Consider the following 72089-nt stretch of genomic DNA (forward strand, 5'->3'; position numbering starts at 1 on the left):
TAAAATGATCATGCGAAACACAAAATATGGTAACTAAACATGCAAACTAATGCAACATGCAGATGCATATTGTACAAATGTTACAAAATGGATAGTTACTTCAATAACTCCTTATCGGACACGACCTCTGCCTTATCTTTCACACCTAGCACATTTAACAGAATTAGGAAACGTGAGCGGTCGAAAGCCTTAGTGAACAAATTAGCACGTTCGGTTGTAGTACTTATTTGTAGGACATTTATTAATTTCTTTTCATTGCAATTCCTAATAGAATGATACTTTATCCCTATGTGTTTGGTTTAGAATGGTTAACAGGGTTCTTAGTTACAGCAATAGCAGCAGTGTTATCAACATAAATAGGAGTGTTAGAAATATACAAACCGTAATCACGCAGTTGTTGCTAAATCCAGACAAACTGAGAAGTACAGCTTGCAACAGCAAGTTATTTAGCTTCACACGTTGATTGTGCAACAACAATATGTTTCTTACACTGCCAACTCACTGACCTGCTACCTAGAAACTGACACCCTCCATAGGTAGATTTGAAGTCTCTTTTACATCCTTCATAGTTAGAATTACTATAAGCTGTTAACTCAAACCCATCCTTCCTTAAATACCATAAGCCCAAACTAGGAGTCCCCTTGAGATATCGCATGATCTTCTTTGCTGCTAACATATGATTCACATTCGGATTCACCTGATAACTAGCACACAAGCAAGTCGTGAACATGATATCAGGGGGTGATGTGGTAAGATACATTAAGGAACTAATAATAGCTCAATATAAGGTCTGGTTGACTTTCTCCCCTTGATTTTCCGGTGTAATTCAGTGATTCACCGATAGAGGATTCTTAGAAACTCGTTCATAATCCATCTTGAACTGTTTCAAGATGTCAGCTACATACTTTGTTTGATGTAGAAAGTTACCCTTTTCCGTTTGATCAACCTACAACCCTAGAAAGAAACTAATCGTACTCGATGAACTCATCTTGAATCTATTCTTCATAATATATTTAAATTCATCTACCATTTTTTAATCTATAGATCCAAAGATGATATCGTCCACATAAACATGTACCAACATAATATCATCACCCGTTTCCTTGATAAACAGAGTTTGATCGAAGACTCCCTTCCTGAAACCTTTCTCTATCATGTAGTTTGACAGAGTAGCATACCAAGCCCTCGGGGCTTGGTGAAGACCATATAACGCTTTCTCCAAGAGATACACCTTCTTTGGATTATGTGGATCAACAAACCCCAGTGGTTGAGTCACGTACACCGTCTCTTGAAGAGTACCATACAAGAATGCAATCTTAACATCCATCTAATATACTTTAAACCCTTTGTATGAAGCAAACGCCAAAAACATACGAAATGCCTCCAGTCTAGCAACTGTACCATACACCTCATCATAATCAATTTATGGATTCTGCTAATAACCTCTAACAACCAATCTCACTTTATTCCAAATCACAATACCTTGGTCATCTTCCTTATTTTTCAAAACCTACTTCAGGCCATACGGTTTACAGCCTTTCGATGGAATCACTAAGTGATTGAACTGAAGTAGTTCCTCCCTGCATAGCTGTAACTCACTCATGATATTGAAATGCCTCTTTGACGTCTTCAGGTTCAACTTGTGACAATGAAAGAGTGTGCATTCCTGAAGATTTTTCCGGTCTGATTCAAATGGGTATAAAAAGCAGTCACAACATTTGCAGAGGCTGTAACTCTTTTGTCTGAGGCAGAAGATCCATCTCCTGCAGAATGTGAAAAACCTGCAGGATCAAGAACATAATCAGAAAAATGCCCAGGTAGAGATACCGTTCTACTCGACCACCTTAATTCCTCAGTCTCAGTAGATTCTTCAGTAGTGGTCTGAAGAGGTTCCTCAATCATTACTTCTTCAAATACTTCCTCCGCCTCTGATTATAACATAGTCTCCTCCAATTGTGTTATAGAATCACCAGAATCTGATTCACCAGTATTCGACCCAAGCTTAGGAGTACTTGTCTCAGCTTCAATCAGAATATCAGATTGCACTCGCACATTAGATACGTTCTCAGTAAAGATACACATGATATACATCATTTGTGCATCAATCTCCTCATCCTCAGAGTTCTCCTTAGGAAGATGGAATGAATCAAACAATTCATCATAATCAAACTGCCATGAAAAACCTTTATCAGCTGGAATAGGAGCATGTCTTTGAATTTCAATTTCAGTATGTTCTTCAATACACCGAGAATCCAGATTAAATACCCTTTTACACGCATTATCATAACCTAAAAATCTCCCTGTAACCGCCTTAGGATTGAATTTACCACCTGTATCCCGAATCATAATGGTACAAAGAGCAACAAACGGTTCAAGATGCTTTGAAACGACTTCAAACCGACTTAACAGTTAACTTGTAAAAATATGACACACCTTTTTTTTTAAAACATTAGTATTAACCACAACAACACAAGTTTGAGTACATTACTTGCTCAAATGTTAACATAGGTTTCAAAATACAACAAGTTATGAGTTTACATCATCGGGTACTCAAGTCCCATAAGTTTAACCAATTGTTTAACCAAAACAACCCATTAGTAAGCATGACCGTCGGGACCATTACCAAAAGCTCCTTCTAAAAATCCACCGCATGCAAGCTACGCCAATCCCTTACCCTTATCCTTCGATGTGACACTATCAAAAAAAAAGTAAACAAGGAAGGAGTAAACTAGAATGCTTAGTGAGTGCAATACTTATATGCATACATACATAAATCCTTTACTTGTACCACTTACACAAATATCCGCATACAAGCTAGCATCACAAGCAATATAAATCCAAAACAACGCATTACGCAACAACATGTCAATATGATTAACCATGCAAAATAGTACTAGTCATCAAATGAATTAACACTACCAAACAAGTGCACATGGCCGCGAAGGCACCTTCAGGATGGCGGTGCCAAGTACACACGAACGTGGTTGCCCAAGAGTGTATTCGTTGAGTGACACTCACTACATCCCTAAACAATGTGTGGCCGCCGAAGAGTGAATAACACTCGCCACAACTACATTCATAAACGTGGTCGCGAAGAGTGAGACCTTATGGTCAACACTCACCACCTTGCACCAAATGGCCACGAAGAGTGAACCTTATAAACGGTGTCACTCGCCATAATGCAATACAAGCAAACAATCTATATATACACACATATAAATACTCCACTCACCTTGAGAAATTAGATAAGTCACAACCTCTCTAGGACTTCAAGCTTGATTCAAGAGCAATTCACCTATCATAAATACAACATCAAGCTATAAACACTCGTAGCTTGACCCAAAACCCTCAAGTGCTAATTTGACTCAAATTGCACCCAAAACATCAACTAGGTTAAACAAGACCCAAACTCCCCAAATCACTAAAAGCTAGTGATTTGGTCCCAAACTCAACAAAATACAACTCATGGTCAAGTTCTAGGAGCATTTCATGACCCATTTCAACTAAATGACTCATTTTGACCTAAATTGGGTTTACACCCAAAACCAACTTCCAAAGACACCCATTTGGGTTCCGTTCACCAACAAAATCACTAATACTAGTGATTATACCCAAATTGCAAGTCAATACAAGACCAAGCCATTTTCCAACCTAAAACCTACCAACAAGGGTCAACAACACTCACAACTAGCTTTAAACACCCATTTGTGAGCTGGATGGGTTTTATCAAGAACATGCAATTCCAAACCCTAACCTCAAATTGAATGAAAATCGGAGTTAGGACATACCACTAGTATCACAAGGTAGCTAGAAACAAGATGAACAAGGTTAACTCTTGCACTTTGGTGAGATTCAAGCTTCTTCTTCCCCAAATCAAGCTTTCTCTCTCAAGAAATGAGTTTCTCACTCTAGAATGTTTGAGGGGGTTTGTGTGAGTTGAAAAGGCAATTGAAGTGGTACTAAAATTAATCCACCAGCTATATGGTCATTCATACGTGAAAAGACCAATTTGACCCCACTTAAAACCCTTTTAAAACACAAAAGGGCATCCAGTTCTGCGTATAGCCGCGTCACAGCTCCCAAAGCCCGCGACGCGGTTCACAGTGTAATTTGGTGACAGAATAAGCCACAAAAAAACCTTCAACTCTCGTTAATACCTGCGGCATGGATCTAAGCATATTTCGACATCAGAATCTCCCAAACAAAAATACCATCAGGTATAGTGCATAGCCGCGGAGCGGCCAGTATCCCCGCGGTGCGACTCCCTCTGACATTGAATTTCGGGGTGTTACAACTCTAACCCACTTAGACCCGATCGCGTCCCCGCAATCCATGCAGTATGCAACGAGGGTAAATGTTCCAACATAATTTCCTTGGATTACCAAGTACACTCGAACCCCTTTCGGTGACGCCATAAGTCTGAAATCTCTTATTCCAAATCTCTTTAACCTTTTCATCAAGAATACCAACTGGCTCCTCCACATACCCTAATTAGTTATTTAGAGTAATCTCATTCAACGGTACCCACATCGAGTCATCCGCAAGGCACTTGCGAAGATAGGAAACATGGAATGTGTTATGGATTCCCGCAAGCTCTTCTAGTAACTCTAAACGATAAGTAACTTCACCGATAAGTGCCAACACCTTAAAAGGTCCAATAAATGGAGGAACAAGTTTTCCCCACTTTCGGAACCTAATTACACCCTTCCATGGCGACACCTTAAGCATCACCATATCACCTTCGTTAAACTCAATATTTCGCCTACGCATATCCGCGAATGACTTTTGTCGATATTGTGCCGCCTTGAGGCGAGCACGAATCACATCAATATTTTGGTTCTTCTCAAGAACCACTTCGGTACCACCAACTTCCTTTTAACCCACCTCTCCCCAACAATTCAGGGTTCGACATCGTCGCCCATAAATCATTTCATATGGTGGCATTCCAATACTAGTGTGGTAGCTATTATTGTACGAGAACTCCACCAATGACAAATCTCATCCTAACTTTCACCAAAATCAATCCCACATGCCCGAAGCATATCCTCCAAGGTTTAGATGGTCCTGTCGCTTTGACCATCCGTTTGAGGATGAACGTGGTGCTAAATTTCACCTGAGTACCCAATTCACTATGAAACTTACCCCAAAATCGAGAAGTAAAACGCGTATCTCGATCCGAAACAATAGACACTGGTACCCTGTGTCTCGAAATCACCTCTTTAATAAACAACCTTGCCAACATTTCTGACGAAATCATCTCGCGTATAGGAAGGAACAAGGCACTTTTCGTCAACCGATCAACGATTACCCAAATTGTATTATATTGGGTTCTCGCCATTTTTGGCACCTTAGTAATAAAATCCATGGTAAGATGCTCCCACTTCCACTTCGGGATATCTAATTATTGCATCATACCATAAGGCTTTCGATGATCAGCCTTAAATTGCAAGCAAGTAACACATTGCTTAACATACTTAACCACATCACGCTTCATACCGGGCCACCAATACTCTTTCTTCAAGTCAAGATATATCTTTGTAGCTCCCGGATGAATAGAACATTTCTATTTGTGCACCTCATCGAGTAGCACCGCACGGTGACCAACCAATTTTGGCACCCATACACGACCTTGAAAATATAACAACCCATGCGTGTTGAATTCGCTCTTCATGCTTATGATTAAATAAGCCTCAATTTGAACCTCATCGAGATTCTCGAGAAAATCATTTGAAAGAATCATTCACAACGATTTTACTTGCAAACTCGGACCTTAGTTCCTCCGAATTAACGCATCCTCAACTACATTAGCTTTACCTGGGTGGTAAAGTATCTCAAGATCATAATCCTTCAACAGATTCAACCATCATCGCTGACGTTTGTTTAAATCACGTTGATTAAAGAAGTACTTTAAATTCTTATTTTCGAATAAATCGTACATTTAACACCATAAAGATAATGGTGCCAAATTTTCAATGCATGCACCACTGCCGCCAACTCAAGATCATGAGTCAGGTAGTTCTTCTCGTGTTCTTTTAGTTGTCTAGAGGCATAAGCGATCACCTTACCCCTTTGCATAAGAACACAACTGATCCCACTAATCGAGTCATCACAATACACCACCATATCTTCCACCCCTTCCGGTAATACTAACACCGGAGCTTGGCATAATTTTTTCTTCAATAGATGAAAAGCATTTTCGTGCACATCACTCCATTCGAACTTCACATTCTTCCGAGTTAGCTTCGTTAAGGTTGAAGCAATCTTGGAAAAATCTTGAATAAACCGACGATAATAACCGGCCAATCCGAGGAAACTCCGGACTTCCATAGGTGTTGTCGGTCGTTCCCAACTTTTAACCACATCAATCTTTCCCGGATCCACTTTAATCCTCTCGTGATTCACAATATGGCTAAGGAATTGCACTTCCCTTAACCAAAATTCACACTTGGATAATTTCGCACATAACTTCTCCTTACGCAACATCTTCAATAACTCACGCAAATGATGATCATGTTCCTTCATACTCTTTGAATAATCGAGTATGTCGTCAATGAACACGATTACTGACTTGTCCAACATAGGTTGGCAGACCCGATTCATAAGGTCCATGAATGCCGCAGGCGCATTCGTAAGACCAAATGGCATCACAACAAACTCAAAATGCCCATAACGTGTTTAAAACGTCGTCTTCTCAATATCTTCCTCACGGATCCGCATTTGATGATAACCGGATCGCAAGTCAATCTTAGAGAAATAACACGCACCTTGAAGTTGATCAAATAAATCATCAATCCTAGGCAACGGATACCGATTCTTGATCATCACCTTGTTAAGCTCACGATAATCAATACACATACTCATACTACCGTCCTTCTTCTTCACGAACAAGACCGGAGCACCCCATGGCGAGCTACTCGGTCGAATAAAACCCTTCTCAAACAACTCTTGGGTTTGGTTCAACAACTCGTGCATCTCGGTTGGTGCCAAATGATTTGGGAATTTTGGCAATGGGATTCGCCCCCGGAACCAACTCGATGCGAAACTCCACTTGTCTTACCGGCGGAACACCCAATAATTCATTGGGAAAGACATCCTTGGATTCATTAACAATAGGAATAGATTTAATGGAAGGTGGCACGAGACGTTTTTGAGCTTCACCATACATGATTAGCTCTCCCTCACTTGGGGTTCTTACCCTTATAAATTTCTCATGACAATCCAGATTAGCTTTATTATGATCGAGCCAACCCATTCTCACAACGACATCAAATTCACCCAAATTAATAGGAACCAAGTCAACATCAAACTTCTCGGTTCCGAAATCAATAACACAATTTTTATACACCCCATTAGCCACTGAAAACATACCATCGGCGATCTTGACTTGTAAAGGAGAGTCTAGATCACATAAAGGACAATCTAAAGTAGCTGCATATTTTAAGGAAACGTATGACATATCGGCACCACTATCAAATAACACCTTAGCGGTTTTAGAATTAACCAAGAAAGTACCTAAAACCACATCGTTGGACTTCTTAGTATCATCGGTAGTCATCAAGAAATTTCAACCCCTCGCGGGCCCCGCCGCCTTTTCTAACCGCTTGCTGTTTTCATAGCATTTATCACTCGTCATTAACTCGAGACACTCGGATTTTCTGATGACCCTCTTTTTGGCAATTAAAGCAAGTGATCTTACTAGAAAGAGGGTCGGTACAATCACGAGAATAGTGCCCCTTTTGGCCACAATTGAAACAAGTAGGAGTGTAACCTCCCAGTCCCCCTTTCTTCATGCTTCCGACACTTTCTGAAATGTCCCGTTCATATTGATTATAAACGTTCCATATTAATTTATTTCATTGCGAGGTTTTGACCTCTATATGAGACGTTTTTCAAAGACTGCATTAGTTTTTAAAACAAACCATAACCTTTATTTTATCGACAAGGTTAAAAGGACACTACCTAGATTATCCAGAAATGATAATCTAAAAATATCACACTTACACACTACCAATACATATTGGTTTACAATATTAATATGTTACAATAAAGTAAATCTCGAATGCAGTTTTAAACAATATTATACAAGCATGCAGACACCAAATCTTGTCCATATTTTAGCATGCAACAGCAGAAGCTCTTAATAATCACCTGAGAATAAACATGCTTTAAATGTCAACAAAAATGTTAGTGAGTTATAGGTTTAACCTATATATATTAAATCGTAATAATAATAGACCACAAGATTTCATCTTTCAATAATATACAATCTGTATAAAAAATATTTATATGGTGAACACCTGGTAACCGACATTAACAAGATGCATATAGAATATCCCCATCATTTCGGGACACCCATCGGACAGGATAAACTCGAAGTACTAAAGCATTCCAAATTCCAGAATATGGGTTGTTAGTTCCCGTAGATCTACCTTTAGGATTCCACTTTTAAATCAAAGTTTATCATAGTTTTTAATTAACTAACCCAAAACAGCCCGCGGTGTTACTACGACGGCGTATATCCGGTTTTACGGTGTTTTTCGTGTTTTCAGGTTTTAAATCATTAAGCTAGCATATCATATAGATATAGAACATGTGTCTAGTTGATTTTAAAAGTCAAGTTAGAAGGATTAACTTTTGTTTGCGAACAAGTTTAGAATTAACTAAACTATGTTCTAGTGATTACAAGTTTAAACATTCGAATAAGATAGTTTTATATATATGATTTGAATGATGTTATGAACATCATTACTACCTCAAGTTTTCTGGATAAACCTACTGGAAATGAGAAAAATAGATCTAGCTTTAAAGGATCCTTGAATGGCTTGAAAGTTCTTGAAGCAAAATCATGACACGAAAACAAGTTCAAGTAAGATTTCCACTCGAAATAAGATTGTTACAGTCATAGAAATTGAATTAAAGTTTGAGTATGAGTATTACCTTGAATTAGAAAGATATCTTACTCTAAATAAGAAAGATTTCTTGAGGTTGGATGATTACTTGAAATGGATTTGCAAGATTGGAAGTAAGCTAGTAAACTTGAAAGTGTTCTTGAAGTTTTCTTGAGTAGTTGTTTTGTATGTTGATCTAGCTTAGCTAGATTGAACTAGGTTGAGCTAGATTATGAAAAAAAAATGAAGAACACTTAGAACAATGGAAGAACACTTGAGAGAGTTTAGTTTGATGCATAAAAATTGAAAAATGAAAGTGTTTATGGTGATGATTGAAAATGTGATGTAGGTACTCCATATAAAGTCACATTAGTTTGTAATTTTGTGTAATCATTCATGCTAGTTGCCAAATGATTGTTCCAAATGGTTAGGTAACTCACATAGGCTGCTAAGAGCTGATAATTGGAGTGTATATACCAATAGTACAAACATTTAGGAGCTGTGTATTGTACGAGTACGAATACGGGTGCATACAAGTAGAAATGTTGATGGAAACGAATGAGAATGTAATTGTGACCATTTTTGCTAAGTAGAAGTAATTTGATATGTGTCTTTAAGTCTTTAAAAAGTGTACTAATACATATTAATACACTACATGTATTTACATTATAACTGAGTCGTTAAGTCACCGTTAGTCGTTATATGTAAGTGTTGTTATGAAACCTTTAAGTTAACGATCTTGTTAAATGTAACTAATCTATTGTTATTATACTTAAATGGGATGTTAAATTGTTATGTTAACATAATAACATGATGTAAAAATATATCTTAACATCATATATATATGTTAAAATACTATTACAATGATAATCGTTACATATATATATTGTTTAGAAACTCTTAAGTTAGCAATCTTGTTTTTACATATGTAATTCATTATTAACACACTTAATGATCTTCTTAATTAACATTTTATCATGTTAAACATAGTGTATCAATATCTTAATATGATTCATATGTATTTAGTAAGACGTTGTTATAACGATAATCGTCGTATATATCGTGTCGCGTTTCTTAACTTAGTAATCTCATTTTTATGTATATAACTGGTTAATATACCTAGTGATATACTTACATATCATATATCATGTTAACTATATATATATATATATATCCATATATATATCATCATGTCGGTTTTACAAGTTTTAACGTTCGTGAATCGCCGGTCAACTTGGGTGGTCAAATGTCTACATGAAACCTATTTAAATTAATCAAGTCTTAACAAGTTTGATTGCTTAATATGTTGGAAAAACTTAATCATGTAAATAAGAATTTCATTTAATATATATAAACATGGAAAAGTTCAGGTCACTACAGTACCTACCCGTTAAATAAATTTCGTCCCGAAATTTTAAGTAGTTGAAGGTGTTCACGTATCTTTTAGAAATAAGTGCGGGTACTTCTTCTTCATCTGATCTTCTCGTTACCAGGTGAACTTGGGTCCTATACGAGCATTCCATCGAACCTTAACAATTGGTATCTTGTTTTGCTTAAGTCTTTTAACCTTACGATCCATTATTTCGACGGGTTCTTCGATGAATTGAACTTTTTCGTTGATTTGAATTTCGTCTAACGGAATAGTGAGATCTTATTTAGCAAAACATTTCTTCAAATTCGAGACGTGGAAAGTGTTATGTACAGCCGCGAGTTGTTGAGGTAATTCAAGTCGGTAAGCAACTGGTCCGACACAATCAATAATCTTGAATGGTCCAATATACCTTGGATTTAATTTCAACCGTTTACCAAATTGAACAATGCCTTTCCAATGTGCAACTTTAAGCATGACCATCTCTCCAATTTCAAATTATATATCTTTTCTTTTAATGTCAGCATAGCTCTTTTTTCGACTTTGGGCGGTTTTCAACCGTTGTTGAATTTGGATGATCTTCTCGGTAGTTTCTTGTATTATCTCCGAACCCGTAATCTGTCTATCCCCCACTTCACTCCAACAAATCAGAGACCTACACTTTCTACCATAAAGTGCTTCAAACGGCGCCATCTCAATGCTTGAATAGTAGCTGTTGTTGTAGGAAAATTCTGCTAACGGTAGGTGTCGATCCCAACTGTTTCTGAAATCAATAACACATGCTCGTAGCGTGTCTTCAAGCGTTTGTATCGTCCTTTCACTCTGCCCATCAGTTTGTGGATGATAGGCAGTACTCATGTCTAGACGAGTTCCTAATGCTTGCTGTAATGTCTGCCAGAATCTTGAAATAAATCTGCCATCCCTATCAGAGATAATAGAGATTGGTATTCCATGTCTGGAGATGACTTCCTTCAAATACAGTCGTGCTAACTTCTCCATCTTGTCATCTTCTCTTATTGCAGAAAATGTACTGATTTGGTGAGACGGTTAACTATTACCCAAATAGTATCAAAACCACTTGCAGTCCTTGGAAATTTAGTGATGAAATACATGGTAATGTTTTCCCATTTCCATTCCGGGATTTCGGGTTGTTGAAGTAGACATGATGGTTTCTGATGCTCCGCTTTGACCTTAGAACACGTCAAACATTGCCCTACGTATTTAGCAACATCGGCTTTCATACCTGGCCACCAAAAATGTTTCTTGAGATCCTTGTACATCTTCCCCGTTCCAGGATGTATTGAGTATCTGGTTTTATGAGCTTCTCTAAGTACCATTTCTCTCATATCTCTAAATTTTGGTACCCAAATTCTTTCACCCCTATACCGGGTTCCGTCTTCTCGAATATTAAGATGCTTCTCCGATCCTTTGGGTATTTCATCCTTTAAATTTCTCTCTTTTAAAACTCCATGTTGCACCTCCTTTATTTAAGTAGCAAGGTTAATGTGAATCATTATATTCATAGCTTTTACTCGAATGGGTTCTTTGTCTTTTCTGCTCAAGGCGTCGGCTACCACATTTGCTTTCCCCGGGTGGTAACGAATCTCAAAGTCGTAATCATTTAACAATTCAATCCACCTGCGCTGCCTCATGTTCAGTTGTTTCTGATTAAATATGTGTTGAAGACTTTTGTGGTCGGTATATATAATACTTTTGACCCCATATAAGTAGTACCTCTAAGTTTTTAATGCAAAAACAACCGCGCCTAATTCAAAATCATGTGTCGTATAATTCTGCTCATGAATCTTCAATTGTCTAGACGCATAAGCAATTACCTTCATTCGTTGCATTAATACACATTTGAGACCTTGCTTTGAGGCGTAACAATATATCACAAAATCATCATTCCCTTTAGGTAATGACAATATAGGTGCCGTAGTTAACTTTTTCTTCAACAATTGAAACGCTTTCTCTTGTTCATCTTTCCATTCAAATTTCTTCCCTTTATGCGTTAATGCAGTTAAGGGTTTTGCTATTTTGAAAAAATCTTGGATGAATCTCCTGTAATAACCAGCCAGCCCTAAAAATTGACGTATGTGTTTCGGAGTTTTCGGGGTTTCCCACTTTTCAACGGTTTCAATCTTTGCTGGATCCACCTGAATACCTTCTTTGTTCACTATATGACCGAGGAATTGAACTTCTTCTAACCAAAATGCACACTCTGAAAACTTAGCGTACAGTTTTTCTTTCCTTAACAACTCTAGCACTTTTCTCAAATGTTCTTTATGCTCTTGGTCATTCTTTGAGTAAATAAGTATGTTATCGATGAAAATAATTACAAACTTGTCAAGGTATGGTCCACACACTCGGTTCATGAGGTCCATGAACACAGCTGGTGTGTTAGTCAACCCAAACAGCATAACCATAAACTCGTAATGATCGTAACACGTTCTAAAAGCAGTCTTTGGAATATCATCCTCCTTCACCCGCATTTGATGATACCCAGAACGTAAATCAATCTTCGAATAAACCGACGAGCCTTGTAGTTGATCAAATAAGTCGTCAATTCTCGGTAGTTGGTAGCGGTTCTTGATGGTAAGTTTGTTCAACTCTCGGTAGTTGATACACAACCTAAATGTACCGTCCTTCTTTTTGACAAACAAAACAGGAGCTCTCCACGGTGATGTGCTTGGTCGAATGAAACCACGCTCTAAAAGTTCCTGTAACTGACTTTCTAATTCTTTCATTTCGCTGGGTGCGAGTCTGTATGGAGCAGGTGCTATTGGTGTAGCTCCTGGTACAAGGTCTATTTGAAATTCAACGGATCAATGTGGGGGTAATCCCAGTAATTCTTTCGAAAATACATCGTAAAATTCTTTTGCGACGGGAACATCACTGATGTTCTTTTCTTCAGGTTTAACTTCCTTGATGTGTCCTAGAATGACGTAATAACCTTTTCTTATTAGTTTTTGCTCCTTCAAACTACTAATAAGATTTAATTTCGCGTTGTTCTTTTCTCCGTACACCATTAAAGGTTTTCCTTTTTCACGAATAATGCGAATCGCATTTTTGTAACAAACGACCTCTGCTCTTACCTTTTTCAACCAGTCCATGCCAATTATTACATTAAAACTCCCTAACTCGACTGGTATTAAATTAATTTTAAACGTTTCATCCCCCAGTTTAATTTCTCTATCCCGACATATATTATCTGCTGAAATTAATTTACCGTTCGCTAATTCGAGTAAAAATTTACTATCCAAAGGCGTTAATGGGCAACTTAATTTAGCACAAAAATATCTACTCATATAGCTTCTATCCGCACCCGAATCAAATAAAACATAAGAAGATTTATCGTCAATAAGAAACGTACCCGTAACAAGCTCTGGGTCTTCCTGTGCTTCTGCCGCATTAATATTGAAAACTCTTCCACGACTTTGCCCATTATTTTTCCCTGGGTTCGGGCAATTACTCCTAATGTGGCCCGATTTTCCACATCCATAACAAAAAAAGGCGGCATTACTTGTTCCAACATTATCTGTTTTTTTATTTCTGTTATCCATTGGGCCGTAGACCTCACACTTTCTCGCACCATGGACAGTTCTTTTACACTTGGTGCAAAATGTCGTGCAAAACTCATTCTTTTGGTACTCTTCATACCTTTGGCATTTTTGGTTTTTGTTGCCATTGTTGTTATTGAGATTGTTGTTGGGATTTTTATTATTGTTGAAATGATTGTTGTTATTGGGACATTTGTTGTAGTTATTGTTAGGATTACGGTTATTGTTGCGATTGTTGTTGCGGTTGTTATGATTGTTATTGTGATTATGGTTGTGATTGTTGTTGTTGTTGTTGTATTGGTGACTCTTGTCACTGGTTTCTTCCCACTTTCTCTTGAGTTGTTTCGTGTTGGCTTCTTCGGCCGCCTGCTCTTTAATTCTTCCCTCAATCTGATTTATGAGTTTATGAGCCCTTCGACTTGCCTTTTGTATGGAAGCGGGCTCGTGTAAACTCACATCTTCTTGAATCCTTACTGGTAATCCTTTTACAAACGCGTCGATCTTCTCTTTTTCATCTTCGAACGCTCCCGGACATAATAGGAACAACTCTGTGAATCGCCGTTCATATGTGGTAATGTTGAACCCTTGTGTTCGTAACTCTCTTAGTTCTACCTTGAGCTTATTGACTTCGTTTCTAGGACGGTACTGCTCGTTCATCAATTGCTTGAATGCCGACCACGGTAGTGGGTAAGTAGCATTTTGTCCTACCTGTTTAAGATAGGTGTTCCACCACGTTAACGCAGTACATGTGAAGGTATACGTAGCGTACTTAACTTTGTCCTCTTCAGTACACTTACTAATGGCAAACACCGATTCGACTTTCTCGGTCCACCGTTTCAATCCAATTGGTCCTTCGGTTCCATCAAATTCCAAAGGTTTGCAGGCAGTGAATTCTTTTTAGGAGCATCTTAGTCGATTTCTTGTGGAATTAGTTCTCCTGCTAGATCCAGAGTTATTGTTATTTTGTATCGCAGCCTGTACTGCGGCTATGTTTACTGCAAGGAAAACACGGAAGTCTTCCTCGCTCATGTTCAAATTCTGACGAGTCGTCGGTGCCATTTCCTTCAAAAATAGCCCAAAAGAATTAAGTTAATCATATAGAATTTTAAGAGTAGTCAATAGTATTTCGTAGCATTGTATGAACTCATTTACAAAAGCTTTTTCTTCATATTAGCGTTTTATAGTTTTAATTCGGGTAGTACCTACCTGTTAAGTTCATACTTACCCCATGCGATCGCATGGATTTTGTGCTTCCAGGCCATGCGATCGCATGGCTCCCAATACATTTTATAACTACTTGGTCATGAAAGTTGGTATCAGAGCGGTGGTCTTAGCGAATTAGGTCTTGCATTAGTGTGTCTAACTGATAGTTGTTTAGATGCATTAGTGGGTCTGGACTTCGACCATGTCTGCATGTCAAAAGTGTTGCTTATCATTCGGCCATGCGATCGCATGGCCTGGAAGCACAAAAGCCATGCGATCGCATGGGGCCATGCGATCGCATGGCCTAGAAGCACAAAAGCCATGCGATGGTAATTTGGGTAGTACCTACCCGTTAAGTTCATACTTAGTAGCTAATATACAATTCAACTACTACAATTCTATATGAAAAAACTGATTATAATAATATTTCGCGTTCAAATTTTATACAATATTTTACAAACTTACAATACCGCTATTATACATATAGGATGAAATATAGCACATAATAACTTTGCTACTCGGCAGCTATAAAGGCAATTCTAGTTAATACGCAAGTCGTTCAGCAAAAGAAATAAAGACATGTAATTCATAAGTCCAGGAAAAAGTCATGCATTCTGGTTTTACTAAGACGACTTCCCATCCTTGGTCTTGTGGAAAGTAGCCGTTATGACCATTGGCTAGCTAGCATGTTGTAATGTCGTCAAAAGGACGAGGGTTTCGTAATGTCCAACAGCCCCGTAATAATCTAAAAACCTTGTTTCTCACCCCAACTACTGAATCTGTCACTTGTGGGAAGGTTCTATTTAAAAGTTGTAATCCGTTGTTCTTTTTCTCACTTTGGTAAGAAGCAAACATACTAACCCGTAAGCATAACATGCTTCTTTATGTTGCATGTTAGAAGCTCTTTCTAACTCACAAAATCGTATGTTGGGATATGTTGAGTCAAAATAGGTTCTTAACTTGTAGCGTAAAATTACATTTGGGTTCCCCGCATTTAACGCTTTAAAGAAAACACGGTGTAACTTACGGTCTCCCCAATGTGATATACCCCACCTATCAAAGGAAAGCCTTTTATAAACTAAGGCATTTCTGGAAAATCTTTCAAATGTTTGACAAGTTAATTTCGCCATAACTAATTGTGCTGATGAATTCTGACCGACTCTAGACAAGATTTCATCAATCATATCCTCTGGTAGGTCTTCTAAAATATTCGGTTGTCTACCCTTAACGTCCATTTTGTGTTTTTATACTGTAAAATAGACAAGGATTAGATTCGTAAAAGATAATTAACAAAAAATACAAGCAATGTTTACATAGAACATAAAAGTACAAGCACACTACAATACATATAATACACAACATGATTACAACCTTCTAATCTGAATCACTAGTTTCTTCTTCTTCGGACTTGGTTCTTTTTCCTAATTTTCTAGGGATATATGGTGTTCCTCTAATACGAGCCGTCGTTTTCCACAATGGTTTAGAAAAACCTGGTGGTTTAGAGGTTCCCGGGTTATTGTTACAATTTAGGAAATACGGATGTTGCCGATACATATAAAGTTCATCGGGGTTCGAATCAGGTTTCTCTATTTTTATACCTTTTCCTTTATTATTTTCTTTTGCTTTATTAAATTGGGTCGAGGTAATTTCTATAACATCATCGGAATCCTCATCGGGATCCAATTCATCAGAAAATTAGTAATCTTCCCAATATTTTGCTTCCTCGGCCGAAACAGCATTGACCATTATTAACTTTGGTCCGTTGGTTGAGGATTTTCTTTTATTTAATCGATTTACTGTAGGTATCAATATTTCTTCCTCCGGAACCTCTTCTTCTTCTTCCGGTTCCTCCTCTTCTAGTTCCTCCTCTTCCGGTTCCTCCTCTTCCGATTCCTCTTCGGGAATTTGTGAATCTTCCCAAAATATATTCGACTCTTCATTATTATTAGGTGAGTCGATGAGATTTGTACTAGAGGTAGACATCTATCACACAATATCAAACACATTAAGAGATTAATATATCACCTAATATTTACATGTTAATAATATATAGCTTCAAACAAAAAATGTTAAGCAATCGTTTTTGAAGAAAAACACAGTCGAAGTCCAGACTTACTAATGCATCCTAACAAACTCGGTAAGACACACTAATGCAAAATTCTGGTTCTCTAAGACCAATGCTCGGATACCAACTAAAATGTCCCGTTCATATTGATTATAAACGTTCCATATTAATTGATTTCGTTGCGAGATTTTGACCTCTATATGAGATGTTTTTCAAAGACTGCATTCGTTTTTAAAACAAACCATGACCTTTATTTTATCGACAAGGTTAAAAGGACACCACCTAGATTATCCAGAAATGATAATCTAAAAATATCACACTTACACACTACCAATACATATTGGTTTACAATATTAATATGTTACAACAAAGTAAATCTCGAATGCAGTTTTAAACAATATTATACAAGCATGCTGACACCAAATCTTTTCCATATTTTAGTATGCAACAACGGAAGCTCTTAATAATTACCTGAGAATAAACATGCTTTAAACGTCAACAAAAATGTTGGTGAGTTATAGGTTTAACGTATATATATCATATCGTAATAATAATAGACCACAAGATTTCATCTTTCAATGAAATACAATCTGTATAAAAATCATTTATATGGTGAACACCTGGTAACTGACATTAACAACATGCATATAGAATATCCACATCATTCCAGGACACTCATCGAACATGACAAACTCGAAGTACTAAAGAATTCCAAATTCCAGAATGGGGGTTGTTAGTTCCCGTAGATCTAACTTTAGGATTCGCGTTAATTAGGGGCCAGTTCCCTAATTCTTAGGCTACCAAGCTAAAAGGGACATATTCGATTTCGATCATTCAACCATAAAATGTAGTTTCACGTACTTGTGTCTATTTTGTAAAAACATTTATAAAACTGCATGTATTCTCATCCCAAAAATATTAGATTTTAAAAGTGGGACTATAACTTACTTTCACAGATTTTTTACTTCGTTGAGAAGTAACACTTGGCCACTGGTCGATTCACGAACATATAACAAATATGTACATATATATCAAAGTATGTTCAAAATAATTTACAACATTTTTAATACGTTTTAATGTTTTAAGTTTATTAAGTCAGCTGTCCTCGTTAGTAACCTACAACCAGTTGTCCACAGTTAGATGTACAGAAATAAATCGATATATATTATCTTGAATCAATCCACGACCCAGTGTATACAAGTCTCAGGCTAGATCACAACCCAAAGTATATACATTTTTGGAATCAATCTCAACCCTGTATAGCTAACTCAAACATTACTGCATATAGAGTGTCTATGATTGTTCCAAATAATATATATATACATGGATCGATATGATATGTCAAAACATTTGCATACGTGTCTATGGTATCCCAAGATTACATTATATATTAGAATACATGAATAATACAATATAACTTAGCTAGGATATGATTAATATAGATTTGTTACCAATTTTCACGTAGCTACAACAAGCAAAATTATCCAATCTTGTTTTACCCATAACTTCTTCGTTTTAAATCCGTTTTGAGTGATTCAAGTTGCTATGGTTTCATATTGAACTTAAGTTTATGAATCTAAACAAAAAAAGTATAATTTTATGGTCAAAAATACATATTACAATTCAATATTATAAGAGGTAGTCATTTAAGTCGAAAGAACGACGTCTTGATGACTATTTTGAAAAACATACTTCCACTTTGAGTTTAACCATGATTTTTGGATATAGTTTCATGTTCATAAGAAAAATCATTTTCCCAGAAGAACAACTTTTAAATTAAAGTTTATCATAGTTTTTAATTAACTAACCCAAAACAGCCCGTGGTGTTACTACGACGGCGTATATCCGGTTTTACGGTGAATTTCGTGTCTTCAGGTTTTAAATCATTAAGTTAGTATATCATATAGATATAGAACATGTGTCTAGTTGATTTTAAAAGTCATGTTAGAAGGATTATGTGACGACCCGGAAATTTCCGACCAAATTTAAACTTTAATCTTTATATTATTCCGACACGATAAGCAAAGTTTGTTAAGTTAAATCTCAAGAATTTTAAACTGTGTTCATACATTCATTATAACCTCGACCAAATTCCGACGATTCACGAACCGTTATATATAAATAGATATGTATATGTATATATATATATTATAACTTGAGAATATTAATAAAGTATTAAACGTATAATACTTTACACGAACGTATTTGTTTCAATATGATTTTCGACGAAATTAAAAAATATATATATTAAATGATTGAATTATCAGAAACATTGAATTATGATTACAAGTCTCTGTTGAGAGGTCCACTATGATTTGAGAAAATCTATTCCTCTTCACGATATTCAGAATAATTTGTAAAGCTATTTATAAATAAAAACAAAAAGTGTTATTTACGAAAGTTAGACAAAAGTTAGTGGAGAATTGGTTTCCATAATATTCTATTAATCTATTTTCAAACGTACAAAGACGTTTTCAGTTTAAAAAGAACTTTATTATTAAAACATATATGACTTTTATAAATATGTAGAATCACTTTTGATAACTCATTACTTAACCAGTATATTAAATATAATGATATTTATATTTTATTTCATTAAATATATATAACGATTTAAATTAATATTATATATATTTAAACGCGTATTATACATACATAGTTTTTATACTTTTACTATACTTTAACTTTACCTTTACTTTACTTTTACTTTACTTTAAATTTAATAATTCACTTTAATAATTCATACTTTAATAATTCACTTTAATAATTCATACTTTAATAATTCACTTTAATAATTCATACTTTAATAATTCACTTTAATAATTCATACTTTAATAATTCACTTTAATAATTCATACTTTAATAATTTATACTTTAATAATTCACTTTAATAATTCAAAAATCTATTATAAATAGAATTCAATAGGTTTCATTATTTCATAGAAACTTGAAAATATATTTCTCTAAACTCTCTCAATCGATTTATATATATATATATATATATATATATATATATATATATATTTTTGCTCTGTATTATTTCAAGATATTACTAGTATACATAAAATATTACGACGGAGTGCTGTTCGAGTGATTTCAAAATAGTTTTTTTGAATGAGTCGAAGCTAAGGAAATTATGGGTTATAGCTATGGAGGTGATGGGTATGGTTCATGGGTATGATCGTGAGGTCAATCTAGTGTTTATCATCTCCATTGCGTCTACGTACTTTTCTGCAATATTGAATCTCAATATTGATACGTTCGTGAATCCGAGGCCAACCTTGCACTTGTTAAATGACGTTATATATATTTTTACTACGAAATACAGTATTGTGAGTTTCATTTGCTCCCTTTTATATATATTTTTGGGACTGAGAATACATGCGCTGTTTTTATAAATGTTTTACGAAATAGGCACAAGTACTAAAACTAATTCTACATGGGTTTAAACCAGAAATATACCCTTAGCTTGGTAACATTAAACTACTTGTCTATGTACGGTAGGCGCGAATCCTAAAGATAGATCTATTGGGCCTGACAAACCCCATCCTGACTATGGGATGCTTTAGTACTTCGAGGTTATTTTAAACACACCTGATCTGGTGTACTTCAGAGGGTAAAACATGAACGTTAAGGCTTGTTACCGGGTGCCTACAACTTATAGAATACTTTTATACACTTGCGAGTGTACATATATTTATAAACGGAAATCTTGTGGTCTATTAATATATTAAAATGATTGTTATGATAAACCTATGAACTCACCAACCTTTTGGTTGACACTTTAAAGCATGTTTATTCTCAGGTATTAAAGAAATCTTCCGCTGTGCATTAGCTCATTTTAAGGATAATACTTGGAGTCATTCATGGCATATTTTGAAAGACGTTGCATTCGAGTCATTGAGTTCATCAAGATTATTATTAAGCCAATTATAGTTGGATGTATTATGAAATGGTGTGCATGCCGTCAACTTTCGTTGTAAAGAAAGTTTGTCTTTTAAAAACGAATGCAATGTTTGTAAAATGTATCATATAGAGGTCAAATACCTCGCGATGTAATCAACTATTGTGAATCGTTTATAATGTATATGAACCGGTCCTTTCAGTTGGTATCAGAGCGGTGGTCTTAGCGAACCAGGTCTGCATTAGTGTGTCTAACTGATAGTCGTTAGGATGCATTAGTGAGTCTGGACTTCGACCGTGTCTGCATGTCAAAAGTTTTGCTCATAATTTTTATCGGAAATTACGTGCTTATCATTCTTAGTCTAGACACATCTTATTGCATTGATTGCATGAATAGTGTATAGACAAAATTCATATCTTAGCGTATCTGCTAATTCATATCTTAGCGTATCTGTTACTGTAAACTTTGCCTGACATATTCCGTAAATTCCTCCATATTCTACGAAACCTTTTGCTCTATATAATTAGAATACCACCCAATAGCCGAAAAATCATTTCATATCGAAAAATTCTTTATTCAATCGTACGAAATGGAATTCGTCATTAGTTCAAGTCCCTCGGATTCCGAAATGGAATCCCACTCAAGTTCCGAAAGCAGTGTGACCGAAATGGATTAACCAATTAGTCATCATCTATTCTAGATGAATTGGGGATGGGTTCGTAGCCTTCTTAATCATTGGAGACAAGAAGAAGGTGATCCCTTCCATCCACCACATTTCCCTCTTGGCGAAGAACCTGAAGCACTTACCTGCGAACCTATCCGAAACACCATTTTCTCTCTTATTTCTAGAGTATCTCGTCACGATTACATACTACACCAAATTCTAGATTTTATTTATCCACTCGTTCGAACCGACAATCACCCCGGTGTAATAGAAGAAGTCAACGAGCTTCGCGCTCGGGTAGTGGCTTTGGAGAATATGGTGCAAAGGTTACAAACACCACTAGCAGCACCAGCAGCATAAATAGTACCACCATCAGTAACACCAACAGTACCATCACCACCACCAACAATAACATCCACATCCCACACCGCAACATCACAATCTGTATCTCAAACATCAACGTCATACGCCCTGTAAATATCCAGGAATATCAACAACAACAAACGACGAAGTATTAATTCATAAACTTCATTGAAGAGATATCTCTGCGGCAGTTATGTAATCTCCAAAATCTTAGAGATTATTTAATTCTGACCGTAAATCGGATAAGTGAACGGAGATGGTAGAGTAGAAACTTTGATCGAAAATGGTGTACGATTTACACGCTAGAATTGTTTTACCAACAGCATCAACAGGACCGTAGCATCATCAACACAGTCAGTGCCATCAGTATCGTCAGAATCAACAGCACCTGTAACATTACAAACTCTGCCAGTTCAAGAATCATTGTGGACATCATTGCGAATCAACAACAAATATATTGTATCAACGAGTTATGAAGTATTAACTCATTTCCAATCGAAAGATTTATATGTATATTTTATATGTATAAATTTTTAAACCATAATTAATCTTCCCGTACTAAGTTATTATGTGTGAATCTTAACTACTCAGTTAATTCATATTACAAATATGCAATGATGTACGTCCTTTGTCCGCAACTTAACCATCGTTAATTACAATCTCTGTCTCAATTCAATAAAAATCCAATTCATAATAAATCAAGTGTATTATTCGAATATATGTTTGATTTTACACTTTCATCATCGATGTACTCGAAACTTTTCAAATAACATCATTCGTACCTTGCGAAGTTTACAAGAATTTCATGAAAACCAACAAATAACAAAGTAATGATTCATAATTTCAATATTATTGAAGAAATACTTATGCAATTTATAAAGTTTTAGGGATTACTCAATTCTAGTTCCAACCATAAAACAAATGAGTTTAATTTAATATTAACTCATTAAATCTATATTACATCTAAAGAAAATATACACATATATTTTCATAAAGACTGTAATAAACTTCTTTTGTACAAAATATTAATTGTGAAATTTTTTTAAACGGGTAGGTAATACCCGAGAGATATATAAATTCACAATTAATATATTACATTTTTCGAAACTGATTCAGCAATCATCAACTATACTCCTTACTTTCACAACAATATCCATTCTTTCATATAAATCAAAACAATCATACTCATTCAAATTCAATTACATATTCTGATTTTGAAATCGCATAATTCAATTCGAAATATAACCAGTATCATCACTCTTAAATTCCTATATCTTTCAAAGCTATACTTTGACTTCAAAACTGTGTTAAACCATCATGTGTATTAACGATTACAATATGTGCTCAAACCCTTCAAAATTTCCGAAGACACTTCAACTAAGGAACAATCGAGATGATGATCCAACCACATATTACCCACAGTTTTACACCAGAAAAACTCTCAAAACCCAAGTCATAGTTCGACACGTATCCGTGTTAGACCCTTTGGCATTTACTAGCTAAAATAACTTTTCAATTCCGTTTCAAAATAGACAGTTTTGTCACAGCTCCAGCAAGTCAACTTCGACTTCTCAATTAAAATAGTCTTATTATAACCTCGATAGATACGTTGCCCTTTCGCCAAACTTACCGGGAATCGTTTATATTCACCACATTAGCAATAAACTTACCAACAACTTCACTGATCTTTGACTTTCCAAAAAAAAAAATCATTATAATTATCGAAACCCTATCATATACTCATTCGTACCTTATAACAAGAATTGCCATACCAATTATTGAGAATCAGCAATCAGCATTTTGAAACCTCGCAGCATGTCTACATCAACAATTACATATGCACACAACGTCTACCTCCAAGACTTACATTCTTTGAATGAGAAATTTCTTAAAAACACCCTAAACTGCGAACCAGTTCTCGAAATTTTGAAAAATGTTGATGAAACAGCAAAAACTGTAAACGACCTTAACAGTAAAAAGTTGGATGATAAAGGATAGTATATTGGCAAAGCTCAGAAAAAGAGAAGCTTTAAAACTGGAAAACGGATTGAGTGAAGTATGAAGGAGGCTGTGGACAAATCACAAAGGCTGAACCTGCCTTCAAAGAATCCAAATGATTCAGTACTTGCTGAAGTCATTAACGAATACCTTGCTCCTGACTCTAAACCCCTGCGGACAATATCCTTCATCATCCTCTGATATTAGACATTCTAAGATATCATCGTATCTTTCATTATAAATATCATCCATACTTCTGAAGATATTTTTATAATTATTCTTATCTGAAATTATTTACCTCTTCGCGCTATCTGTATTATATCATAAAAGAAACTATTTTAGTTTCTAAATTCTAAAACATTCGAGTTTAAAATAGGAATATTCTTGAAGAAGTGTTAGGAGCTGAAGCATGAGTTAGTATAATATAATGACACTTGATCAACGTGATTATATTACAGTAATTAATGCTGAGTTTCTAAATGGAACATGATGATTCACAGATCATAACGTCATCATGTGCTATGTTACACGACTCTTGTATTCTCTTTGATCTCTAAATATCAAGAAAATATTTCTTGATGATTCGGCCTTTCTCGAGGTATTCTGGTAATTTGACAAGTCAAGATCGTGCCATTACAATTTCCTTCCTAGAACATTAACAATGTTCATTCCGAAATTTATATCTGCGAATTCTGGACCATTACAAGTGGTGCTTAATCGCAAGAAGAAGAAACGAAAGGACAAAGCTCCGAACTAGAAATGGGAGTATAAATCATAGCAAATAGAAGAGAGCATTAACTGTGGATGACAATGATTATAGAAGAAGCAAGGACTTTGAAATATAAGGGAAGATATAAAACCCAACAACAACCCAGAAATCACAAACCGTATATATCAATGCATATAGCAATATAAAGATACGGGAGAACTAAAAACACTATAAAACCAAGAGTATAGTAGAAGTAAATAGATTCTTCCGGAGGCAGATGAAAAAGAATAGCGACATATATGAAAGTGAGGAGTATATCAAGAATCAGCACTGGATGAAGCATATTGACAAATACTTTAAAATATGAGTTGAGAAAGTGTGAGTTGTAAGAAAACAAATGAGGTGGATTTATAGTGAAATATCCGACAGAGAAATCAAAAGGAATTATCGCATTAATTCGAAGAGGATCATAATTTCCTTAATCGCCGAATAATCAAATCCAATATAGATTACAAAGATTTTCTTTTTGGAGATCAATCGTGATGACGTCAAAAGATACGACGAATCACTATTATCTTATTTCATTCATTTACGATAACTTCACTCAAATGCTTCGAGTAATCGAATTATTTTATCCATTCTTCTTGAACATGATAAAACTCTATAATCGTTATAATAACATTCTCATTGTTAGTCATGACGACCTCTATCAAATTTCGGGGACGAAATTTCTTTAACGGGTAGGTACTGTGACGACCCAGAAATTTTTGACCAAATTTAAACTTTAATCTTTATATTATTCCGACACGATAAGCAAAGTTTGTTAAGTTAAATCTCAAGAATTTTAAACTGTGTTCATACATTCATTATAACCTCGACCAAATTCCGACAATTCACGAACCGTTATATATAATTAGATATGTATATGTATATATATATATTATAACTTGAGAATATTAATAAAGTATTAAACGTATAATACTTTACACGAACGTATTTGTTTCAATATGATTTTCGACAAAATTAAAAAAATATATATTAAATGATTGAATTATCAAAAACATTGAATTATGATTACAAGTCTCTGTTGAGAGGTCTACTATGATTTGAGAAAATCTATTCCTCTTAACGATATTCAGAATAATTTGTAAAGCTATTTATAAATAAAAACAAAAAGTGTCACTTACGAAAGTTAGATAAAAGTTAGTGGAGAATTGGTTTCCATAATATTCTATTAATCTATTTTCAAACGTACAAAGACGTTTTTAGTTTAAAAAGAACTTTATTATTAAAACGTATATGACTTTTATAAATATCTAGAATCACTTTTGACAACTCATTACTTAACAAGTATAATAAATATAATGATATTTATATTTTATTTCATTAAATATATATAACGATTTAATTAATATTATATATATTTATACGCGTATTATACATACATAGTTTTTATACTTTTACTATACTTTAACTTTACCTTTACTTTACTTTTACTTTACTTTTACTTTAATAATTCACTTTAATAATTCATACTTTAATAATTCACTTTAATAATTCATAATTTAATAATTCACTTTAATAATTCATACTTTAATAATTCACTTTAATAATTCATACTTTAATAATTCACTTTAATAATTCATACTTTAATAATTCACTTTAATAATTCAAAAATCTATTATAAATAGAATTCAATAGGTTTCATTATTTCATAGAAACTTGAAAATATATTTCTCTAAACTCTCTCAATCGATTTATATCTATATATATATATATATATATATATATATATATATATATATATATATATATATATATATATATATATATATATATATATATATATAAATATATATATATATATATACATATATAAATATATATATATATATATATATATATATATATATATATATATATATATATATATATATATATATATATATATATATATATATTTGCTCTGTATTATTTCAAGATATTACTAGTATACATAAAATATTACGACGGAGTGTTGTTCGAGTGATTTCAAAATAGTTTTTTTGAATGAGTCGAAGCTAAGGAAATTATGGGTTATAGCTATGGAGGTGATGGGTATGGTTCATGGGTATGCTCGTGAGGTCAATCTAGTGTTTATCATCTCCGTTGCGTCTACGTACTTTCCTGCAATATTGAATCTCAATATTGATACGTTCGTGAATCCGAGGCCAACCTTGCACTTGATAAATGATGTTATATGTATTTTTACTACGAAATACAGTATTGTGAGTTTCATTTGCTCCCTTTTATATATATTTTTGAGACTGAGAATACATGCGCTGTTTTTATAAATGTTTTACGAAATAGGCACAAGTACTAAAACTAATTCTACGTGGGTTTAAACGAGAAATATACCCTTAGCTTGGTAACATTAAACTACTTGTCTATTTACGGTAGGCGCGAATCCTAAAGATAGATCTATTGGGCCTGACAAACCCCATCCTGACTATGGGATGCTTTAGTACTTCGAGCTTATTTTAAACACACCTGATCTGGTGTACTTCAGAGGGTAAAACATTAATGTTAAGGCTTGTTACCGGGTGCCTACAACTGATAGAATACTTTTATACACTTGCGAGTGTACATATATTTATAAATGGAAATCTTGTGGTCTATTAATATATTGAAATGATTGTTATGATAAACCTATGAACTCACCAACCTTTTGGTTGACACTTTAAAGCATGTTTATTCTCAGGTATTAAAGAAATCTTTCGTTGTGCATTAGCTCATTTTAAGGATATTACTTGGAGTCATTCATGGCATATTTTGAAAGACGTTGCATTCGAGTCACTGAGTTCATCAAGATTATTATTAAGCCAATTATAGTTGGATGTATTATGAAATGGTGTGCATGCCGTCAACTTTCGTTGTAAAGAAAGTTTGTCTTTTAAAAACGAATGCAATGTTTGTAAAATGTATCATATAGAGGTCAAATACCTCGCGATGTAATCAACTATTGTGAATCGTTTATAATGTATATGAACGGGTCCTTTCAGATTAACTTTTGTTTGTGAACAAGTTTAGAATTAACTAAACTATGTTCTAGTGATTACAAGTTTAAACCTTCGAATAAGATAGTTTTATATATATATATATATATATATATATATATATATATATATATATATATATATATATATATATATATATATATATATATATATATATATATATGATTCGAATGATGTTATGAACATCATTACTACCTCAAGTTTTCTGGATAAACCTACTGGAAATGAGAAAAATAGATCTAGCTTCAATGGATTCTTGGATGGCTTGAAAGTTCTTGAAGCAAAATCATGACACGAAAACAAGTTCAAGTAAGATTTCTACTCGAAATAAGATTGTTATAGTTATAGAAATTGAATCAAAGTTTGAGTATGAGTATTACCTTGAATTAGAAAGATATCTTACTGTAAATAAGAAAGATTTCTTGAGGTTGGATGATTACTTGAAATGGATTTGCAAGATTGGAAGTAAGCTAGTAAACTTGAAAGTGTTCTTGAAGTTTTCTTGAGTAGTTGTTTTGTATGTTGATCTAGCTTAACTAGATTGAACTAGGTTGAGCTAGATTATGAAAAATAAAAAAATGAAGAACACTTAGAACATTGGAGCTAGATTGTTATAGTTATAGAAATGGAAGAACACTTGAGAGAGTTTAGTTTGATGCATAAAAATTGAAAAATGAAAGTGTTTATGGTGATGATTGAAAATGTGATGTAGGTACTCCATATAAAGTCACATTAGTTTGTAATTTTGTGTAATCATTCATGCTAGTTGCCAAATGATAGTTCCCACATGGTTAGATAACTCACATAGGCTGCTAAGAGCTGATCATTGGAGTGTATATACCAATAGTACATACATCTAGGAGCTGTGTATTGTACGAGTACGAATACGGGTGCATACGAGTATAAATGTTGATGGAAACCAATGAGAATGTAATTGTGAGCATTTTTGCTAAGTAGAAGTACTTTGATATATGTCTTTAAGTCTTTCAAAAGTGTGCTAATACATATTAATACACTACATGTATTTACATTATAACTGACTCATTAAGTCACCGTTAGTCGTTATATGTAAGTGTTGTTTTGAAACCTTTAAGTTAACGATCTTGTTAAATGTAACTAATCTATTGTTATTATACTTAAATGGGATGTTAAATTGTTATGTTAACATAATAACATGATGTAAAAATATATCTTATCATCATATATATATATATATATATATATATATATATATATATATATATATATATATATATATATATATATATATATATATATATATATATATATATGTTAAAATACTATTACAACGATAATCGTTACATATATATATTGTTTCAAAACTCTTAAGTTAGCAGTCTTGTTTTTACATATGTAATTCATTGTTAACACACTTAATGATATTCTTAATTAACATTTTATCATGTTAAACATAGTGTATCAATATCTTAATATGATTAATATGTATTTAGTAAGACGTTGTTATAACGATAATCGTCGTATATATCGTTTCGTGTTTCTTAACATAGTAATCTCATTTTTATGTATATAACTAGTTAATATACCTAGTGATATACTTACATATATATATATATATATATATATATATATATATATATATATATATATATATATATATATATATATATATATATATATATATATATATATATATATATATATATATATATATATCATGTCAGTTTTACAAGTTTTAACGTTCGTGAATTTCCGGTCAACTTGGGTGGTCAAATGTCTACATGAAACCTATTTCAATTAATCAAGTTTTAACAAGTTTGATTGCTTAATATGTTGGAAACACTTAATCATGTAAATAACAATTTCATTTAATGTATATAAACATGGAAAAGTTCGGGTCACTATACTTTCGGCCCCACTTTTTTCCTTCTTGCCCAGAGCACTACTAGCCTCAAACTTCCTCTTATTAAAAGAAACATCACTCACTTTCGAGACATCGGACTCAAAGCCCTTGGCCACATTAACTAACTCGGAAAAAGACTTAACGTAGCCAAGACTAATCTTCCAACGCATATCATCATTCAAGGTCTTATGGAAGAATTCCATCAACATACGGTCATTCCCGTTATACTCGGGGCAAAACAGTACCTTAGCAAGAAAAGTAGCCTTTAGAGTGATTAGCTCCATCGACCCTTGTCTCAAATTTCGCAACTCATTCTGAATACATGTAAGATCGGCTTGAGTGCGATACTCTAAAAAGAACTCGGTCTTGAAATAATCCCAAGACATACTCATAAAAGGCCCTTCACCCATCATGAAAAGTTTATCATCCAACCAAGTCTTGGCCGCACCCCTTAGTAGGCTCGTAGCAAGCCTTGTCTTCTTGTCGGGTGGGCACTTGTTCACCCGAAAACACCCTTCAACGTCGGATATCCACCTAGCGCTTAGGAGAGGATTGGGATTTCCTTCAAAGATTGGATGCTTAGTTAGCTTGAAGTCTTTGTAATAAAACCCCTCCCGTTAGTGTTGTCGGAATACCATGATTAAAAAACCCCTCATCGGCACTACCCTCAAATTGAGGCGTCGAAAACCTCTTTCCAAACTCCTCTTTCACCACCTCACTCACACGTTCACTTATGAGGTTGGTGATTTGTTCATCCACCGTTTGTTGCAATATCTCCCTTACCTTCCCGGTAACACCGCCGAATAACTCTCAAGAGCGGCCTCAATCTTGGCCTTAAGATCGTCATTATTAGTATCACCTCCATGACTGGGACCCTCACGATCCACTCCACTTCAAGTCCTCATTCTATAATTTAAAATAGATTAGATCAAGATAAAGATACACCACACACGCTTAACGACTCCATCTTGCTCGACGCTCGTTTTACTTCATTCGTTTGACACGACGTGCAACCGTACTAATGGTGGCCAATCATTAATACACTTTCGTATCCTATCAAACTCCTTGATAAAATGACCATCTCACTTGATGTTAATCAAATACACACAATTAAAGAAACATACGCACTAAAGTGCCTATAATCATCCCGCAGTCCCGTAACCCGACAAGTCATGCATAAAACACCAAATCAACCTAAGTGTAGGCTCCTATCCCAAGGCAACCTAGATCCCTAAGGTCATGCTCTGATACCACTTGAAACGACTCCAAACTGACTTAACAATTAACTTGTAAAAATATGACACACTTTTTTTAAAACATTAGTATTAACCACAACAACACAAGTTTGAGTACATTACTTGCTCAAATGTTAACATAGGTTTCAAAATACAACAAGTTATGAGTTTACATCATCGGTAACTCAAGTCCCATAAGTTTAACCAATTGTTTAACCAAAACAACCCATTAGTGAGCATGACCGTCGGGACCTTTACCAAAAGCGCCTTCTAAAATCCACTGCATGCAAGCTACGCCAATCCCTTACCCTTATCCTTTGATGTGCCAAAATCAAAAAAAATTAAACAACGAAGGAGTAAGCTAGAATTCTTAGTGAGTGCAATACTTATATGCATACATACATAAATCCTTTACTTGTACCACTTACACAAATATCCACATACAAGCTAGCATCACAAGCAACATAAATCCAAAATAACTCATTACGATACAACATGTCAATATGATTAACCATGCAAAATAGTGCTAGTCATTAAATAAATTAACACTACCAAACAAGTGCACATGGCCGCAAAGGCACCTTCCGGATGGCAACGCTAAGTACACACGAACGTGGTCGCCGAAGAGTGCATTCGCTGAGTGACACTCACCACATCCCTAAACAATGCATGGCCGCCGAAGAGTTAATAACACTCGCCACAACTACATTCATAAACGTGGTCACGAAGTGTGACACCTTATGGTTAACAATCACCACCTTGCACCAAATGGCTACGAAGAGTGAACCTTACAATCGGTGTCACTCACCATAACGCAATACAATCAAAAAATCTATATATACACTCATATAAATACTCCACTCACCTTGAGCAATTAGATAAGTTACAACCTCTCTAGGACTTCAAGCGTGATCCAAGAGCAAGTCACCTATCATAAATACAACTCAGCTATAAATACTAGTAGCTTGACCCAAAACCCTTAAGTGCTAATGTGACCCAAATTGCACCCAAAACACCAACTAGGTCAAACAAGACCCAAACTCCTCAAATCACTAAAAGTTAGTGATTTGGTCCCAAACTCAACAAAATACAACTCATGGTCAAGTGTTAGGAGCACTTCATGACCCATTTCAACCAAATGACTCATTTTGACCCAAATTAGGTTTACACCCAAAATCAGCTTCCAAAGACACCCACTTGGGTTCTATTCACCAACAAAATCACTAATACTAGTGATTATACCCAAACTGCAAGTATATACATGACCAAAACATTTTTCAAGCCAAAACCCACCAACAAGGGTCAACAACACTCACAACTAGCTTCAAACACCTATTTGTGAGCTAGATGGGTTTTATTAAGAACATGCAATTCCAAACCCTAACCTCAAATTGAATGAAAATCGGAGTTAGGACTCACCACTAGTATCACAACGTAGCTAGAAACAAGATGAACAATGTTAAATCTTGCACTTTAGTGAGATTTAACCTTCTTCTTCCCCAAATCAAGCTTTCCCTCTCAAGAAATGGGTTTCTCACTCTAGAATGTCTGAGGGGGTTTGTGTGAGTTAAAAATGCAATTGAAGTGGAACTAAAATTGATCCACCGGCTATATAGTCGTTCATACGTGAAAACACCAATTAACCCCCACTTAAAACCTTTTAAAACAGAAAAGGGCATCCAATTCCGCGTATAGTCGCGTTGTGGCTCCCAAAGCCCATAGCGTGGTTCACCATGTAATCTGGTGACAGAATAAGCCACAAACAAAACCTTCAGCTCTCGTTAATACCCGCGGTGCGGCACCATATACCCGCGGCGCGGCTCTAAGCATATTTCGACATCAGAATCTTCAAAACAAAAATACCATCAGGTATAGTGCATAGCCGCGGCATGGCCAGAATCCCTGCGGCAAGGCCTCATATACCCGTGGCGCGGCTCTAAGCTTATTTCAACATCAGAATCTTCCAAACAAAAGTACCATCAGGTATAGTGCATAGCCGCGGTGCGACCAGAATCCCTGCGGTGCGGCTCCCTCTCACATTGAATTTTGGGGTGTTACATGCTTGATGTTTGGTTTTCTTTTAAGTAGTAGCTCATAACATCTCTTGCCGTGTCGTTTGATAACAAGAACTTTATTCATTGTATAGAACGCATTAGAAACCACTTCACTCCAAAAGGTAACAGGTAATTCTAAGTCAGTCAGCATAGTCCTGACGGTCTCAATTAGGGTTCTATTATTTCTTTCAGCTACACCATTCATTTGCGGAGTGTTAGGTGAGCTGAACTATTTCTGAATGCCTCTTTCATTACAAAACTCTTCCATATTCTGATTTTTAAATTCGGTCCCATTATCTGTGCATATTCTTTTTACCTTTAACTTGTATAGTGTTTCAAGTCTCATGATCAACAGCCTGATTTGGTCTCTCAGCCTTACTTTTCAGCATAACGACCCACGTGAAACATTAGTATTCATGAGTAACCACCAAACAATAAGAATGACCAGTGATACTCTTCTTGTTGATTGGACCAAAAAGATCCATATGAAGAAGCTCAAGTGGAGTATCAATGGAATGATGCTTCTTTACTTGATGAGGTTTCTTGGTTTTTCTTCCCTTTCTTACACGACAAGCCGCCTTCAGATACATGGAACCCTTTAACATTAACTCCTTCAATTAAGTTATTGTGAACTTAATAGTTCATCTTCCTAAAGCATAAATGACCCATTCGTTTATGCCATAATACTAATTCTTGTTCAGTAGCTTTGGACATAAAAGCTGGTTGCACTGTAACTGCTTTGACAAAGGCCTTTGACATATCCAGAATATATAGGTCTTGACTTCTTTGTGCCATCATAAGAATCATATCTTCTGAAAATTAATACTCTTTTCGCATTATATAATACTATTGTTCATCGAATAACACTTTATGCCTTTTATCACAAACTTGAGAAACCGACAGTAGGTTATTCGTCATCTCCTTAACATAGCTCACTTTATCAAAACTGACTGAGGAATTTAAAATCATTCCTTGAGCAGAAAATAAAACCTCCATGATCACCTACAAAAGAAACTGGTCCTCCCTTGATAGATTTAACATCATGAAGCAGGGACATGTTGCCTGTCATGTGTCGGGATGCCCCACTATTAACAATCCATGTATTTGTACGTAGATTATAGGCGACCTGCACAATAAAAGAAAATGATTAGTTTAATGAGGATACCCATGCTTTGTTAGCAATGGGTTTCCCGTTGACACTAACAACCTTTTCATGCTCCTTGTGATCATTCAAAACTTCAGTTGTTCCTGAGCTGCTTGCCCCATTAAGTCCCTCTTTTGATTTCCACATTTGATTGTTATGTAAAGTTTTCTTAAAATAAACATTGTTTTGATCAACCTTTAAATCATTTACTGGTTTATCCAAATTTGGAAGAATCATCTGTTTTTCAAACTTACTGGAAGTAGGTCTGGAAGACATGTGATTCTTCTGAGGAGAGACTGATCTGAAATTATAGAATCGTTTAGGTAGAGTTAGTTCAATTCTCCTCCTGGGAATTATAAATTTCTTGGGACAGCTGAAAGCCCTATGTCCCCCATCCCACGATGAAAACACGAACGTGTTTCCAAGTCATTTCCCCTGTAGTAAGAATTAACCCTAGGGTTATGTCCATTCAGGGATCTACTAGGCATTGGAGATCTTTTAGGAGTCATAACCGGAGACCTTTTAGCGGGAGGAACATACTTAGGTGGTGAATTACATGCGGGTTTCAGAAGTCCTCATCTTTAAAACTAGGACCTTTAACGAACTTAATCGGGGATCTATTCCTAACTCTGATTGGTGTCTGGTTAGCAGAGTTCTTCAGAATAGTAACTGGCTTGGGATTTGATTTGCCATTACTATTTTCCTTCAGGTTATCCCCTTTTTCACCCTCTCCAACAACTATTTTAGGAATTTCAGAACTATCTACCCCTTTTCCCTTGTCTTGTTCGATCACAGTCGGTGGGGGTTTAAGGTAGTCCTCTCCAAATTATTTCTCAGGTGATGTGAAACTATAGTCATGTTCAAACGGGGGAGGACACTGCTTATAGTCAAACGCATTTCCCATTCCTACAGTACTCTAACACAAAAGCAGATCGCTTAAAAATAAACACCTTGTCTCTTTCCGTTTCATAGATAATCCTTAACGATTATTTTTCTCTCTTAAGGGCATATATTTCAGCGATATTCTTCATGATTTTTTGAGTATTTAGCATCACATTGGATTTCAGATCGGTCACCTAATCCTCTAGAGTTTTAATGATCTCCCTAAACTCCTTATCTCTACTTCTATGAAACACGTTATCATCATATTGCCTCCTAAGTGTCTCAATACTTTTCTTAAGAATGGAATTTTCTTGTTCTAAGGTAGCACACTTATTACATTTAAGGCAAATATCAGTCAACTGCTTAACCTGTTCTTCTAGTTTAACACACTTATTACAGGCAGATATAGATTCACTAAGGTCTTTAAGTTTTTGTTCTAAACTAACACTATTTTCACAAACAGTATTAGTTTTAGATTGTACCTTTGATTCATTAGAGGAATCTTCCATGAAAGCATAGAGATGCTAAACTTTTTCACCATCTAGCCCAGATTTGGATTTCAGACTCTGATTTAGATTATGAACTACAGTTGTCCGACCCAATTTCCAAGCTTTCAAACTTATTACCATCAACCTCATCAGCAACCTTATCAACCTTACCCTCGTCTTCACCAGCATTACTTCCTGACAACAGATCTTCATTCTCACAAGATTTCCAGGATTCCTCGTATGAGGATGATGACTCACTATCAGTCCACACGTCACCATCGTTGTGCTTAGCCCACTTAAACTTCTCAGTTACTCTTTTGTTGACAATCCCTCAGCGCATAAAGTTTTCCCAGTACCATGCTTGCTCAATTCGATGCTCCATTTTGTACATATACTACTTGCAGAACTTATCTCTACCAACACATCCCATATTCTTTCTCTCATCCTTCTCTTTCTCAACTTCCTCTTTAGTCATTTGAACCCTCACAACATTAGCATGATGATCGTAAGCATCGGTCACATCAATTGACCAGTCATACACCTCGTCCTCATATGTTGCAGCTAAGGCTTTTGATGACTCGTCAACAACTAGAATGTTGACCTTGTTCTTGGGTTTCCTATTCTAATTATGAAATGGGTTGTGAAAACATGGTTACTTCGGCTTACTGCAGTTGCTTTAGAAATGTCTTAACTCGTTGCAGTTGTGTCATCTCACCTTGTTCATATCAAAGCTAAATTTGGTATTCTTGTTGACAACCAACGTCTTCTCAATAGTTTTCTGTAAATACCTCTTAGCTCTACGAATGACACTACCTATAGCCCAGAGGATGTCCATTTTCTCCATTTCATTTTCATCAATCTGTTCATAGTCTTCAGCTTCCAAGTGACTATTCTTAATATGATCATTCAGTAGGAACGTTTAAAGAACTTGAGTTAGCACAAAACCCAAGTGTTTATAAATCCCCTACCATAGGATCCAACAAGAAACATGCACCGCTTCAAACTGCATTCACTTCTAACAGTCATAAACTAACTTCCAACTATGTTACTCTTGCTCCACAGAGTGTTCTCCATCATACCACCTCATGCAAAGACGAGAATTCTGAGATTCTCAATCTGTTCATAGTCTTTAGCTTCCAAGTGACTATTCCCAATATGATCGTTCAGTAGATCATTATATGAGTTCTCGACAATTGCCACTAATTTCATGTCCTCCTCTACCCCCTTAATTGTCCGAAAATGAACATTATCTATTTTGAGAATCTCAGAATTCTCGTCTTTGCATGAGGTGGTATGATGGAGAACACTCTGTGGAGCAAGAGTAACATAGTTGGAAGTTAGTTTCTGACTGTTACAAGTGAATGCAGTTTGAAGCGGTGCATGTTTCAAGTTCTTTTAGGAGTCTTAATCGGAGACCTTTTAGAGGGAGGAGCATACTTAGGTGGTGAATTACATGCGGGTTTCGGAAGTCCTCATCTTTAAAACTAGGACCTTTAACAAACTTAATCGGGGATCTATTCCTAACTCTGATTGGTGTCTGTTTAGCAGAGTTCTTTAGAATAGTAAGTGGCTTGGGATTTGATTTGCCATTACTATTTTCCTTCGGTTTTTCCCCTTTTTCACCCTCTCCAACAACTATCTTAGGAATTTCAGAACTATCTACCCCTTTTCCCTTGTCTTGTTCGGTCACAGTCGGTGGGGGTTTAAGGTAGTCCTCTCCAAATTGTTTCTCAGGTGATGTGAAACTATAGTCATGTTCAAACGGGGGAGGACACTGCTTATAGTCAAACGCATTTCCCATTCCTACAGTACTATAACACAAAAGCAGATCGCTTAAAAATAAACACCTTGTCTCTTTATGTTTCATAGATAATCCTTAACGATTCTTTTTCTCTCTTAAGGGCATCTATCTCAGCAATATTCTTCATGATTTTCTGAGTATTTAGCATCACATTGGATTTCAGATCGGTCACCTAATCCTCTAGAGTTTTAATGATCTCCCTAAACTCCTTATCTCTACTTCTATGAAACACGTTATCATCATATTGCCTCCTAATTGTCTCACTACTTTTCTTAAGAATGGCATTTTTTGTTCTAAGGTAGCACACTTATTACATTTAAGGCAAATATCAGTCAACTGCTTAACCTGTTCTTCTAGTTTAACACACTTATTATAGGCAGATATAGATTCACTAAGGTCTTTAAGTTTCTATTCTAAACTAACACAATTTTCACAAACAGTATTAGTTTTAGATTGTACCTTTGATTTATTAGAGGAATATTCCATGAAAGCATAGAGACGCTAAACTTTTTCACCATCTAGCCCAGATTTTAATTCGGACTCCGATTCAGATTATGAACTAGAGTTGTCCGACCCAATTTCCAAGCTTTCAAACTTATTACCATCAAACTCATCAGCAACCTTATCAACCTTACCCTCGTCTTCACCAGCATTACTTCCTAACGACAGATCTTCATTCTCACAAGATTTCCAGGATTCCTCGTATGAGGATGACGACTCACTATCACTCCACACATCACCATCGTTGTGCTTAGCCCACTTAAACTTCTCAGTTACTCTTTTGTTAACAATCCCTCGGCGCATAAAGTTTTCCCAGTACCATGCTTGCTCAATTCGATGCTCCATTTTGTACATATACCACTTGCAGAACTTATCTCTACCAACACATCCCATATTCTCTCTCTCATCCTTCTCTTTATCAACTTCCTCTTTAGTCATTTGAACCCTCACAACGTTAGCATGATGATCGTAAGCATCGGTCACATCAATTGACCAGTCATACACCACGTCCTCATATGTTGCAGCTAAGGCTTTTGATGACTCGTCAACAACTGGAATGTTGACCTTGTTCTTGGGTTCCCTATTCTAATTATGAAATGGGTTATGAAAACCAGGTTACTTCGGCTTACCACAGTTTGTGACAACCCGGGAATTTCCGACCAAATTTAAACTTAATCTTTATATGATTTCGACATGATAAGCAAAGTCTGTAGTGTTGAGTCTCAAAAATTTTGAAACTATATTCATGTAATCAATTGACCTTTGACTATTACCCGACGATTCACGGACAATGATTTGTAATTAAATATATAGATATAACTATAAATATAAGTACATATATATATTATTTTGAATTAATAAAATGCACTCCCATAAATTGGAATTAATAATGTAACAATAAAAATAGAAAATAAATAAGTTTCTATATATATATATATATATATATATATATATATATATATATATATATATATATATATATATATATATATATATATATATATATATATATATATATATTCTGAACATAAGTAATATTATATATGTTGTAAATTATAAATAATTAAAATAAATAGGAATATATATTATATTATTGGTAACTAGGGAAAAATTTATAAATTTAAATATAATTACAAGTTGAATATAATTGTTATGTTAATATTATTTACAATAGTTTTATTATAAACATCAACATGAATATTTGAATAATTAATAATATTATATATAATTAATATATATATATATATATATATATATATATATATATATATGAATATGCAAAATTTGATATGTACAAGTAAAATTAATATTATTAATATTACTATTACTATCATTTCTATTATTATTATTATCAATTTTATTATTATTATTTAAATTAATTAATATTGATGTTATATAATTAATATTAATATATTTCCTTATATAAATTAATATATATATATATATATATATATATATATATATATATATATATTTATATATCTATATATGTCGACTATATATATATATATATATTTGTATATCTATATATGTCGACTATATATATATATATATATATATATATATATATATACAAATATATGTATAAAATTCAGGTATATATATATATATAGGAATATGTATAAACAGATATACATAAATGATTATATAAAATTTAAATATACATAATTACATAATTATATATAAATATACAGCTAGTTATAAAAATATACGATTATACACATATATATACAGCTTGTACGTATTCTGTTAGACATCCTTATCACATGTAATTTAATTATCTAATGATATAGAGCTTGAATCGTACGAAGGGATTTACAGAATCATATTTGTTATTATTTTTCTTCATCTCCTATTTCAACTTGTACAATATGTCGACATTACCAGCTACCCAACAAATTCAATCGGATATTATGGCTATTTTAATCTCATTTATACTCTGTAAGAACCTAGACTACAATTCAAGAGAGACAAGAAAAGAAATCAAACAAAAAAATACAAAAAAAAAGCTGTCGGTCCCTGTTCTTGCTCTCATTCTCCAAAAACACGATTTCTAAAAAAATTTTAAAATCCTTAAATGCAGTTATGTTTGTAATTTCTATTTCAAACTATCTGCAAATTCCTAAATTCCAATTTTCCATATTGAATTCAAATTTTAGGTCAAAGTTTCGTTTCAAAAAGTCAACTGAATCGTTCTTCGCGAAATTCGAATTTGTATTGACATCTTCAGTTAAATTGAGTATTCAAAAAGTTTTTTTGATTCATTTAAAACATCTTTCATGTTATAACCATTAACTAAAACTGTCAAGATTTCCAATACGTGATTTGAGTTATTTGGGTTTGAATAACGAGCTGTTTGAGTTCTTCCATTTTATTTTATTTTTTGTTTTAATTAAATTCAATCGCCACTTAACATTTCTGTATATAAGTCTAAATCCTAAAAATAATTAGTAGATTTGGTGTTACTTGATTTGATCTCTGATCGAGTTTTGGGGAAGAAGATGATAACAGTAAGCGTCGGGTTATATACAAATGGGGTGTCTATTAAAACAGAAAAACAGATATATATGGTTGGTTAGGGACATGGGTGATAACCGAGAGGTCTCGGGTTCGAGACTGGGCAATGGCATTTTTTTTATGGAACTTGTTATCTTCAAAGGTTGTAATCTAATTATTTTATTATTATTATTATTATTATTATTATTATTATTATTATTATTATTATTATTATTATTATTATTATTATTATTATTATTATTATTATTATTATTATTATTATTATTATTATTGTTTTTTTAATTATAAATTATGATTATGTTAAAATTGATGATATGATCACTAGTATTATAAATTTAGTTATTGTTAGGTAATATTGTTAGGAATTAAAAGTATTATTATTATTATTATTATTATTATTATTATTATTATTATTATTATTATTATTATTATTATTATTATTATTATTATAAAGTATGATTTTTATTATTATTACGAATATTATTATTATTATTATTGTTACTACGAAAATAACACAACTTATTATTATTTTCACTAATACTGGTATTAGTATCATTTTTTTTAGTAATATTATCATTAACATTAATATCATTATCAACAATATCATTATTATTATTATTATTATTATTATTATTATTAGTATTATCATTATTACTAAAGCTGAAGTTATTATTATTATTATTATTATTATTATTATTATTATTATTATTATTATTATTATTATTATTATTATTATTATTAGTAACTTATCATTATAAAAACTATCATTTTAACAAATAAATATTAGTTTCATAAAAGATATTTATTACATTCACTATAATTAAGATAATATTCCATATAACTATATATCAATTAGGCTAACATTTAAAATACATATACAATATCGATTTTTAAATATAATACTAAACACATGTGTGTATATATATATATATATATATATATATATATATATATATATATATATATATATATATATATCAAGATAACTAAAAGTATAGTTATTAATTATTGTAATGATATAAATATAAAATAAATATATATAACATATAAGCTAAGATATGATTTACATAATTAAAGAATATGTTTTTAATGAAGTTTAGAAGAATAAATCCTAAATAACTACAAGATATATAAAAGGATATAACAAATAAAATTAGATATATATAAACTTATTTGATTACAATTATGTATATTAATAAGTACACAAATGATATAGGTTCGTGAATCCGAGGCCAACCTTATACTTGTTCAATGATGTTATATGTATTTTTACTACAAAATAAAGTATGGTGAGTTTCATTTTCTCCCTTTTTAAATGCTTTGCAATATATATTTTTGGGACTGAGAATACATGCGCTGCTTTTATAACTGTTTTACGAAATAGACACAAGTAATTGAAACTACATTATATGGTTGAATGATCGAAATTGAATATGCCCCTTTTTAGTCTGGTAATCTAAGAATTAGGGAACAGACACCCTAATTGACGCGAACTCTAAAGATAGATCTATCGGGCTCAACAAGCCCCATCCAAAGTACCAAATGCTTTAGTACTTCAAAATTTATATCATGTCCGAAGGAGGATCCCGGAATAATGGGGATATTCTTATATGCATATTGTGAATGTCGGTTACCAGGTGTTCAATCCATATGAATGATATTTTGGTCTCTATGCATGAGACGTACATTTATGAGATCTGAAAATGAATATCTTGTGGTCTATTAAAATGATAGAAATGATTATTTATGTTAAACTAATGAACTCACCAACCTTTTGGTTGACACTTGAAAGCATGTTTATTCTCAGGTATGAAAGAAGTCTTCCGCTGTGCATTTGCTCATTTTAGGGATATTACTTGGAGTCATTAATGGCATATTTCAAAAGACGTTGCATTCAAGTCGTTGAGTTCATCAAGAGTATTATTAAGTTAATTATAGTTAGATATATTATGAAATGGTATGCATGACATCAACTTTCGATGTATTGAAAGATTGTCTTATCAAAAATGAATGCAATGTTTGTAAAATGTATCATATAGAGGTCAAGTACCTCGCAATGTAATCAACTGTTGTGAATAATTTATAATCGATATGGACTTCGTCTAGATGGATTAGGATGGGTCTCTACAGTTCGTATCACAGCGGTGGTCTTAGCGAACCAGGTCATGCATTAGTGTGTCAAACTGATAGTTGTTTAGATGCATTCGTGAGTCTGGACTTCGACCGTGTCTGCATGTCAAAAGTTTTGCTTATCATTTCTAGTCGGAAATCATCTGCTTATCATCCTTAGAAAATTACCTGCTTATCATTCTTAGGGAATCCCTTGCTTATCATCTTAAGTCTAGACACGTCTTAATGCATTTAATGCATCGATAGTGTATAGACAAAATTCATATCTTAGTGTATCTGTTACTATAGACTTTTCCTGACAGCTATCGTAGATTCCTCCATAACTTATGGGATTTTAGTATTATATATGCATATGTAAATTATGTATTGCAGGGTACTAATCTACATCCTATAATCTATTTCTTATCGAAAATCCTTTATCTGATCGTACGAGATGAATCCCTCCACTAGTTCGAGTCCCTCAGATTTCGATAGCTATTCCGATAGTAATTCCGACAGCTATTCCGACATGGATATTCACCTAAGCTCCGAAAGCAGTGTCACCAGAATGAATCAATCAATCAGTCATCCCCAATTCATCTGATGGGTTCGTAGTCGATTTAATCAATGGAGACGCAAAGAAGGCGATCCTTTTCACCAACCGAATTCACCTCTTGACGAAGAACCCGAAGCATTTACCAGTGAACTAGTCCGAAACACCATTTTCACCCTCATTTCCCAAATAACTCGCCATGATTATATTCTATCTAAAATTCTAAACCTCATTCATTCGCTCGTCCGAACCGACAATCATCCCGGCGTAATAGAAGAAGTCAACGAGCTTCGCGCCCGAGTTGTAGCCTTGGAAAATATGGTGCAAAACATACCAGCTTTAGCAACATCACCGACACCAACATTACCATCAATAACAGCACCAGTACCATCAACAATCTACGGCTCAACATCTCATTATGTACCTCGAGCATAATCATCGTTCTACGAATCGTTCTACATCATTGATGTGTGCAGCGGGGTGTACGAAATAGTATTAATTTTACTACGAAATACTACAAAATATTACACAAGTTTTAATTATTTTACGGATGGGATATACCTAAACCTTGCTACAACACTATAGGCAGTGTACCTAATCGTAGAGTAGTGTAGTTTTTAGTAAGTCCGGTTCGTTCCACAGGGAGCTGGTGATACTTACTATATTTTTAACTATATTTATACAAAATATATATAATTATATAAGTAGTAATATTATTATAAAAAGGGGGGTTTTACCGTTTAATGACCGGTTTATCGATTCTATATTTTAAGCGTAAAGATAAATGACGATAATTAAAGTGCGTAAAATAATGACAATAAATAAAATGACAGTAAATAAAATTGCGAGTAATAAAATGACAGTAAATAAAGATACGATGAGAAATATAATAAAAGAATTATGCTTATTTAAACTTCCGTAATCATGATGTTTGACGTGTTGATTTTAATTTATTACCATGGGTTAATTGTCCTTTGTCCTGGTTTATTTGATACCTATCTGGTTTTTGTCCATAATAGTCCATCGGTCATAAATATAAAGTGCGAGTATCCTCGTCAAATTACCCTTATACCCGAAGTCAAATATTCCAACTGATTAAGGATTTAAACTGTGACGCAGTTATCACTTCTGTCAACAATTACACCAGTTATCACTGTATGTAATCTACCCCTGTTTTGATTAGATATGAATATTAATTTACCCACTTGATCAGTTTGAATAATCAATTACCCAACTCGATTGATTAATTAAATGATTATAACAGATTCCATATGAACGTCACTAAATAGGACAACCATAATCATTATTAATTATTAGGTTAATTAATTTGAAGATAGGTTTGACAGACTCCAATGAGTTGTCACTCAATTAGACAATACCCCCCATCTATTAATAGTCAATAGTCCAATTTCCACAAGTGTCGGTCTTTTGCCCAAACCTTAATTATGGTACAAAGCCCAATTACCCAATTTTAGTAATTAGCCCAACATCATGATTACTTCGTTTTAAATAAGCATAATAATAACTTAGCTACGAGACATTAATATAAAAAGGTTGAACATAACTTACAATGATTAAAAATAGCGTAGCGTTACACGGACAGAATTTCGACTTACACACTCAAACGATCTCTATCATAAATCTTATTATTATCATAATTTAAAATTAAAATTAAGATTATTGTTATATCTGATTACATTAACATTATGATAGAGAATTATAGATATAAATTATAGATATTGATATTGATAGATAGAAAAATAAGAAAAAGATAGAAAAAATATCGAAAAAAAAAGGTTTTTCAATTTGATCGTAAATCATCGCTTTTATAGCGAAATTAGAATTGAAATTTTCATTTACGACCCCTGAACTATGCTCAATTAACAACTTTTTATTATTTAATATTATTCTTATTATGAATTATTTAAATATTATATTTTATTCTTGTGCATAGTTGACTCGTAATTTTTACACCGTTGCGTCGAGCGCTGAAAGTTGGTTCATGCCTCGGTTCCGGATTTTCGAACGCCCTTTCGTACAATTTTATATCGTGTACTTTGCGTTTTGTAACTTGTACTCTTGTCATTTTTAGACGTTCTTCATCAATAATTTGAACCTTTTTGATTGTATCTTGTACTTTTGAGCTTTTTGGACCTTTGTGTCTTCAAATCGTCGTTTTTGCCTTTTGTCTTCGCACTTATTTAAAATAAACGAATATTACTTGAAAATGGAACAATTGCAACTAAAATCTTGTCTTTCTTGGGGGATTTTGCTATGAAATATATGTTCCTTTTTAGCCTTATCAATATCCCCACACTTGAGCGTTGCTTGTCCTCAAGCAATACAGTCTTGAAATAATATAATACATCACACGAATCACTTCTTTATTCTTCACACTTTGTACATCAGTGATTTTGATAGAGCGGTATAAACAATGATATTAACAATAGAACCATGGTTAAAGGTGGGTGTGTCATCCACAGTTGCCTTGGGTTTAGGTCAACGACACTTGCAATCAAATAGCCGATTTACTTTCGGTTTCCAAAGCAAAGTGCACATTTGAAAGGCGGTTTACAGTCCCACATGACTATAAAAATGTAGATCCTTTAGGAAATTGGATCTTTATGAAAACATTTGATCTTTTAAAAATTCAAGCTAGATTTTACCCTAGACAAGTTTTCTGATTTGACCCACCATCGGTGTTGCAAAATATATTTGTGGATCAATATTTTGGCTAAAAACATTTAGGTTCGTGTAATCCACTGCTATCCCGGTATCAGAAAGCACACATCCAATTTACTTGTTCCGTATATTACCTTTCGGTAAACTACCGTCCGGTTGTAAAGGAAAGCGATGAACAAGAAACTGTTAAGGCAATGTCCCGTGACATGCATTTGATTATGGTCTAAAAACGTGTCGGATGCTAGTACTATCCTTGGTAGGAGCAATAGTAAAGATCATCCTTTAATTTTTCGGTCTGGCACAAGGTCCTGTCTCCGACCATGCTATGCAACCACCGTTCTTACGGTTGACACCCGATTTGGTTCAGGTGACCTAATGAATTCCAGGTGAATTTCTTAGGATTTTACGTTCAACGGTAATGAACGCATTGAAAATGGTTTTTCAGAAAACAAATCGGTTTGTATTTTTGATCAAAATATTTTCTCGTTCAAGCTCGAGTTTAGATATCATCGAATTCCATGAGTTTGAATTCTCAATCTTTAAGGTCAATCTCAAGGATTGAGTAATATCAGACTTAAAAGCTGATTTTTAATATTTAAGGAGATTATCCTTTCTGGGGATCTGATTCATTAGTCTTATCAAGCTAATTTGCACGGTGCCCTCCCCATTTTATAAGACAGACCCTCTCATGGTTAGGATAAGTCTGACCACTTGGCGACCCTGTTTGATGCTGAGGTCCGTGGATTTCCTGCTGATTTTAGTGATGACTTTTCTAGGTTTTTCGTCAACCTACAGCTGGTCTGGACGACAACTTCATGACCTAAATCAAGAAGCGCGTGTCTTTTTCGGAAGACTTTACTTCCTTTTAATGATGGAATTGATTCATCGTGTAGATCCATCTTTCTTTCAAATGTATTACAGTAAACCGGGTAAAACTGATTAGTATCGTCCAAAGCAAAAGTACCTGCAATATCTTTACAGAACATGTGATAGATAGTTTTCAATTGAATAACTTGGTACATTCTCCCCACACTTAATTTCTTTCTTTGCCTTTTTATTTTCTTCTATTCCATTTTAAATGAATTCTAGCGTTTTGGCTCGTTTCTTAATTTATGTCCTTTTCGAGGTAACGATAATTTCGGTATTAACACCTAGTTTTCATCGTTCATAAATATGTATAAACATGATTTTAAATTCATTTAGTTGAAAATTTTTCAAATTTTCACAAAATTTGACAATTAAACCAAGTGTAAACCTGAGAGAATTTATAACCCTTCCCCACACTTGAGATCATGCAATGCCCTCATTTGCATGAAATCAGACTATAATTATAAATTCATGAGGGTGATTAGCGTAGAAAAGTGATTAAAAATACCCAATTTGTAATTACCAAGCTCGTTGAATGATTGATGGCGCCTCATCGTTCATTCCTTCATTTGTTATATCACATTTGTTATTTTGTGTCTTGTTGTCAAAATTAGTAGTTTTTGCTGAACTTAATGACAGTCTTTGAAAGTACATTGTTTTACCCTGTTTTGTACATAATAAAATACAAACATACATATACATATTTTTGAAGTTTGGTATATAACCCCACGTTCAAAAATTTATAAAACATAGTATTTTTTTGGCATACTTTAAATCAATAATGATAACAAAATTTTTCGTCCCGCCCTCGGGTAAAGCAATTTCGGCTCAACTACCTAATCTTCAACTCACGACGAATTTTAGAAATCATTTTTTTACTTAATGAAATAAAGTAAATTTTGTTTTTAAATTCACACAAAACTTAAATTTAAAAAGCATATTAATTTCATATAAAACCTACAAAATAAAAAAAAAAATCAGAATGGGGGGAGAAAACTAGTTCTTTAGTGTCTGCTAGCGGAAAAGACCAATCGGATTCCATTCTCGGAACTACACGAGAACAGAACAACTAACTCCAAACAGCATTATCTTTTTAGAACATTCGAATCTCCCCACACTTAGGTAGCTGTGGTGTTGAAATTGTGATTAACTTTATCGTCAATTTCTCTTGGTCCATAATCAACTTGCGTATCTGTGACTTTTTCTTTAAGCCAGTGCCCGGCTTCTTCCGTAATATCCCATAATTCAACTAGCTTCGCCCTTTCTTTAGGCGACAGATTGGATACTAACCAGTTACATAACTTAAAGTTCCCCTTACTTCTAGCATCAATAGCCCGTTTAAAAAGTTTCTTCATTGAACTGTTAATAACGGGGTCATTTAATTTCGTATCAATAACGGGGTTCTTTGTTATCATGTCATCATTAGGTGTTACTTCATTTTCCCCACACTTAGGCGTTTCATTATTGTTAAGCACTACCGTTGGAGTTGGTAAAACAACATGGTTCTTACCAATCGTTTTTGCTGGTTCAACGGTTTTGGTTGGTGGAGATTTAGTCTTTCGAATCATAAAGGTGATCGATTTGTCACCACTACTAAGTGTCATTCTACCATTTCCTACATCAAATAACGCCTTGGTGGACGCTAAGAATGGTCGACCTAAAATTAGAGGAATGTTTGGGTCCTCTTCTATGTTAATGACAATGAATTCGACTAGAAAGGTTAAATTACCTACTTGAATGGGTAGGTTGTCAGCAATTCCAACTGGGTGCTTAATGGTTTGATCAAAGAGTCGAACACTCATATCCGTTGGAGTTAACTCACCTACACCTAATCTCTTATATAAGGAAAGAGGCATAACACTTACACTCGCACCTAAATCTGCTAGTGCATCATACATGACACAATCACTAAGTAGACAAGGAACAATAAATTCACCCGGATCACCTACCCTAGGTGGAGGTTTTGGTGGAACTGTATTCACCGGGTTTATCTTTACGGTTTTTGTTTCTTGTACTTTCTTATTCTTTTTCTTCTTCTTCTTTCCAGAGGTATCACAATCTTTATTACTTGTTACTTGCTCATACTCAACTCCTTTTCTTGGAAACGGGATGGGTGGTTTGTATGGTGTCACCACTGGCTTTACATACTCGGGTGGTGGTGGTGATGTAACTTCTTCATTGTTACTCACATCTAAAACCTTCCCATTTTCTGGAGCTGGTTTTTCAGAATTTGTTGAAACCATGTTAACATTCTCATTCCGAGGATTTGCTTCAGTATTACTCGGTAGCTTTCCTTGTTCCCTCTCACTCATTAAGCTAGCAAGAGTACCTACGTGTTTTTCTAGATTCAAAATGGAAGCTTGTTGAGTTCTTAATGACTGATCAAACCTCTCATTCGTTTGGGTTTGAGATGTAATAAATTGTGTTTGAGATTCAACTAGCTTTGCTATCATTTCTTCTAGATTTGGCTTTTTCTCTTCGATTTGTTGTGGTGGTTTATACAAGCCATGTCTTTGTTAATTGAAAGTGTTGGTTTGAGTCGGTTGGTTATTTGGACCTTGTTGGTTGTACGAGTTATTGTTTGGTCCATTTGGATTGTAAAGAATGTTTTGATTTCGATTGAAGTTTAGCCTGGGCGGTTGATAATCATTTCCCGGCCTTTGGTTCATATAGGAAACATTCTCACGTTGTTCCATCGTTAGTTCAATGTGACAATCTTTCGTTAAGTGTGGTCCACCGCATTGCTCACAACTGATTCGTATTGCGTGAATATCTTTATTCATCTTTTCCATTCTTCTTTCGAAAGCATCTATTTTTGCTGAAACGGAATCAAAGTTATGGCTAGAATCGGCTCTAGCCACTTTAGATGAACGAAAAATATCTTTTTCTTGGTGCCACTCATGCGAGTGGGAGGCTGTGTTATCAATAATTTTGTAAGCTTCAGTTGCGGTTTTCTTCATAATGGAACCACCAGCTGTTATGTCGATGTCTTTTCGTGTAGCAACGTTGACACCTTGGTAGAATATTTGTACTATTTGGTAAGTGTCTAAACCGTGTTGAGGACATCCTCTCAACATCCTTCCGAATCTTGTCCACGCCTCATATAATGTTTCATTTGGCTTTTGCGCGAACGTAACAATTTCTCCTTGAAGTCTCACGGCTTTAGATGCCGGAAAGAATTGTTTAAGAAAATTTTCAACTAAAACATCCCATGTGTCAATCGCCCCTTCAGGTAACGATTCTAACCAATCTTTGGCTTCTCCCTTTAAAGTCCAGGGAAACAACATGAGATAGATCTGCTCATCTTCCACTTCTCGGATTTTGAATAGTGTACAAATTCTTTTAAACGTACGAAGGTGTTCGTTAGGATCTTCATTCGGTGCACCACTGAATTGGCATTGGTTAGTTACCATGTGTAGAATTTGTCCTTTGATTTCATAATCTGGCGCATTAACTTCTGGCTTAATAATGGCGTGACCTTGGCCCGTGCGTGTGGCTCTCATTCGATCTTCCATACTTAGAGGTTCCGTTACTTCCATAATTGAATTTGTTGAATACGAATCACTAGAGGATTCTGATTTAATGGTTTGTGGCTCAGGAGGAATAATTAGTGGTTCAAGATCTTGGAATTGTCCTTGAATATGCTCCGGGTTCTTAATTGTGAAGTCGGGTTCAAAAGATGGATTATCGGAAATTTGAGTTGGAGTTCTTGTTCGACTAGATGACGATTCTAAAGAAAAATCAACGGCGACAATATTTGCTAGATGTCTTGATCTAGTTACAGGTGGTGAACGTACAAAAGGTGGTGAACGTCTTGCTCGGTGCATTCACAGAATATCCTATTAGTTATAAAAATAATAAGAAAAACTTATATAAGCTATCCAATTAATAGACTTTTCTGATTTTGCCCACGTTTCGAATAGCCAAAAGATGCAGCAGAGGGGCAGGATTCGTTTGGTCTCAATATAATTGAGGACTGTTTGGCTCCAATAACCCGGTCCACGTACAAATCCAACTATTACTACGAACCAGAAAAATGTCAACGTCTATTAACTTAACCACTTAGATAATTTTCCTTTTCGTTTATGAAATATTAGATAAGAAGTAGATAAAATTCTATGTCCTATAACTAGAATGACGAGAAATAAGGAAGAAATAGATTGCGCGTCGAAAAGTGTCGAAAAATAAAAAGGTCGAAAAATAGGGGTCGAAAAATAAAAATAAGAAAGTAGTGCGAAATACGGCGTCGTAAAATTCTAAAGCACCTAAAACTTAGTCTAAGGAATAAGCACTTAAGGGATTTTACGGCAAAGCCTAAAAATTCTAGAAGTAAAAATAACTATGGCAAAACTAAACTTAATACTAAAAGTTGCGACTATAGTCTAAAAATCTAAAGGTAATAAAACTAAAAAAAAAACATTTTTTTTATAGACAAAATCTTAAAAAAAAAATATATATATATATATTTTTTTTTTTAAAAACGAATTTTTTTTTTAAAAAAAAAAACGATTTTTTTTTACAATTTTTTTTTTTATAAAAAAACGAATTTTTTTTTTAAAAAAAATGATTTTTTTTACAAATTTTTTTTTTTAAAAACGAATTTTTTTTAAAAAAAACGATTTTTTTTACAATTTTTTTTTTTATAAAAAACGAATTTTTCTTTTCTTTAAAAAAAAACGTTTTTTTTTACACAAATTTTTTTTAACTCATTTACTATTCATAAATAGTAAATGAAAAGAAATTAATTAATTTACTATTCACATGAAAGCGACATTATAGAAATTATTAATTATAAGTTACATAATATACCCCTGAAGTATTTAATAAATACGACTTTTTTAAAATTTACGTATCAAATTTTGATTCTAAAATATTATTATATTATTATATTCTATTTCAATATTATTATATTATTATATTCTATTTCAATATTATTATATTATTATATTTTATTTCAATATTATTATAATTAAAAATATAGCGTTTTAGCGCTCCCCGGCAGCGGCACCAAAAACTTGATGTGTGCAGCGGGGTGTACGAAATAGTATTAATTTTACTACGAAATACTACAAAATATTACACAAGTTTTAATTATTTTACGGATGGGATATACCTAAACCTTGCTACAACACTATAGGCAGTGTACCTAATCGTAGAGTAGTGTAGTTTTTAGTAAGTCCGGTTCGTTCCACAGGGAGCTGGTGATACTTACTATATTTTTAACTATATTTATACAAAATATATATAATTATATAAGTAGTAATATTATTATAAAAAGGGGGGTTTTACCGTTTAATGACCGGTTTGTCGATTCTATATTTTAAGCGTAAAGATAAATGACGATAATTAAAGTGCGTAAAATAATGACAATAAATAAAATGACAGTAAATAAAATTGCGAGTAATAAAATGACAGTAAATAAAGATACGATGAGAAATATAATAAAAGAATTATGCTTATTTAAACTTCCGTAATCATGATGTTTGACGTGTTGATTTTAATTTATTACCATGGGTTAATTGTCCTTTGTCCTGGTTTATTTGATACCTATCTGGTTTTTGTCCATAATAGTCCATCGGTCATAAATATAAAGTGCGAGTATCCTCGTCAAATTACCCTTATACCCGAAGTCAAATATTCCAACTGATTAAGGATTTAAACTGTGATGCAGTTATCACTTCTGTCAACAATTACACCAGTTATCACTGTATGTAATCTACCCCTGTTTTGATTAGATATGAATATTAATTTACCCACTTGATCAGTTTGAATAATCAATTACCCAACTCGATTGATTAATTAAATGATTATAACAGATTCCATATGAACGTCACTAAATAGGACAACCATAATCATTATTAATTATTAGGTTAATTAATTTGAAGATAGGTTTGACAGACTCCAATGAGTTGTCACTCAATTAGACAATACCCCCCATCTATTAATAGTCAATAGTCCAATTTCCACAAGTGTCGGTCTTTTGCCCAAACCTTAATTATGGTACAAAGCCCAATTACCCAATTTTAGTAATTAGCCCAACATCATGATTACTTCGTTTTAAATAAGCATAATAATAACTTAGCTACGAGACATTAATATAAAAAGGTTGAACATAACTTACAATGATTAAAAATAGCGTAGCGTTACACGGACAGAATTTCGACTTACACACTCAAACGATCTCTATCATAAATCTTATTATTATCATAATTTAAAATTAAAATTAAGATTATTGTTATATCTGATTACATTAACATTATGATAGAGAATTATAGATATAAATTATAGATATTGATATTGATAGATAGAAAAATAAGAAAAAGATAGAAAAAATATCGAAAAAAAAGGTTTTTTCAATTTGATCGTAAATCATCGCTTTTATAGCGAAATTAGAATTGAAATTTTCATTTACGACCCCTGAACTATGCTCAATTAACAACTTTTTATTATTTAATATTATTCTTATTATGAATTATTTAAATATTATATTTTATTCTTGTGCATAGTTGACTCGTAATTTTTACACCGTTGCGTCGAGCGCTGAAAGTTGGTTCATGCCTCGGTTCCGGATTTTCGAACGCCCTTTCGTACAATTTTATATCGTGTACTTTGCGTTTTGTAACTTGTACTCTTGTCATTTTTAGACGTTCTTCATCAATAATTTGAACCTTTTTGATTGTATCTTGTACTTTTGAGCTTTTTGGACCTTTGTGTCTTCAAATCGTCGTTTTTGCCTTTTGTCTTCGCACTTATTTAAAATAAATGAATATTACTTGAAAATGGAACAATTGCAACTAAAATCTTGTCTTTCTTGGGGGATTTTGCTATGAAATATATGTTCCTTTTTAGCCTTATCAATATCCCCACACTTGAGCGTTGCTTGTCCTCAAGCAATACAGTCTTGAAATAATATAATACATCACACGAATCACTTCTTTATTCTTCACACTTTGTACATCAGTGATTTTGATAGAGCGGTATAAACAATGATATTAACAATAGAACCATGGTTAAAGGTGGGTGTGTCATCCACAGTTGCCTTGGGTTTAGGTCAACGACACTTGCAATCAAATAGCCGATTTACTTTCGGTTTCCAAAGCAAAGTGCACATTTGAAAGGCGGTTTACAGTCCCACATGACTATAAAAATGTAGATCCTTTAGGAAATTGGATCTTTATGAAAACATTTGATCTTTTAAAAATTCAAGCTAGATTTTACCCTAGACAAGTTTTCTGATTTGACCCACCATCGGTGTTGCAAAATATATTTGTGGATCAATATTTTGGCTAAAAACATTTAGGTTCGTGTAATCCACTGCTATCCCGGTATCGGAAAGCACACATCCAATTTACTTGTTCCGTATATTACCTTTCGGTAAACTACCGTCCGGTTGTAAAGGAAAGCGATGAACAAGAAACTGTTAAGGCAATGTCCCGTGACATGCATTTGATTATGGTCTAAAAACGTGTCGGATGCTAGTACTATCCTTGGTAGGAGCAATAGTAAAGATCATCCTTTAATTTTTCGGTCTGGCACAAGGTCCTGTCTCCGACCATGCTATGCAACCACCGTTCTTACGGTTGACACCCGATTTGGTTCAGGTGACCTAATGAATTCCAGGTGAATTTCTTAGGATTTTACGTTCAACGGTAATGAACGCATTGAAAATGGTTTTTCAGAAAACAAATCGGTTTGTATTTTTGATCAAAATATTTTCTCGTTCAAGCTCGAGTTTAGATATCATCGAATTCCATGAGTTTGAATTCTCAATCTTTAAGGTCAATCTCAAGGATTGAGTAATATCAGACTTAAAAGCTGATTTTTATCTATTGAGAATACACCGACAAATCACTATATTTATCTATTGAAGTCTCATCATGTACTCATCCGCATCTTGTAACAAGAATTGCCATACCAACTACCGGGAATTAGCAAGCAGTATTTTGAAATCTCGCAGCATGTCTACATCAACAGTTATATGTAAACATATAACATTTATCTCTTGGAATTAAGATCTTTCATTCTGAAATACTGAAGAGCACCCAGTCTACAAATCAATACCACAAATTCTGAAAAAGCTGAATACAACAGCAAAAACTGTACACGACCTTAACCGTTAAAAGTTTGATAATAAATAATGGAGTATTGGAAACACTCAATAGGAAATTTAGTACCGAAAAGCGGATTTTGCGAAACTATGAAGGACGTCGTGGACAAATCACAAAGAATAAGTTTGACTTCAAAGAATCCAAATGATTCAATGCTTGCTGAAGTCTTTAGCGAATATCTTGCTCCTTACTCCAAACCCTTACGGACAATAGTCTCCATCATCCTCTAATCTTAGATATTCAAAGATATTATCGTATCTTTCATTATAAATATCCTCGATATTTCTGAATATATTTTCATAACTAATCTTATCTGAAATCATTTATCTCTTTAAGCTATCAGTGTTACATCATATGAGAAACTATTAGTTTCTATATCCTGTAAACTCTCGAGTTTAAAATACGAATGTTTTGAAGTAGTGTTGGGAACTGATGCATGAGTTAGTATAATATAATGACACTTGATCAACGTGATTATATTACAGTAAGTCATGCTGAGTTTCTAATGGAACGTGATGATTCACATATCATAATGTCATCATGTGTCATGTTACATAACTTTTTCATTCTGCTTAACTTCTGAACATATCAAGAAAGTATATTCTTGGTAGTTCTATTCTCAATGATTCTGGTAATTTGATGAATCAAATCGTGCTATTACATTCTTTCTCGTTTAGAACATTAAGTTCATTCGAAACTTCATACTTACGAATTCCGGACCATTACTCGCTTTACTAGAAGACGAGAGGAGAATAAAAAGGCAAAGAGCTCCAAAATATAAGAGAAAATATAAAGCTCAATAACAACACGGAAGTTACAAACCGTGGATATTAATAGAAATAGCAATATAAAGACACGTCATAATTAAGAATAGTATCACCCCAAGGTTATATTAAAAGTAAACAAATTTTTCTGGTGGAAGATTGAAAAGAGGGATGACAGAAATGATAATGAGGAAAATATTAGGAATTAGAACTGGACTAAGCATTTTCACAATCTTTTGGATGTAAGAACTAAGAAAGAAAGTATAGGAATGGTGAGAATACTGGAACGAAGGAGTTTAATTTATAATGGAAATATCAGACAGAGTAATCAAGGCAGATCACCGTATTTAATTATAGAGATCTTAATCTCCTTATTCACCGAAGAATCAAATCTCTCAGATTTCGAAGATTTCTTTAAATCCCTTGAATTCCGGAATTCAACCCTGTTTACGTCAAAAGCTAAGGAAAATCTTATTTTTTTCAATTCACTCTTTTGCGATAGCTTCATTCGTATTCTTAGAATAATCGAATTATTTTATCATTATTATTCAATGATGATAAACCTCTAAATTATCAACTCATATTGGTCATGAAAACATTTTTATTGTTAGCCATGACCACCTCACTCAAATTTCGGGGCGAAATTTCTTTAACGGGTGGGTACTGTGACGACCCGGGAATTTCTGACCAAATTTAAACTTAATCTTTATATGATTTCGACACGATAAGCAAAGTCTGTAGTGTTGAGTCTCAAAAATTTTGAAACTATATTCATGTAATCAATTGACCTTTGACTATTACCCGACGATTCACGAACAATGATTTGTAATTAAATATATAGATATAACTATAAATATAAGTACATATATATATTATTTTGAATTAATAAAATACACTCCCATAAATTGGAATTAATAATGTAAAAACAAAAATAGAAAATAAATAAGTTTCTATATATATATATATATATATATATATATATATATATATATATATATATATATATATATATATATATATATATATATATATATAAATTCTGAACATAAGTAATATTATATATGTTGTAAATTATAAATAATTAAAATAAATAGGGATATATATTATATTATTGGTAACTAGGGAAAAATATATAAATTTAAATATAATTACAAGTTGAATATAATTGTTATGTTAATATTATTTACAATAGTTTTATTATAAACATTAACATGAATATTTGAATAATTAATAATATTATATAATATATATATATATATATATATATATATATATATATATATATATATATATATATATATATATATATATATGAATATGTAAAATTTTATATGTACAAGTAAAATTAATATTATTAATGTTACTATTACTATCATTTCTATTATTATTATTATCAATTTTATTATTATTATTTAAATTAATTAATATTGATGTTATATAATTAATATTAATATATTACCTTATATAAATCAATATATATATATATATATATATATATATATATATATATATATATATATATATATATATATATACAAATATATGTATAAAATTCAGTTATATATATATATATATAGGAATATGTATAAACAGATATACATAAATGATTATATAAAATTTAAATATACATAATTACATAATTATATATAAATATACAGCTAGTTAGAAAAATATACGATTATACACATATATATACAGCTTGTACGTATTCTGTTAGACATCCTTATCACATGTAATTTAATTATCTGATGATATAGACCTTGAATCGTACGAAGGGATTTACAGAATCATATTTGTTATTATTTTTCTTCATCTCCTGTTTCAACTTGTACAATATGTTGACATTACCAGCTACCCAACAAATTCAATCGGATATTATTGCTATTTTAATCTCATTTATATTCTGTAAGAACCTAGACTACAATTCAAGAGAGACAAGAAAAGAAATCAAACAAAAAAATACAAGAAAAAGCCGTCAGTCCCTGTTCTTGCTCTCATTCTCCAAATACACGATTTCTAAACAAATTTTCATATCCTTAAATGCAGTTATGTTTGTAATTTCTATTTCAAACTATCTGCAAAATCCTAAATTCCAATTTTCCATATTGAATTCAAATTTTGAGGTCAAAGTTTCGTTTCAAAAAGTCAACTGAATCGTTCTTCGTGAAATTTGAATTTGTATTGAAATCTTCAGTTAAATTGAGTATTCAAAAAGTTTCTTTGATTCATTTAAAACATCTTTCATGTTATAACCATTAACTAAAACTATCAAGATTTCCAAAACGTGATTTGAGTTATTTGGGTTTGAATAACGAGCTGTTTGAGTTCTTCCATTTTTTTTAATTAAATTCAATCGCCACTTAAAGTTTCTGTATAAGTCTAAATCCTAAAAATAATTAGTAGATTTGTTGTTACTTGATTTGATCTATGATCGAGTTTTGGGGAAGAAGATGATAACAGTAAGCGTCGGGTTATATACAAATGGGGTGTCTATTAAAACAGAAAAACAAATATAGACGGTTGGTTAGGGACATGGGTGATAACCGAGAGGTCTCGGGTTCGAGACTGGGCAGTGGCATTTTTTTTTTATGGAACTTGTCATCTTCAAAGGTTGTAATCTAATTCTTTTATTATTATTATTATTATTATTATTATTATTATTATTATTATTATTATTATTATTATTATTATTATTATTATTATTATTATTATTATTATTATTATTGTTATTTTAATTATAAATTATGATTATGTTAAAATTGATGATATGATCACTAGTATTATAAATTTAGTTATTGTTAGGTAATATTGTTAGGAATTAAAAGTATTATTATTATTATTATTATTATTATTATTATTATTATTATTATTATTATTATTATTATTATTATTATTATTATTATTATTATTATTATTATTATTATTATTATTATTATTATTATTATTATAAAGTATGATTTTTATTATTATTACGAATATTATTATTATTATTATTATTATTGTTACTGCGAAAATAACACAACTTATTATTATTTTCACTAATACTGGTATTAGTATCATTTTTTTTAGTAATATTATCATTAACATTAGTATCATTATCAACAATATCATTATTATTATTATTATTATTATTATTATTATTATTATTATTATTATTATTATTATTATTAGTATTATCATTATTACTAAAGCTAAAGTTATTATTATTATTATTATTATTATTATTATTATTATTATTATTATTATTATTATTATTATTATTATTATTATTATTATTATTATTAGTAACTTATCATTATAAAAACTATCATTTTAACAAATAAATATTAGTTTCATAAAAGATATTTATTACATTCACTATAATTAAGATAATATTCCATATAACTATATATCAATTAGGCTAACATTTAAAATACATATACAATATCGATTTTTAAATATAATACTAAACACATGTGTATATATATATATATATATATATATATATATATATATATATATATATATATATATATCAAGATAACTAAAAGTATAGTTATTAATTATTGTAATGATATAAATATAAAATAAATATATATAACATATAAGCTAAGATATGATTTACATAATTAAAGAATATGTTTTTAATGAAGTTTAGAAGAATAAATCCTAAATAACTACAAGATATATAAAAGGATATAACAAATAAAATTAGATATATGTAAACTTATTCGATTACAATTATGTATATTAATAAGTACACAAATGATATAGGTTCGTGAATCCGAGGCCAACCTTATACTTGTTCAATGATGTTATATGTATTTTTACTACAAAATACAGTATGATGAGTTTCATTTGCTCCCTTTTTAAATGCTTTGCAATATATATTTTTGGGACTGAGAATACATGCGCTGCTTTTATAACTGTTTTACGAAATAGACACAAGTAATTGAAACTACATTATATGGTTGAATGATCGAAATCGAATATGCCCCTTTTTATTCTGGTAATCTAAGAATTAAGGAACAGACACCCTAATTGACGCGAACTCTAAAGATAGATCTATCGGGCTCAACAAGCCCCATCCAAAGTACCGGATGCTTTAGTACTTCGAAATTTATATCATGTCCGAAGGAGGATCCCGGAATGATGGGGATATTCTTATATGCATATTGTGAATGTCGGTTACCAGGTGTTCAATCCATATGAATGATATTTTGGTCTCTATGCATGGGACGTACATTTATGAGATCTGAAAATGAATATCTTGTGTTCTATTAAAATGATAGAAATGATTATTTATGTTAAACTAATGAACTCACCAACCTTTTGGTTGACACTTGAAAGCATGTTTATTCTCAGGTATGAAAGAAGTCTTCCGCTGTGCATTTGCTCATTTTAGGAATATTACTTGGAGTCATTAATGGCATATTTCAAAAGACGTTGCATTCAAGTTGTTGAGTTCATCAAGAGTATTATTAAGTCAATTATAGTTAGATATATTATGAAATGGTATGCATGACATCAACTTCTGATGTATTGAAAGATTGTTTTATCAAAAACGAATGCAATGTTTGTAAAATGTATCATATAGAGGTCAAGTACCTCGCATTGTAATCAACTATTGTGAATCATTTATAATCGATATGGACTTCGTCCAGATGGATTAGGACAGGTCTCTACACAGTTGCTTTAGAAATGTCTTAACTCGTTGCAGTTGTGACATCTCACCTTGTTCATATCAAAGCTAAATTTGGTATTCTTGTTGACACCCAACGTCTTCTCACCAGTTTTTTGTAAATACCTCTTAGCTCTACGAATGACACTACCTATAGCCCAGAGGATGTCCATTTTCTCCATTTCATTTTCATCAATCTGTTCATAGTCTTCAGCTTCCAAGTGACTATTCCCAATATGATCATTCAGTCGATCATTATATGAGTTCACGACCATTGCCACTAATGTCATGTCCTCCTCTACCCCCCTTAATTGTCCGCAAATGAACGTTATCTATTTTGAGAATCTCAGAATTCTCGTCTTTGCATGAGGTGGTATGTTGGAGAACACTTTGTGGAGCAAGAGTAACATAGTTGGAAGTTAGTTTCTGACTGTTAGAAGTGAATGCAGTTAGAAGGCTGGATCCTATGGTAGGGGCTTTGTAAACACTTGGGTTTTGTGCTAACTCAAGTTCTTTAAACGTTCCTACAATTCAAGCTCCTTGGCCTGTAACTTTGTAACATAACTACTAAACGAATTATCTGCTATAACATAAGTAGTCTCAATCTGTTGCACAATCGGATTCCATAAAACTGGCAAACCCTCACGAAATCACTGCACTATCTTCTTGTTAGTGAAGGTGATATCAAACCTCTTTAACTCTATTAACCAATATCTTGATGTATCGTAAACTTCTTCCACTCTTTCTTTAAAACTTTACCCTTACTTTTCATGTATTCAGCATTGCCCTCGACACCACTCTCAATAGCATTCCAGACACCATGCGAGGTTGTATGTGTCTCAACCTAATGAAAAACCTCCTTTCAGCGAGCCTATGTAAGATGATTGTAAGTCTTGCATTCCAAGCTATAATCCTCTCTCTCGGCCGCACTAAGTTCCATTGGTGTTTTTGGTTCACTGGGTTCTTTCTCAGGGAACTTATATTTAGCTTTCAACCAATTTTACATGTGAGTGTCAATTCCATTAAGTGAAATGAGGAATCTAGGTTTCCATTCAGCGTAGTCATCTAAAGATTCAAGCCTGGGAACCCTATTAATACTCCCTATTTCATTCTCAGTCTGTAAGAGTTTGTGGAGACCACATGAGGAAGCCCTGACTAAAGCTGATTGTGTTTCAGAAAATTCAGTAGAATCTGACAGTGTATCCGTACGGTTACATTACTCGGTTGCACTAAAACTACACGGATGCAAGGATAACACAGTTGAAAAACACGGATGTGAAGTCACACGGTTGCATTTATAATCGAGTGAGAATAGTACAAATGCAAGGTGTATCCGTACGGTTGCAGAAGTTTATACGGTCGCACAACACGGATGCAGGGTTTCACGGTTATATGTCACAGTTTGAACTTAACATGGATGCAAACCTGTATCCATACGTTTGCTGTATCCGGATGTTGAATCCATACAGTTACAGGGTATAACCGTGCGGTTGTGTTCTTGGCGAATTCTGGGCAGAAAACTGCACCAAAATTAGGGTTTAGGGATTGTTTGAAATGTACCGTTCATATTGATTATAAACGTTTCATATTAATTGATTTCGTTGCGAGGTTTTGACCTCTATATGAGACGTTTTTCAAAGACTGCATTCATTTTTAAAACAACCATAACCTTTATTTTATCAATAAAGGTTTCAAAAGCATTACGTAGATTATCAAATAATGATAATCTAAAATATACTGTTTACACACGATCATTACATAATGGTTTACAATAGAAATATATTACATCGACATATGTTTCTTGAATGCAGTTTTACACAATATCATACAAACATGTACTCCAAATCTTGTCCTTATTTTAGTATGCAATAGCGGAAGCTCTTAGTATTCACCTGAGAAAAAACATGCTTTAAACGTTAGCAAAAATGTTGGTGAGTTATAGGTTTAACGTATATATATTAAATCGTAACAATAGACCACAAGATTTCATATTTCAATACACATCCCATACATAGAGATAAAAATCATTCATATAGTGAACACCTAGTAACTGACATTAATAAGATGCATATATAAGAATATCCCCATCATTCTGGGACACCCTTCGGATATGATATAAATTTCGAAGTACTAAAGCATCCGGTACTTTGGATGGGGTTTGTTAGGCCCAATAGATCTATCTTTAGGATCCGCGTCAATTAGGGTGTCAGTTCCCTAATTCTTAGATTACCAGACTTAATAAAAAGGGGCATATTCGATTTCGATAATTCAACCATAGAATGTAGTTTCACGTACTTGTGTCTATTTTGTAAATCATTTATAAAACCTGCATGTATTCTCATCCCAAAAATATTAGATTTTAAAGGTGGGACTATAACTCACTTTCACAGATATTTCCTTCCTTGGAAATAAGACTTGGCCACGGATCGATTCACGAACCTATACAAATATGTACATATATATCAAAGTATAATCAAAATATAATTACAACCATTTTTTATTATGTTTTAAAGATTTGAGTGTATTAAGTCAGCTGTCCTCGTTAGTAACCTACAACTAGTTGTCCACAGTTAGATGTACAGAAATAAATCGATATATATATTGTCTTGAATCAATCCACGACCCAGTGTATACACGTCTCAGGCTAGATCACAACTCAAAGTATATATATTTTTCGAATCAACCTCAACCCTGTATAGCTAACTCCAACATTACTGCATATAGAGTGTCTATGGTTGTTCCAAATAATATATATACATGGATCGATATGATATGTCAAAACATTTGCATACGTGTCTATGGTATCCCAAGATTACATAATATATTAAAATACATGTATAATACAATATAAGTTAGTTAGGATATGATTTGTATAGATTTGTTAAACATTTCCCGTAGGTAAAAAGATAAAAAAATATCCAATCTTATTTTACCCATAACTTCTTCATTTTAAATCCGTTTTGAGTGAAAAAAATTGCTATGGTTTCATATTGAACTCTAATTTAAGAATCCAAAAAGAAAAAGTATAGGTTTATAGTCAAAAATTTAAGTTACATGTCAATTACTAAAGGGGTCGTCATTTCCGTCGAAAGAACGGCATCTTGATGACCATTTTGAAAAACATACTTTCACTTTGAGTTTAACCAAGATTTTTGGATATAGTTTCATGTTCATATGAAAAATAAGTTTCCCAAAAGAACAACTTTTAAATCAAAGTTTATCATAGTTTTTAATTATCCAAACCAAAACAGACCCCGGTTTCACTACGACGGCGTATATCCGATTTTATGGTGTTCATCGTGTTTCCAGGTTTTAAATCATTAATTTAGCATATCATATAGATATATAACATGTGTTTAGTTGATTTTAAAAGTCAAGTTAGAAGGATTAACTTTTGTTTGCGAACAAGTTTAGAATTAACTAAACTATGTTCTAGTGATTACAAGTTTAAACCTTCGAATAAGATAGATTTATATGTATGAATCGAATGATGTTATGAACATCACTACTACCTCAAGTTTTCTGGATAAAACTACTGGAAATGAGAAAAATGGATCTAGCTTCAAAGGATCCTTGGATGGCTTGAAAGTTCTTGAAGCAGAATCATGGCACGAAAACAGTTCAAGTAAGATTTTCACTCGTAATAAGATTGTTGTAGTTGTAGAAATTGAATCAAAGTTTGAATATGAATATTACCTTGAATTAGAAAGATAACCTACTGTAAATAACAAAGGTTCCTTGATCTTAGATGATTACTTGGAATGGATTAGAAAGGTTGGAAGTAGACTTGCAAACTTGGAAGTATTCTTGATTTTTATGAAACTATACTTATGGAATTTATGAAGAACACTTAGAACATGAAGATGGAACTTGAGAGAGATCAATTAGATGAAGAAAATTGAAGAATAAAAGTGTTTGTAGGTGTTTTTGGCCATTGGTATATGGATTAGATATAAAGGATATGTAATTTTGTTTTCATGTAAATAAGTCATGAATGATTACTAATATTTTTGTAATTTTATGAGATATTTCATGCTAGTTTCCAAATGATGGTTCCCACATATGTTTGGTGACTCACATGGTCTGCTAAGATCTGATCATTGGAGTGTATATACCAATAGTACATACATCTAAAAGATGTGTATTGTACGAGTACGAATACGGGTGCATACGAGTAGAATTGTTGATGAAACTGAACGAGGATGTAATTGTAAGCATTTTTGTTAAGTAGAAGTACTTTGATATGTGTCTTGAAGTCTTTTAAAAGTGTAAGAATACATATCAAAACACAACATGTATATACATTCTAATGGAGTCGTTAAGTCTTCGTTAGTCGTTACATGTAAGTGTTGTTTTGAAACCTTTAAGTTAACGATCTCAATTAATGTTGTTAACCCAATGTTTATTATATCAAATGAGATGTTAAATTATTATATTATCATGATATTATGATGTATGAATATCTCTTAATATGATATATACATTAAAATATCGTTACAACGATAATCGTTACATATAAGTCTCGTTTCGTAATTCTTGAGTTAGTAGTCTTGTTTTTACATATGTGGTTCATTGTTAACACACTTAATGATATATTTAAATATCATTTTATCATGTTAAATATAGTGTATCAATATCTTAATATGATAGATATGTATTTAGTAGACGTTATCATAACGATAATAATTATATATATCATTTCGAGTTTCTTAACTTAGTAATCTCATTTCTTATGTATATCACACATTGTTAATATACTTAGTGAGATACTTACTCATCATAATCTCATGTCAACCATATATATATATGTCTATATATACCACAACATGTAGTTTTTACAAATTTGTAACGTTCGTGAATCGCCGGTCAACTTGGGTGATCAATTGTCTATATGAAACATATTTCATTTAATCAAGTCTTAACAAGTTTGATTGCTTAACACGTTGGAAACATTTAGTCATTTAAATATCAATCTCAATTAATATATATAAACATGGAAAAGTTCAGGTCACTACAGTACCTACCCGTTAAATAAATTTCGTCCCGGAATTTTAAGTTGTTGAAGGTGTTGACGAATCTTCTGGAAATAGATGCGGGTATTTCTTCTTCATCTGATCTTCACACTCCCAGGTGAACCTGGGTCCTCTACGAGCATTCCATCGAACCTTAACAATCAGTATCTTATTTTGCTTAAGTCTCTTAACCTCACGATCCATTATTTCGAAAGGGTTCTTCAATGAATTGAAGTTTTTCATTGATTTGGATTTCGTCCAACGGAATAGTGAGATCTTCTTTAGCAAAACATTTCTTCAAATTCGAGACGTGGAAAGTGTTACGTACAGCCGCGAGTTGTTGAGGTAGCTCTAGTTGGTAAGCTAATGGTCTGACACGATCTATAATCTTGAATGGTCCAATGTACCTTGGATTTAGTTTCCCCCATTTACCAAATCGAACAACGACTTTCCAAGGTGAAACCTAAAGCATGACCATTTCTCCAATTTCAAACTCTATATCTTTTCTTTTACTGTCCGCGTAGATCTTTTGTCGACTCTGGGCGGTTTTCAATCGTTGTTGAATTTGGATGATTTTATCGGTAGTTTCTTGTATTATCTCTGGACCCGTAATCTGTCTATCCCCCACTTCATTCCAAAAAATTGGAGACCTGCACTTTCTACTATAAAGTGCCTCAAACGGCGCCATCTCAATACTAGAATGATAACTGTTGTTGTAGGAAAATTCTGCTAACGGTAGGTGTCGATCCCAACTGTTTCTGAAATCAATAACACATGCTCGTAGCATGTCTTCAAGCATTTGTATCGTCCTTTCGCTCTGCACATCAGTTTATGGATGATAGGCAGTACTCATGTCTAAACGAGTCCCCAATGCTTGTTTCTACGTCTGCCAGAACCTTGAAACAAATCTACCATCCCTATCAGAGATAATAGAGACGGGTATTCAATGTCTGGAGACAACCTCCTTCAAATACAATCGCACCAACTTCTCCATTTTGTCATCTTCTCTCATTGGCAGGAAGTGTGCTGACTTGGTGAGTCGATCAACTATTACCCAAATAGTATCATAACCACTTGTAGTCCTTGGCAATTTAGTAATGAAATCCATTGTAATGTTTTCCCATTTCCATTCTGGGATTTCAGGTTGTTGTAGTAGACCTGATGGTTTCTGATGTTCAGCTTTGACCTTAGAACACGTCAAACATTCTCATACATATTTAGCAATATCGGGTTTCATACCCGACCACCAAAAGTGTTTCTTGAGATCTTTATACATCTTCCCCGCTCCGGGATGTGTTGAATATCTGGTTTTATGTGCTTCCTTAAGTACCATTTCTCTCACATCTCCAAATCTTGGTACCCAAATTCTATCTGCCCTATATCGGGTTCCGTCTTCCCGAATATTAAGATGTTTCTCTGATCCTTTGGGTATCTCATTCTTCAACTTTCCTTCTTTTACAACCCCCTGTTGCGCCTCCTTTATTTGAGTAGTAAGGTTAGTACGAATAATTATATTCATAGCTTTTACCCGTATAGGTTCTCTGTCCTTTCTACTCAAAGCGTCGGCTACCACATTCGCCTTCCCCGGGTGGTATCGAATCTCAAAATCATAATCATTCAACAGTTCAATCCACCTACATTGTCTCATATTCAGCTGCTTCTGATTAAATATATGTTGGAGACTTTTGTGGTCAGTATATATAATACTTTTGACTCCATATAAATAATGCCTCCAAGTCTTTAATGCAAAAACAACAGCACCCAATTCCAAATCGTGAGTCGTATAATTTTGCTCGTGAATCTTCAATTGTCTAGACGCATAAGCAATCACCTTCATTCGTTGCATTAATACACAACCGAGACCTTGTTTTGATGCGTCACAATAAATCACAAAATCATCATTCCCTTCAGGCAATGACAATATAGGTGCCGTAGTTAGATTTTTCTTCAATAACTGAAATGCCTTCTCTTGTTCATCCTTCCATTCAAATTTCTTCCCTTTATGCGTTAATGCAGTCAAGGGTTTTGCTATTTTGGAGAAATCTTGGATGAATCTTCTATAGTAACCAGCCAATCCTAAAAATTGACGTATATGCTTTGGAGTTTTTGGGGTTTTCCACTTTTCAACGATTTCAATCTTTGCCGGGTCCACCTGGATACCTTCTTTGTTCACTATGTGACCGAAGAATTGAACTTCTTCCAACCAAAATGCACACTTTAAAACTTAGCGTACAGTTTTTATTTTCTCAATACTTCTAGCACTTTTCTCAAATGTTCTTCTTGCTCTTGATCATTCTTTGAGTAAATAAGTTTGTTATCGATGAAAACAATGACAAACTTGTTAAGATATAGCCCACACACTCGGTTCATAAGGTCCATGAACACAGCTGGTGCGTTAGTCAATCCAAACGGCATAACCATAAACTCGTAAAGACCATAACGCGTCCTAAAAGAAGTTTTTGGAATATCATCCTCCTTTACTCGCATTTAATGATATCCAGAACGTAAATCGATTTTCGAATAAACCGACGAGCCTTGTAGTTGATAAAATAAGTCTTCAATTCTCAGCAGTGGATAACGGTTTTTGATGGTAAGTTTATTCAACTCTCTGTAGTCAATACACAACCTAAATGTACCATCCTTCTTCTTGACAAACAAAACAAGAGCTCCCCATGGTGATGTGCTTGGTAGAATGAAACCACGTTCTAATAGTTCTTGCAGTTGGCTTTACAGTTCTTTCATCTCACTGGGGGCGAGTCTGTAAGGAGCACGAGCTATTGGTGCAGCTCCTGGTACAAGATCTATTTGAAATTCAACAGATCGATGTGGCGGTAGTCCTGGTAATTATTTCGGAAATACATCGGGAAATTCTTTTGCAACGGGAACATCATTGATGCTCTTTTCTTCAGTTTGTACTTTCTCGACGTGTGCTAAAACAGCATAGCAACCTTTTCTTATTAGTTTTTGTGCCTTCAAATTACTAATAAGATGTAGCTTCGTGTTGCCCTTTTCTCCGTACACCATTAAGGGTTCTCCTTCTTCTCGTACAATGCGAATTGCATTTTTGTAACATACGATCTCTGCTTTCATCTCCTTCAGCCAGTCCATGCCAACTATTACATCAAAACTCCCTAACTCTACTGGTATCAAATCAATCTTAAATATTTCGCTGCCTAGTTTAATTTCTCGATTCCGGCATATATAATCTTCTGAAATTAATTTACCGTTTGCTAATTCGAGTAAAAATTTACTATCCAACGGCGTCAATGGACAACTTAATTTAGCACAAAAATCTCTACTCATATAGCTTCTATCCGCACCCGAATCAAATAAAACGTAAGCAGATTTATTGTCAATAAGAAACGTACCCGTAACAAGCTCCGGGTCTTCCTGTGCCTCTGCCGCATTAATATTGAAAACTCTTCCGCGGCCTTGTCCATTCGTGTTCTCCTGGTTCGGGCAATTTCTAATAATGTGGCCCGGTTTTCCACATTTATAACAAACTACATTGGCATAACTTGCTTCGACACTACTTGCTCCGCCATTACTCGTTCCGACACCATTTGTTCTTTTCGTTCTGTTAACCCCTAGTCCGTAGACCTCACACTTCACCGCGCTATGACCATTTCTTTTACACTTGTTGCCAAATTCGGTACAGAACCCCGAGTGATACTTTTCACACCTTTGGCATAGCTGCTTCTGATTGTTGTTGTTGTTGCGGTTGTTATTGTTGTTGTAATGATTGTTGTAGTTGTTGTTGGTATTGTTGTACCGTTTGTTGCAGTTGCGATTGATGTTGCGATTGTTGGGATAGTTGTTGTTGTATTGGTGACTCTTATTACCGTTTTCCTCCCACTTTCTTTTGACTAGCTTCACGTTGGCCTCTTCGGCCGCATGTTCTTTAATTCTTCCCTCAATCTGGTTCACTAGTTTATGAGCTATTCTACATGCCTTTTGTATGGAGGCAGGCTCGTGTGAACTTATATCTTCTTGGATTCTCTCCGGTAACCCTTTCACAAATGCGTCGATCTTATCTTCCTCATCTTCGAATGCTCTCGGACATAATAGGAACAATTCTGTGAATCGTCTTTCGTACGAAGTAATATCGAATCCCTGTGTTCTGACTTTAGCTTATTGACCTCGGTTCTGGGACGGTACTTCTCGTTCATCAAGTGCTTGAATGCTGACCACAGTAGCGCGTAAGCAGCATCTTGTCCCACTTGCTCTAGATAGGTATTCCACCATGTTAACGCAATACCTGTGAAGGAATGCATAGCGTACTTCACTTTGTCTCCTTCAGCACACTTACTTATGGCAAACACCGATTCAACTTTCTTGGTCCACCGTTTCAATCCGATTGGTCCTTCTGTCCCATCAAATTCTGAAGGATTGCAGGCAGTAAATTCCTTGTAGGAGCATCCTACATGATTTTTTACGCCATTAGCTGTATTGCTAGATTTAGAGTTATTGTTGGTATGTAGCGCGGCCTGTACTGCGGCTATGTTTGAAGCAAGAAAGGAACGAAATTCATCTTCGCTCATATTCAAGGTGTGTTGAGTAGTCGGTGCCATTTCCTTTAAAATAGTCAAATGAAACAAGTTAATCATACAGAATATTAAGAGTAGTCAATAGTATCTCGTAGCATAATATGAACTCATTTATAAAAGCTTTTTCTTCATATTAGCGTTTTATAAGTTTAAATTCGGATACTACCCACCCGTTAAGTTCATACTTAATAGCTAATATACAATTCAACTACTACAATTCCATATGAAAAACTGATTATAATAATATATCACATACAAATATTCTTCAAACTTACAACTTCGCTATATTACATATAACATGAAATATAGTACACTATGATACAGGACAGTTTTGAAGATAAATCTAGTTAATACACAAGTTGTTCAGCAAAGGAAATAAAGACACGTAATTCATAAGTCCAGAAACAAGTCATGCATTCTGGTTTTACTAAGATGACTTCCCATCCTTGGTCTTGTGGAAAATAACCGTTATGACCATTGGCTGGGTAGCATGTTGTAATGTCGTCAAAAGGATGAGGGTTTCGTAATGTCCAACAGCCCCGTAATAATCTAAAAACCTTGTTTCTCACCCCAACTACTGAATCCGTCACTTGTAGGAAAGTTTTATTTAAAAGCTGCAATCCGATGTTCTTTTTCTCACTTAGGTAAGAAGCGAACATCACTAACCCGTAAGCATAACATGCTTCTTTATGTTGCATGTTAGAAGCTCTTTCTAATTCACGAAATCCTATGTTGAGATATGTTGAGTCAAAATAGGTTCTTAACCCGTAGCGTAAAATTGTATTTGGGTTCCCCGCATTTAACGCTTTAAAGAAAACACGGCGTAACTTGAAGTCTCCCCAATGTGATATACCCCACCTATCAAAGGAAAGCCTTTTATAAACTAAGAAATTTCTGGAAAGTCTTTCAAATGTTTGACAAGTTAATTTCACCATAACTAAATGTGCTGATGAATTCTGACCGACTCTAGACAAGATTTCCTCAATCATATCCTCTGGTAGTTCTATTTTGTTTTTATACTGTAAAATAGACAAGGATTAGATTCGTAATAACAAACAATACAAGCAATTTTTACATAGAACATAAAAGTACAAGCACACTACAATACATTTATTACACAACATGCTCACACCCCTCTAATCTGAATCACTGGTTTCTTCTTCTTCTTCGGACTTGGTTCTTTTTCCTAATTTTCTAGGGATATATGATGTTCCTCTAATACGAGCCGTCGTTTTCCACATTGGTTTAGAAAAACCTGGTGGTTTAGAGGTTCCCCGGTTATTGTCACGATATTGAAAATACGGGTGTTGACGGTACATATAAAGTTCATCGGGGTCGGAATCAGATTTCTCTATTTTGATTCCTTTTCCCTTATTATTTTCTTTTGCCTCATTAAATTGGGTTGGGGTAATTTCTATAATATCATTGGAATCCTCATCAGGATCCGATTCATCGGAAAATTGGTAATTTTCCCAATATTTTTGCTTCCTTAGCGGAAACACCATTGACCATTATTAACTTTGGTCCACTGGTTGAGGATTTATTTTATTTGACCGATTTTCTGTGGTTCCTACTATTCCCCCCTCCGAAACCTCTTCTTCTTCCGGTTCCTCTTTTTCTGGTTCCTCTTCTTCCGGTTCCTCTTCTTCCGGTTCCGTTTCCTCTTCTTTCAGTTATTCGGGAACTTGTGAGTCTTGCCAATATATATTCGACTCTTCGTTATTATTAGGTGAGTCAATGGGATTTGTGCTAGAGGTAGACATCTATCACACAATATCAAACATGTTAAGAGATTAATATACCACATAATATTTACATGTTAATAATATATAGTTTCCAACAAAAATGTTAAGCAATCATTTTTAAAGAAAACACGGTCGAAGTCCAGACTCACTAATGCATCCTAACAAACTCGATAAGACACACTAATGCAAATTTTCTGGTTCTCTAAGACCAATGCTCGGATACCAACTGAAATGTCCCGTTCATATTGATTATAAACGTTCTATATTAATTGATTTCGTTGCGAGGTTTTGACCTCTATATGAGACGTTTTTCAAAGACTGCATTCATTTTTAAAACAACCATAACCTTTATTTTATCAATAAAGGTTTCAAAAGCATTACGTAGATTATCAAATAATGATAATCTAAAATATACTGTTTACACACGATCATTACATAATGGTTTACAATAGAAATATATTACATTGACATATGTTTCTTGAATGCAGTTTTTACACAATATCATATAAACATGGACTCCAAATCTTGTCCTTATTTTAGTATGCAACAGCGGAAGCTCTTAGTATTCACCTGAGAATAAACATGCTTTAAACGTCAACAAAAATGTTGGTGAGTTATAGGTTTAACCTATATATATCAAATCGTAACAATAGACCACAAGATTTCATATTTCAATACACATCCCATACATAGAGATAAAAATCATTCATATGGTGAACACCTGGTAACCGAAATTAACAAGATGCATATATAAGAATA

The 72089-nt window shown here is 33.5% G+C and overlaps 1 protein-coding gene across 1 annotated transcript; it reads right to left on the reverse strand.

Moving 5' to 3' along the window:
- Nucleotides 1–6934: 6934 nt before the first annotated feature.
- On the reverse strand, nucleotides 6935–33155 carry LOC139875326 (uncharacterized). The gene is made up of 4 exons (XM_071862668.1): nucleotides 32935–33155; nucleotides 30445–30552; nucleotides 29666–30195; nucleotides 6935–7512 (listed from the first exon to the last, which is right to left on the reverse strand). The coding sequence occupies exons 1-4, from the start codon at nucleotides 33153–33155 to the stop codon at nucleotides 6935–6937; spliced, it is 1437 nt and encodes a 478-aa protein (XP_071718769.1).
- Between the last annotated feature and the right edge of the window lie 38934 nt (nucleotides 33156–72089).

Source organism: Rutidosis leptorrhynchoides, chromosome 11 (genome assembly GCF_046630445.1).
Source record: "Rutidosis leptorrhynchoides isolate AG116_Rl617_1_P2 chromosome 11, CSIRO_AGI_Rlap_v1, whole genome shotgun sequence".
NCBI classification, from domain to species: domain Eukaryota; kingdom Viridiplantae; phylum Streptophyta; class Magnoliopsida; order Asterales; family Asteraceae; genus Rutidosis; species Rutidosis leptorrhynchoides.

What these genes read in the sequence shown, in the direction of transcription:
- LOC139875326 (XM_071862668.1), bottom strand. Translation starts at nt 33,155, where the DNA reads ATGAATGGTGTAGCTGAAAGAAATAATAGAACCCTAATTGAGACCGTC. An exon ending in GTAACACCCCAAAATTCAAT is followed by an intron (nt 30,553 to 32,934) that starts GTGAGAGGGAGC and finishes GAGGACTTGAAG; the next exon opens with TGGAGTGGATCGTGAGGGTC. An exon ending in GGAAAAAAGTGGGGCCGAAA is followed by an intron (nt 7,513 to 29,665) that starts GTATAGTGACCC and finishes ATGTGGTTTTAG; the next exon opens with GTACTTTCTTGGTTAATTCT.